This window comes from Aethalodelphis obliquidens, unplaced genomic scaffold, assembly GCF_003676395.1.
Source record: "Aethalodelphis obliquidens isolate GAN/ISIS:26980383/991018 unplaced genomic scaffold, ASM367639v1 scaffold129, whole genome shotgun sequence".
In the NCBI taxonomy this organism is placed as follows: domain Eukaryota; kingdom Metazoa; phylum Chordata; class Mammalia; order Artiodactyla; family Delphinidae; genus Aethalodelphis; species Aethalodelphis obliquidens.
The window spans coordinates 998,400-1,070,141 of NW_020838073.1; positions in this window are offsets into that span (position 1 = coordinate 998,400).

Here is a 71,742-nt window from a genome sequence, read left to right on the forward strand (position 1 = left end):
CCAGAGCGCCGGCTCAGCCAGAAGATGAGTCAGCAGGCATTGTGTACTCTGTGCAAGTCTCACTATACGAAGGGACCCCCGGGCTTCAGCTCACAGCAGGCTCTGCCGGGGAGGTGAAGCTCCATCTGCAGTCATGACAGTGCAGAGGGACCGGGGCTGAGTGGGAAAGAACAACCGTGGGAAGGAGGTGAGCATCTGTGGCCTGGAGCCTGGCCCCCAAGTGTACCTTGCTCTTGAGTAACCTGAGGCAAATCACTGCCCTGCTCTGAGTTCCGCTTTCCTTCCTGAAGAGGCTTTGGTCTCCACCACCCCCAAGGCTGATCAAGTCTGTCAGGGCTGCTTATGAGCTGTGTGACCTTGCACAAGTGACTCGACCTCTCTGAGCTCCAGCCTTGTCAGCCGTGGAAAGAGGAGCATCACCACAGCTGTCTCAGAGGCTTTTTTTTTTTTAATTTATTTTATTGAAGTCTAGTTGATTTACAATGTTGTGTTAATTTCTGCTGTACAGCAATGTGATTCAGTTATATATATTCTTTTTCAGATTCTTTTCCATTGTGTTTTATTATGGGATAGTGAATATAGTTCCCTGTGCTCTACAGTAGGACCTTGTTGGTTATCTCTGTTTTTTAAATATTTATTTATTTAATTTGTTTATTATTTTTGGCTGCACTGGGTCTTAGTTGCGGCCCATGGGATCTTTGTAGCGACGTGTGGGCTCTCTAGTTGAGGCACGCGGGCTTAGCTGCCCCACAGCATATGGGATCTTAGTTCCCCGATCAGGGATTGAACCTGCATCCCCTGCATTGGAAAGCGGATTCTTAACCACTGGACCGTGAGGGAAGTCCTGGTTATCTGTTTTATATATAGTAGTTTGCATCTGTAAATCCCAAACTCCCAATCCATCTCAGAGGCTTCTTATGAAAATTAAAATGAGGTACCAATGACAGGCACCTGGCATGAAGAGGCTGACCCATTCAATACAGTGAATGGGGCCCTTGGTCACAAACCCCGGCTCCGGACACTGCTGCCTGGTCGGCTGCTTCTGAATCACATCACTTCGTTCCTGGGGTGTCTCCGTTGCACAGGGCTCAGGGCTGGCCCCAGGACTCAGACCTCAGACTTGCCTGCAGCAAAGCTGACTCAACCTCCAGCCAGTATTTAAAAAGTCAAGATCTCTCTCTCTCTCTCTCTCACACACACACACGCACACACACGCACACACATACACGCTCAAGTGTGCACACACACATACATACACAGACACACACCTTGCATTTCTGCCTATTCTAGATAAATCAGAAGACTGGGCCACCCTAGCTGCCAATTCCTGCCGGGTACCAAGCAGCTGTCGCCGAACAGCAGCTGCCCTTTCAGACAGGAGCCTGGGCTCTCCTTCCCCCAAGGCCCCCTTCCAGCCCCCTAGGTGACCTCTCACTTGCCCCTTCCTCGCGCCCTGACTGCCCCTCGGGTCACTGCAGTCCTGGCATCCGCCTTGCTGCTCTGTGTCTGCTGGGCTCATCTCTCTGGCGTCTTCTCTCTGCACCCCCTAAGCCGAGCCCAGCCTGCAGCCCGGAGCCCGGAGTCGGGTGCAGCCAACACCCAGCGACTGTGGTGCTTTGCTCTTTCGCCACGATGCCCCACTGTGACCACGCGTGGGGCTGGCACGCGCTTTGGGAAAAGCAGGTGCTCACTGTGGACTGGCTGTTTGAGCGACTGAAACTGGTACCTCTTTAAGAAGGTCAGAACTCAGTTTCTGTGCTCCCTGTGGTGTAGGGTAAACACATGGCATCCGGCCTGGCCAGGGAGGGGCATGGGGCTGCCTGCCCACGCAGACCCTCCAGCTCTTTCCTCTTCTCAGCTGACCAGGCTGGCAACACCCCGGGTGGCCTTTGAGGCCCCGAGAGCTGAAGATCTCATAGCTGTGGGCAACTTGGATCCCCAAAGGGCTATGTGGAGTGAAGGCCCTGCTAACCTAGTACCTGTCTCCTGGACTGTTGGACGAGAGAGTGATATGTCCTTCTTGGGCTTAAACCATCACATTTTGGGGTCTCTGTGCTACAGCCGGTCAGCCTGCCCTAACTATTACCATCTTCAAGAGCAGACTTCTGGTCTTGGGAGGTCCGGTTGCCCAGGGCTATCGAGAATTTGGGTGTGCACGCAAGCGGGGCACACACAGGTGACAGGCCTGCCGGCCGGTCACCGCAAACAAAAGGTCCTCACCGGGCAGTGGGAGGCTGGCGTGAGGGCCCACTGGCCCAGGAGTGGCCACGCCATGACCCCGTGGTGGCTTCCCACCCTCCGACCCTGTGACACCCTGGCTATGTCCCGCCCTGCGGGGGGCTGGGTCTTGGCCCTGTGGCTACTGCAGTTCAGGTTCCCACCCAAGCACCCTGGCCACCCTCCTCTGTGTCTACCTCACACACAGGACCTGGACAGCCCCTTATCTGCCCTCCAGAGTGGACAGTCGCTCACTCCGTTTCCCCCAGAGCCTCTGTAGGTGGAGCTTGGTGACACTGGTTTCCGGGACTCAGAAAAAGCCAGAACACTGCAAGGCAAAGCCGTTGGGTCTTCAGAAACAGAGCTGCCTGGGGAAAGGTGTGGGGAGGGATACATTAGGAGGTTGGGATTAGCATACACACACTACTAGTATAAAATAGGTAATCAACAAGGACCTACTGTACAGCACAGGGAACTCTACTCATTAGTCTGTAATAACCTATAAGGGAAAAGAATCTGAAAAAGAATGGATACATGTATGTGTATAACTGAATCACTTGGCTGTACACCTGAAACTAACACAACATTGTAAATCAACTATACCCCAATATAAAATAAAAATGGTAAAAAAAAGATTTTGCACAAGAATAAAAAAGTACTCAATGCATATTTTGAATAAACAGACAAATGGCCTCTCCCCCTCTTGCCGGCTGTGACAGCCCCGTCCCGTCACAAAGCCCTGCGTGGGAATGGCTGTGGCCAGCCTCACAGCCGAGGGAGGGACCACAGGCTTGCATGTGGATGGATATGGGAGCTGGGAGCATCACCCACGCTGACCACAGCTGCAGTGGCAAGCCTGGGCAGTGGGATGGTGTTGGCGCAGATGCCATGGGACACCCCAGGGCCAGGTCCTTACAGCTGATGGGCTTCCAAGCAGCCCTTACACAGCTGCTTTTTATTTTCATTTTTCATTCCTTTCCCCCCAAAATTATGGACATAAACATGACAAAGCTGCTGATTTTACAGCCCAGGGACCTGACCTGAGGGGGCTCTACTGGGGAAACCAACCCCTTCAGCCTGATGGAGCTTGAGCGTGTTAGTCTGCAGGGCTGGTGGTCACTCCAAAGCCAAGTCAGGAGGCTTCACGGCCCCAGATGTTCCCGAGTCCCGTCTCTGTGTCCCTCTCGAGGCCACTTTGCGGAAGGTGGCTGAGGGCTGGGTGGAAAGAGCGTAGACACCGGAACCCAAGCACCCTGGCTTCGAAACTGCGTCCACGCATAGTAAGTGTCTAGATTTCAGCAAGAGTCATTACTTCCCAAGGTCTCAGTTTGCTCATCTGCAAAAGGGGAAGAGGAATGCTCACTACACAGGCTTGTTGTGAGAATCAATTAACTACACGTTTCCAGCGTCTGCCATGGACCAGACATGTGACTATTAAGAATGACAAAGCCTTTCCACTCTCTTCTCACTCACCCCCTGGTGATGGCGGCTTCCTTCGTGGCATCAGGGGCCAGCCCTCAATGCCCCTCCTTACTTGAAGCTTAGTGATGGCTCCTGAGCTCTGCCCAAGATCTTCCCGCCCACGTGTGCATATGCCTGTGTGTGTGTGTGTGTGTGTGTGTATGTGCGCACTGAGGGTGAGGGCGTGGAGCCAGGAGCAGGTGTGAGTGTGAACCTCGGCGGAGGTGTCAGGCTGGCAGCTCCACCAACCCTGGAGTCCCCCTATTCGGGGACACTCCCCAAGGCCCTTCTCCTGGCATCCCCAGCGCCCCTTCTCCAGCCCAGCCCAGGCCCCACACCCCATTCTGCCCCCAGCAGGCCCCTGAGATCAGACTGCCCCGCTTTCCTGCCTTATCTCTGTCTCTGCAGGGCAAACCTCATCTTCTCCATGCCGGGCCTGGGGCTGCCTGCTGGTGGACCCCGAAACACAGGACTCGGGCCCTGCCTGCCTTCAGGAGCCTCAGAGCCTCCAGGGGAGGCAGGGCGTGCGGAGGGGAGGGTCTGGGCTGCGGTGGGGGGCTTTCAGTGTCTCCTCTCCCAAGCTGGGGTCTCCAGCACCCCCTCCCCTGTTCAAGGCAAGCCCAAGGGCCTTGCCTTTCTTTTACAGCTTGTCCAAGCTAATAGCACAAACTGAGCTCTGAGAGGTAAGAACGGTTCACCGCCTTTCCAAGTGGGTCCAGCCTGGAGCCTGACCTGTACATCTGGCTGTCTCCTAGGTACCAGCCTTCTCACTAGCTGGCCTCTGCCGCCCACCTCCAGTCCTCAGGCCAAGGCTAAGTGCTGCCCCGCGGGCTCCACCAAGAGCAAAGTCCACAGAGAGTTCGCATCGCTGTGCCAAGAGGCCATCAGGGCTGGTGTTCTCTGTTTGGGGGCACAGGTGGCACTGTCTGCAGACAGGACCCACCCGTGGGCTGTGCAGTGAACCCTCCAGCCCACCTACGCTAAGTACTGAACATCAGCCATGCTCCGGGCCTCAAGTTCAGAGTGGCAGGAACTCACAGAGCCCAGAGCAGCCCCTGCCTCCGGGGAGATGGAAGATGAAGATGGAGAGCTGGGCTGCAGTGGGAGGTGGGGACCTTCAGGGACAAGTTCTGTGGATGCTCCAAGGAGGGAGAGGGCTGAGGATCGCAGGTGGAGAGGTGGTCAGGGAGGGCTTCCTGGAAGAGGTGGGGAAGGGACCACAACTCTGAAAGGAATGAACTGTCCTTTGTGTATGTGCCTGCTGCTCTCAACCCGTGAAAATGTCCCCTTCAGCACATTTAAGGGTTACAGCTAAATGGGTAGCTCAGTGCACAGGGCTCAGCTTATCCCAGGGAGCAGCCCCGGGGGCTGTGGTCCGTGGGGCAGCATCCCTGGCTGCCTGGCAGCAGCTTGGAAGCTCGGCCACATGTCTGGCTGCCCCGGGCCTCTGCTTCAGTTGCTGTGTCCCAGCTCTTGTGCATCTAAGCCTCCAGTCCCCGCACCTTCCACTCCCTGCTCCCAGGAGCGGCGCTGCCCCACAGTCTCTGCACACGGCCTACTCTCACCCTCCCTCTCTCTGCTCTCTGGACGCTTCTCTGTGTGTTTTGCATCCAAAAGCCCCGAGAGAGCATCTGTTTTGCTGGACAGACCCTGGGCTCTGGGCCATGCGCTCAAGCCAGGCTACTGACAGCTGCCCGGGGTCAAGGCTCCAAGTCTAGTGTCCCCAGCTGAGGCCAGAGCCTAGGGTCACATGGAAGTGCTGGCCCTCCTCGGGGCAGCACGAGGGCGGCGAGAGCCCGGCGTGCATGGGGGGTGCGTTCTCAGAAGCCCTCACACCCAAGATCACCCAGCGATCCCAGAGCCCCCCAGGGCAGCCTTGGGCAGTGCCGCAGCCCGGCAGGAACTGAGGTTGACAGGAGCTGTGAGACGCCCATCTGCGACGCTGCCCCTGGGATGCTTTGCCTCGGGGCCTCTGAGGGACTCAGGCGGTCACCGCGTGGCCCTCGACAAGCCACGAGCCCCCGTCCTCTGACCCAAGTCAGGGCGACAGACGCTGCGAGCCGCTCGGGGCTCGCCAGACCTCAAGACTTCTTGGGCAAAGGAGTTTGTTTTTTTCCACCACACCAAACACTTTTCTTTGATTTTGCCATTGTTCTTTCCAGGGAAATCTATTTTTAAAACCAAAAAAACATGTTTTCTAACCCACAGGACACAGGCGAGAGCCAACAAATATTTGATCTGAAAGCAATGCCTTTTGCTCGGTTTCAGCTTTGTTTTGAAGGGACGGGACAAAACATCATCCCCAGCTGTGCAGAGCGTGTGCTTGGCCCCGGGGAAGCTCTATGTTCCTTTCAGCTCAGAAATCTGGCCAGAGGTGTCTAACCGAAACCCCGTCGTGAGGGTCACATAGTTTCCAGTCTGGAGGGTGAGGTGGGGCTGGGTGGCAGCAAGATCTTCCCTTTAAATAAGGAGGAGCCAAAACACCCCAGGCTGCGGCGTTATCAACCCCAGATGCATCTTCACACACAAGGCGGCTTGTGAGGCAGAGCCACTTCCGCGTTCAGGCTCAGGGTGATGCTGCGGACAGTGCAGCTGGTAAGTAACCTGTTGATAGGTGAGATCAAGCTGTTTTGTTTTGTGGGGGTCTCTCTGTCTCTGGAGCAGCTCTTCCACCCCTGAGGGATCCCTTCCTGAGCCCACCTCCTCCTTGCTCCAGAGATGCTGTCCCCCCCAGGCCTGGAGTTCCACTGACGTCAGTGTCCCCTAGGTGTTCTCAGCCACTGTCTCGGGGGCCAAATCACTCCCTGCTCCCACCCTGAATAAGAGGGAAAACTGCCAGGTCCATCCAGCGGCAAGAAATCTTGAAGGTGAAGGGTGAGTCTCGGGCAACTGGACTTCTCTGAGACCCGGGGGGAGTCTCGAAGCAGCGGCAGGTGTGGGGCGGATCCGAGAGGGTGGTGATGCTCAGCCCCTCCCGGGCTGAGGCTTCGCACACGTGCACGGAGACTCTCTGGGCTGCAGTGTCTTCTCCAAGCCACGAAGCCAGTATCTCACGCCTCGCAAGACACAGGTGAGGTGAGGACGTGAGGCCCCGTGGCTGAGGCTGCGTGTGGGGACCACCCCCCATGTCCATTCTCCCACCTTTCCCAGGAACACAAGCCTGGGTTTCACTGGGCACAGAACCACCCAGAATACACTACGTTCCCCCGGACGCCCTGGCACCTGGGTGTGGCCGTGCGATTGGCCAGTGGGAGGTTAGCACAAGTGCTGCGTGGAGCTTCTGGAAATTTCCTTCCAAGACAGGACTTAAAGTTCACACTTGGCCCACTTCTTCATCCCACCCTTGTGCTGTGATAAATCGTGATAACTGGTCTCCTCAGATATATTCCCACCTATCCCTGCTGGCCACGAAGCCCAGTACTTTATGGACGTCATTTAATTCACCTTCCCAATAACTCTACCATGAAGACATCATATCCCCATTTTACAGATGAGAAAACTGAGGCTCAGAGCAGTGGCTGATGCATAATTTGAACCCGTGTCGTAGAGACTCCAAAGCCATGTGCAACTGCCATGCGTTCAGCGAACACCAGTTAGATGCCTGCCCTGGGCTGGGCTCAGGATGGGGCCCTAGCAACAGAGCCATGAGCCACACCCATGAAGGGCTGTGGGTACCCATTGGGCAGAGGGTGCAGGATGCAGCTCCCAGGCTTCACCCTCCTCTCCGCTTTGGCTCAGAGTCAGGTGGTGACTATTGTCAGCCCTACAGACTATCAGACCGACCTTCTGACTCCCCCTCTTTGCCACCTGTGAGCACCCACGTGCTCTTTCCTGCCCTCTTTCGGGATGAGACAGGAGCCCCTGGGAGGGATGCTCTACATTGGCCACGTGGCTTCTGGCGTGAGTCTCCCAGGACCACCAGCCGGCAGGAGGACGGGGGCGGGGCATGAGCATGCACAGCCCCCCATAAGATGTAAGTGGGGGCTCCCCAAGTCAAGCAGACCCAGAATCCCTTGGTATGCGGAGTCCGACCCCTGAGAATCTCTTAGGACCTAAGAGCTGTCGGAGTTGGGATTTTCCACCTGGCTCTGCCCTCTGCACTGTCCAAAGCACAGCAGCTCAGCACCTTTCCTTGGGAACGCTGTGCTACTCGCTCCAGCATTTTCCCTTGAGCCACTGACGCCCATCCTGCAAATTTTGACGTGGGTGCCGGGAAAAGACAACAGAGTCGCAACAGCATCCTGGCCTGACAAGGACTGTAAAACACCCCCAGATTGCGAAGATGCCGAAATGTAGAAAGGGTCATCGCAGAGTCCATCAAACATGGCAAGACAAGGAAGGAGGGTGGGTGCCGTCTTGAGGAGAGACCAGCCTGGCAGTGACCGGTCCTTGGGCTCTTCCCCAGGCGGGCTGACTGGGCTGTGTCAAGACCCCGGGTGGCCAGTGGGGTCGGAATGCGAGCGCTGCGTCCTGCTGGCTGGGTGCCCTTCGTTGACCTTCCTGGGCCTCTGTCTCCTGGTGTGACACGGGGCCCATAATACCCAACTCACAGGGTCATTGTGAGGCCTCAGAGAAAATGTGTAGAAAGAAGATGTGTGTTGATGCTTAGCAAATACGGGAGCCTCTACGTACCTGGTGGTCAGAAGGTTGAGAGGGGACATCAGACAGGCCCGGCCCAACTCCTGGTGGCCCGTGTCCGTAACCCCTCCGCAGATGCAGGACAGCCACAAGCCCACCTTGTGGGGCTGGGAGGGTAAATGAGGGAAGAGGGCGGTCTGTGCGCAGCGGCCACTGAGCTCCCGCGGGCCCCGGGCGTGGCCTCCTTCCCCTGTATCCTCGTCCTCCTTAGCGGTGCGAGCGGGCACGACCATCCCGGCCCCGGTGCCCGGCCAGCACCGAGCGAGGGCCTCGGCCAGCAGCGCGCCTGCCCAGCGCCCCCGCTAGGTCCCCCTGGCCTCTGGCCTCTGGCAGTCGTTTCCAGTTCTTCCCAACCTTTCGAATCGCCAGCTGATCAGTTCCCTGAGCTCAAGGACCAAGGTCAGGGGCAGAAATAAAGACAAAACCGCTTAGCTGTCTTCAGTCACATTAGTTGTTGTGGGGAAGGGCAGTAAAACAAAGATGAGATATCAGGTGTGACACAGAAACACAGAGTAGAGTGACCAGAGGGCAGATGGCAGGCTTTGGAACCAGGCAGCCCTAGGTGCTATCTGGACAGCCTTGGGTGAGCCCCTGCCCCCCCGGGGCCCGGCCCTTTGGGCTCAACACAGCAGTGATTACTACGATCCTTAGTATTACCAGTCTTGTAGCTGTAGGAGGCTCAGGGCTCCATCCGGGCCCACTGCGCTGCTCTACACCGCCTACCCACCCCGGCTGTCTTCACCAGCTCATGACTCTAGTCCCATCCAAGGTCTGCTTCCAGCTGGGCTTCTCCCCTGAACATAGACACACACATCCCCCCGTGAGCTGGACATCTGCCCCACGGTCTGGTACCCGTCTCTACATCGGTGCGTCCAGAACTGAGCTTCCGGCCACCCTGGGTATGGACCAGGTACATCTATGCATCTATGAGAAGAGGGGGTTCTGGGCCTCCTAGGAAGGGGAACCCGAAATCATCGGAGGGAGGAGGAGACTGCACAGGGGCTGCTGAACACACCCCCACCCCACGATCGCTGAGCTGAAAGGGTGACACCGGAGCTGGCGTCCTGCCACGTCTTGTTGCTAGGGTACCCCTGCCCCCAAACTCCCACCCTGGAGATCTGGATTTCATCTCTCTCCAGACAAAAGAAAAGTGGGGCTATAGGAGTCCACCGCCCGGGGTTCCAGGGAGGCCTGTGCGGCATCTGCTGCTTGATTTCCACAGACAGCAAACCTGCCCTGAAGGTGCCCTGCAGTCACCCAAGAGCTCCAGCCGGCCCACGATCCTCGGGCCTCCCATCTTGACCTACCAGCATCACACACCCCAGCCGCATCCTTCCTCAATGAGTTATTTTTTCCTCACTGGAAAATTACAATAGTGGTATATTTTAGTTGCTAAAATTCTATGATAAAGAAACAAAGAGGAAAGATGAAAAGTCAGTCCTCAACCCACCTCCCCCAGAGCTCCCTGCTGTTGACGGTTCTCTGCACAGGTATGTGTGTACATCTGTGTGAATGCACGTGCAGGAAACGCTGCGAAGGGGGAACGAAGATGCAAAGGGGGTCCTGTCAGTGCTGTAGTTCTGCATCTTGCTTTTATTTTCACTTACTAAGCTGAGAACTTTTCTCAGGGCCAGAGCAGAGTCTTGTTATTGGCTGTTATAGTTCTTTGTCATGCAGCCACCTTCCTGCCGCGGGACACACAGGTGGCTCTGCTTTCTTCTTGCCCTAGTACAGACCATGAGGCATGCGACACCTTCGGCGTTTGGCAAGGATATGTTCCTAAAAGTGGGACTTTTGGGTCACAAAGTGCGTGCATTCTACATGTGGCTAAGCCTGCCCAGCTCAGCTTCCCGCTGAACGAGGCACTACGCCCGTCCCGTGTCTGTGGCACAGGTGCATCCCTGACCCTCCTTTCAGCTCCGCCCCCACCCCCACCGTGGGTTTTGCCCGTGACTGCTGAGGTCAGGGACCTAGTCAACTGTTCACGGCCAGGAGTGTTTCTTAGTCTCTGAGTTACCCCTTCTCTCCTCTGCCCAGTTTTCTCTACTGGGCTGTAGGTGTCGTACTTATGGGCTCACGGAATCTCTTCAGATGTCACGCTATTAGTCGGTTGTCCGTTGTACACGTTTTAAATATTTTCTCACAGTCAAATGTCCTTTAACTTTGCTCCTCGTGTACTTTTGCCACGCGTCAGCTTTTTATTTTTATGGCGTCAAATCTGTCAGGCTTTGCTTTTCTAGCTTCTGGATCTTGTCTTGCTTCTGAGGATCTTCCAAGACCTTGAAAACATTCTCCTCTCTTTTCATCCAGTGATTTTATAGCTTTGTTTTTCCCTTTCACAGACTTGACCCATCTGAAACGTATTTTGTGGTGTGACACTCCCTTTCTTGGGAAAGCTGGTCCAGCCTGGGCATACACACAGAGGCTCCCACTGGCCCATCCTCCCATCCACCCATCCCTTCACTCGTGCCCTCCACAGTGTCCTGAGGCTCCACTACGCCCCCAAACACCGAAGATACAGCAGGGCCTGCCCTCACAGGGGTCACGTCTGCATGGGGGAGACAGGCGGCAAACGAACAAACACGCAGTTAGCTAATGCGACTTCAGGTAATACGGCGGGGAATGGGACAAGGGGACAGAGAGTTAACACGGAGGTGATATTTTCAATAATGTAGTCAGGAACGGCCTCTCTCAGAAGACAGCCAAAGCCAGAGATGCTGAGACATGAGGGAGGAGCCGCCTGGCTGCCTGGGAAGGCGCTCAGAGTGGAGACAGCAGCGAGTGCAAGGCCCCCGACGGGGACGTGCTCCCCCAGGTCAAGGACAGCGTGAAGGTCGTGTGCTCCAGGTGGGGGCTGAGGGGTGTGGGATCACGGGGCCTCGGAGGCCCCTGGGAAGGGGCAGGTTTCACTCCGTTATTGGGAGTCTTTGATGGTGGCCTTTGGTACGTGCGGTGTCTTAGGAGGAGGTGGGCAGGTGGGCACGTGTCTTTCTTTTCTGTCGGCCTGAATGTGGGTGCAGGGGCCCCACGCTGCACTCCCCACACTGCACTCTCACTCCTGTGGACTTTCTTTTTTTTAATTTATTTATTTTAGGCGGTGTTTGGTCTTCATTGCAGTGCACGGGCTTCTCCTTGCGGTGGCTTCTCTTGTCGTGGAGCACGGGCTCTAGGCACGCGGGCTCAGTAGTTGTGGCACACGGGCTCAGTAGCTGTGGCTCGCAGGCTCTAGAGCGCAGGCTCAGTAGTTGTGGTGCACAGGTTTAGTTGCTCCGCGGCATGTGGGATCTTCCCAGACCAGGGCTCGAACCCGTGTCCCCTGCACTGGCAGGCGGATTCTCAACCACTGCGCCACCAGGGAAGTCCTCTCCTGTGGTCTTAATAGCCACTAACGAGCAATGTCACACCCTGGCATATAGGGAGCCTTCCACGGGCATCTGAGCACAACTCATTGGAGCCTCACACCCAAAAGCTGCCACTGTGAACTCCTCCACTGCCTCTGCAGGCTCGAGAGAAGGAGCTGGCGACGGAGGCTGGTCACCGGCTGGCCAGGGAGGCCACGCGGAGGACAGCAAGCCTGCCGCCACCTGGACCAGCGGAGGCTCAGCCTTCGGCTGCACACTGCTCCCTGGACCTGGGAGACTGTGACAGCGGGTCACCCAGGTGGTGGCACGCATGCCTCTTCACACTCCGGGAGGGTCTGCAGAGCCGGCCAGGACAAGGAGGGAGTCCCGAGCCAAAGTAGGAGGCATAGCTGTCAGGGCTGGCCCAGCGCCGGGCCGAGGCCCATGCTGGGAGGCAGCAGGGAGGGGCAAGGAGATCCTCAGTGCGGGGGAGGAGAGAAGAGAGGGGCTATCCCAAGGGAGGGGGCAGGGACTCAGAGAAGTGGGGAGACAAGGAGCGACCCCACAACATGAAAACAGTATCACAGTTCACCAAGGGCTCAGGAGCCAGGCTGTGCTGAGAGGTATCGCTCAGGGCTGGCTCCACGTCCCACGGGCCTGAACGCTGAGATTCCAGCCAGGCCTACCTTCACCTCCGGGCCTCTTTTCATTTCTTTATTAACTCTTGTCCTTAAGAAGTGCCAAACCAAAGCCTCCTAATGCCATCTTTGCCCATCCTCGAGAGGGAAGGGTACAGCCAGCAGCAGAGGCAAGCAGGGTACCTGAGCCAGGGGTCATTTGGAGAAAGAGAGCCAGGCCAGATGCACAAGGTCCGGGAACCCAGGCCTGGGCAGACACAGATGCGCTTGGCAGGTGGGGGGCCTGGGAGGGAGGGAGCACGGGGACAGGAGCGTCCCAGGGCCAAGCTTTCTCGGCCCGGCTTCCCACGGAGGGGCTGGGTGTCGTCCCTGGCCGGAGTCCACCATCTCCCCCCACCAGGAGGGCCGTGTGGAAGGGGCGCTGGGGGTGAGGTGGGCGGCAGGGCCTCCAGGGCAAAACCACGTAAGCTCTGGCCGACAGACTGAGGTGAGGGCTGGGTGGGGGCGGGCAGAAGGGCGAAGCAGGAAGAGCCGCAGCCCTGCACATCTCAGGTCACGTCCACATGAGTGTGGACGCAAGTCTCCTCTTCTGCATCGGTGCCGTTTTGTCTCTGAATGTGGACGCACTTCCGGTCAGGTCTCTGGAACTAATGATAACCTTAGGCAGAGAAGGATACAGATGCTCACACACACATTCTGGAACTCAGACCATTCAGCTGTCTCTCCAGACCCCCTGACCATGGCCCACAACATCCTCTTCAGCCTCAACTCCACCGGGGTCCCCAGAAGTTCCCAGACACCCGGCCTTGAACTTGTCTGGTCCCCTCCCCCCACCCCGGGGTCCTTGATCTGGCGCCTCTTCCCCCAGGACCCCTCCTGCGGAGTTTTGATGGCTGGCCTCCTCTCATCCTCCCGGCTCTGCCCTGGTGAGGCCCTTCCTGGACCCCCATCCACCTTCTCCAGTATTCCCTTCCCACGCTATACACAGGCTGTCATGCTTTGTCACACATATTACTAACTACAGATAGTCGTTCCTCATTAGCTAGTTAGCTGGCTGCTTAATCAGTTATTCGGTTCCTGGTTTACGTCCGCCGCCCTCCCCCCCCACGCTCAACTTGGTCGTAGGACCCAGAGGACAGGGACCTTGCTTGTCCTACTCAGCACTGTATCTCTTTGCTTAACACAAAATGGCACAATGTCTCTGTTGAATGAATGAATGAAAGATTGCATCTACTGGACACACGTCCCCTGAGCACTTACCGAACTTTCCAGCACAGGGCAGCTCAGATGAAAAGGACACGGCTTTCCCCCCCGCACCCCCAGGAGCTCCCAGAACCAGGGGTCACCTTTGTTGTCAGCCTGGCCCCGACCCAGAACCTCAGCCCTGACAAGTGGGCTGCCCTCCGCACCCCAGGCTCCTCCACATTTGGCTTAGTTCCGGGGGCTCCTGCCCAGACGTTCCTGAGGCCCTGACCCTGCCGCTCCCGGAAGCCCTGCTCTTCCCAGGCTGAAAGTGACCTCGGGTGAAAGCAGCCACGGACTGAAAGGCAGGGGCGGGACAGACTCCTCTGGGGCAGCAGAGCCCAAGGACCCTCATCCCTCAGGAGGGTGGGCAACAGCGGCAGGCCCCTGGAGGGTGGATGCCCTGGAGGGGGAGGGGCACGGTGTGAGCCAGCAGTGGAGGGTTGACCCCCACCCACGCAAGGGATGAGCATGACGACCGCCAGCCCTCATGCCCTGGGGCCAGGGGTGCCGAGGACACGGGCTCACCTCACCGCTGGGGAAGGCCTTTGGGCTCAGCACCCTCGTCACCAAAGCACACAGCTTCGGGAAAACCCAGCAATGCAGCCTGGACACTTCGGCAGCTTCAGCTCAGTTTTCTCAGAGTGTGAGACCACGTGATTCCAATCTCTTGATTCCGGCTCACAAAGAAGTCAAAAGAGGCTGTAAGCACATGGAGACAGGGACCCCATCAGTGAGGATGCTTCTGCTGCAAGGAGCAGAGAAAACCAACCAGAAAAGGCACGGAAGAAAATTTTACAGAACAAGAAGTCTTGAGGAAGGGCAGCACCAGGTTGATCAATTCATCAATTCAGTGACATCGACCCAGGTTCTTTCCGTGTTCCAACTCGGTTCCTCAGTGTGTGAGCTTTGTCCTCAGGCTAGCTCCCCTCATGGTTTCAACATAGCTGCCAATGTTCCAGGCATCGCACACAGACACCACGGACGGAGAGAGAAGGCACCTCTTCTAACGCGTCTCTTTAGTCAGTGGGAAACCTCTCCCGGAAGCTCCTCCCCCAGCTCATTTCCTCTCGCACCCTATTGACCAGAATTGTGTCACATGCTTACTCTACACCAATCACTGACAAGGAGCTTGGGATTACCATGTTTGGCTGAGAATAGCTGGGATTACCGTTGAACCACAAGTGGAGGAGGCATGGACACCAGCAAATCCAAGTCGTACCAGTAAGGTGGACAGCCGTTGAGGAAGGGGACTGGCTTCCAGAACAGAGAGAACAAGGGGAGCCTTCAGAAACACAGAGTCCCACGGGCCCCACACAAGATGGGTGTGTGGAAGACTGGAAACACAGCCCTTGACCGCCTAGGCTCCCAGGTGACAGCACAGCTGCGTGTGGACCCCCGCCAGGGCCAGAACTGCAGATTAACAGACAAGGGAGCTTGTGAATCAGACTGGACGCCCGACGCTCTGGGCCGATGCTGTCCAGTGTGGAGCGCTGGGCTCCATAAACCTTTTGTCAAAGGAGCGCCTACGGAAGTGAATGAACTCTGGCTGATGGGGTTGGCCTCGACTCAGAAACCGGGGCCTCCACCTCTCCAGAAGCACCCAGCCCAAGCAGCTGTGGGCACCTCCCATGCTCCCAGGAAAGATAGGCGCCTCCCCGGATGGTCAGTGAGGGAAAAACCCCACCCTCTGGGACTGCATCCACTTCCTGCCGAAGAATCTTCTCGGCCCTTTACAGGCGGGCGGCTTCCCAGAGACTCCGGAGGCCCTCAGCCCGCCATGAGGCTCCGCAGCACAGGAAGGGGCAGAAATGGACCCCGACCCCCCGGCCCAGGGTCGTATCTCCCCGCATCATTAGCCGCTGTTGATGGAAAGTCAAATGACCCTTGAGTGGGAGGCGGCAGGTGGAGGAACTTACCTGCTTTTAGAGCCAGTTTTCCCAGCTTGTCATCTGCTCTTAGCTCGGGGCTGAGCTAAGGCTGGTTCTTCCCAATTCCCAGCTGCAGTGTCATTTGACTTTTCGGAGAAGCCCAGGAAGGCAACAGAACAGCCCCCATTTGGGCCATGATGTTGCAGCCTTCAGAGATTTCAGGGTGGACTCAGGCGGAGGAGTCGTGGAAAGCTGGAAGCTGACGTTCTTTTTAATTTTCAGATTAGTTTCTTATCGATGAGCCCATCTAATTCGCTTTACAGCCCTGTAAGGCAGGCGACCTGGGGATTTTCATGCCCACTTGACAGATAAGGAAATTGAATAAATTGCAAAGTCCCACCTTGGGTGAGTGACAGAATTGATATTAGAATCCTCCCAGACCTATATATCCGGACAAAATTATAAATAAAAAAGATACATGCATCCCTATGTTCATAGTAGCACTATTCACAATAGCCAAGATATGGAAACAACCTAAATGTTCACTGACACATGAATGGATAAAAAATGAGATGTGGTACATATATACAATGGAATACTACTCAGCCATAAAAAAAACGGAATGATGCCATTTGCAGCAACATGGATGGATCTAGAGATTATCATACTAAGAGAAACAAGTCAGAAAGAGAATGATAAATACCATCATATGGTTTCACTTATATGTGGAATCTAAAATATGACACAAGTAAACTTACCTGCGAAACAGAAATAGACTCACAGACATAGAGAACAGACCTGTGGTTGCCAAGGGGGAGAAGGGTGGGGGAGGGATGTATTGGGAGTTTGGGATTAGCAGATGCAAACTAGTATATATAGGACGGATAAACAGCAAGGTCCTACTGTATATTACAGGGAACTATATTCAATATCCTGTGATAAAACACAATGGGGGCTTCCCTGGTGGCGCAGTGGTTGGGAATCTGCCTGCCGATGCAGGGGACACGGGTTCGTGCCCCGGTCCGGGAAGATCCCACATGCCGCGGAGCGGCTGGGCCCGTGATCCATGGCCGCTGAGCCTGTGCATCCGGAGCCTGTGCTCCACAACGGAAGAGGCCACAACAGTGAGAGGCCCGCGTACCGCAAAAAAAAAAAAAAGAAAAGAAAGAAAAATGGAAAAGAATATGAAAAAGAACGTATATATATATGTATAACTGAGTCACTTTGCTGTACAGCAGAAATTAACACAACCTTGTAAATCAACTATACTTCAATAAAAAAAAATTAAAAAAGAAAAAAGGGAATCCTCCCAGCCCTGGGCTGTTCAGTTACACCACTCAGGATGCTCTGTGGGCGAGTAGGCCCTGCACTGGGAGGGGGCCCAACGTTGTCCTCTCCACTCAGGCCCCCTCCAGCAATGCCTCCTTTTCATGAGACTCTTTCCCAAGGCACCAGGTTGTCCCTTCAGTTGGTTGAAGCCTCACGAACAAGGCTGACTGATGCACTCTTGGTGGTGATGCGATGCTTTGAATTTAGCTACCAACTGGGGGAGTCACTTGTGCCCGGTTGACACCTTCTCTTGTCAAAGATAACGGAGGCAGGCCTTGGCCCACTTGGCCCCATCAGCAGAAAGGACACAAAGTCTCTCTCTCTGGGGTGCCCAGAGCCCCAAGATGCCCAGCCTGCTGGCACTGCACTTGTTGGCAGCTGATCTTCTGAAGGACGTGCGCTCCCTTGAACCGATAAGGCAAGACCCAGTTCCAGCATCCTTGGTACCCCATTGCGAGAGGCTGCCCCAGTGCCTGCTGGGACCTGAGCCACCAGAACATGGCCAGCCTTGGTCTCTGCCATGGGCGTGTGCCCCTCCCGTCTGGACCTGTGAAAAGGATGAGCCCTGGGCTCCCCTGTTGCTCAGGAACCCGAGCCTTCCCCTCCGGGTCCACCAGTCTGGAAGGCAGCACTATAGGTGCTCTGTGCTTTGCTCCTTTCCTTAAGCCCTTGACTCTGGGAAAAATCCATCATCCCAAAGGGACAAAAGCTGCCTCGAGCTCACTCCAGCGTGTCTCCCGGTCGACTCTCAAGGCCCTCCGTCTCTCTCAACGCCAGGACCCCCTATCTGGGCCAAAGCCCCTCCCCACCCGCATCCCCGGCCTCCTCGACGGCCGTCAAGGGCCAGCTCAGAATTTTAAATCCCACCCCTGTGCAGACAACCCCTGGATCTGAATCTCCAGTCGGGGTCTCTCTCCGGATCTCCAGCCCCGCCATCTCCAGACTGGAAGTGTCGCCCGGCCTAAGCCGCAAAACCGTTCGCGGCCAGCTTCTTCTTGGGGGAATCATGGTGGACGTCCCACCCCCACTCTGCTCCCCAGGCCAGTCCCAACCCCCCACCCCCCAGCCCCAGGAGCTTTACTTTCAATCTCTGACATCTCCTCCCCTCCGCCGCACTCTCTTTCCCAATAGGGGCTCCTCTCCTTGCATCTAAACTTACCCTTTTGGGTCCCATTGCCCGAGATGGTCTCCCAGCTAAAAAGTGAACCCACCGTAACGTGTTGTGGGTTGCCCAGATCATAAATATTTGCAGCGCTACTAGAGATTTGGGAGAAGTGCCTCAGCCCAAAGGAATGGACAAAATGGGTGAGGTCGCTGACGGCAGAGGCACTGGGGTGGGGGAGGGGAGGGGGTCTTCGAGCCCTCCGCCCCTCCCCCACTCTGCCTCTGCCCTCAGCCAACTCCTGGCCTGGGGGATGCGCAGCAAAGGACCAGAGGCTCGTGTCCCGATCTTCCCAGCTCCGCTCCACCCTGGCCCGGGGTCCGTGCGTGCAAAGCCAGGTCCCCGGCCGGAGGAGACCAGGTGGCCAAGGCCGGAGTCCCACGAGCAGAGAATTCAGGACTTGAACCTTTCAAAGTCTGAGTCCATTTAGAAAATACAACTTCCGTTCCTTAAACATAAACGGGGAGTGATGGGTGGGGAGGGGTGGGGAGAGAGCGCAAAGCAGCTCATGAAAGGGCTGCGGGTCCCGCTGCACAGCACCGGGCTCCAGAGAAGCCGCCTGCGGGCGACTTCAGGGTGAAGGAGTCATCACATATGGGGTAAATCCCTTCTTCATTATGCACGCGCCAGAGCGCAGGGGGAACGGCACACAGCCGTTTGGCCCCGGTTCAACGAGCTGGAGGGTGCTCTGAGTCATGGAGGGACCCCAAAAGCAACCAGCGCTCCCCGCCATCCCTATCTGCCTTCCGCTGTGGAAAAACCTGCGCTAGACGACGCCGGTGGGGCCGCCCCGAATGCCCGCGGTCCTCCGCTCTCCCGGACACCTCGGCCCCCAGCGCAGCTGGGCTCCCGCCCCGTGTCTGCCCTCCTGGCCCTCCCACTCCATGCCTGGGCGGTGGCCCCTACCACACCCTCGGATCCGTACAACAGCAACGGGCGTCCCTGGCGGGGGGTGGGGGGTGGGGGTGGGGCAGGAGGGCCTCCCGCACGCCGTGCAGCAGGGATGCTCCAGCAGGGATGCGGCTTCATCGTCCCCAGGCCTTCCTCCTGAGCTAGGCCTGTGCTGCCCGCAGCGAGCCCTCCCGGGTGGCAGAAGCTGGCGGCCTCCCTGGAGGAGGGGGCAGGGCTTCCTGTTATGGAAGGACCCCACGGAGCCCCTGGACCCACTGCTCTCATCCCAGCCTGCCTCACGGGTCGTGTCCTCCTTCTCCTAAATAACTGCTCCTCTTCCAAACTCATCACCAAGATCCCCGTCCCCCAGGAAGCCCTGGGCTCACAACAACCACTCCTGCCAGTGGCTTGCGCCCCCGCCCCATCAGAGCCGAGGGCAGGTTCTGTTGCTCCGTCCCGGCGTTTGGCTAGAGGACCAGCAATGCGGGATCCGGCTCCGCCCATCACCCCGCCTCCTCTGAGGTCCTCAGGAGAGACGCGCAAAGAAGCACGAGAACAAGGTGGCTTCGCGGATGCCTCGCTAGGTCCCACTTCAGGAAGGGAGGACTCCTGCAGCCGCTGGGAGTGCTGCCCCCCTTCCCCCCGCCCCCTGCCCGCAGTCACCTCTCTCTACCTTAACCCCCTGCAGGATCCCCCTCCCCGAGGACACGCCCCCTTCCTCGGCGGGACTGCTGCTGTGAGTGATGGACAGCCTCAGAGGTAACAGAGGCTGGGATTGCATCCTCAGGAACCCCTCAGGGTGGGCCCAGGCCTTTGTGGAGGCTGCCTGGCAGCTGCGCACCCCTGCGTCTACCCTTCCCTTCCATAGGGGTGTACCCCCAGAGCGCTCGCAATAAACATCCCACAGGCAGACCTCCTCTCCATGGCAGTGGGCTCCCCGGGGACCCCACCTGCAACATATGCCAAGCAGGAGATGGAGAAAGGACCACTTTATTAAAAACCGGTCTCTTCCATGTTTCCATGCAGAGATCCGGAGAGCTGCGTGGAGAGCACATTTGGGTCCTCAGGCCGGAGAGGCTTCCTATTTCCCTCCAAACATGAATCCGAATCTTTCTTGCCAGTCCCGCCCAAACCCACACTCTTAGTCAGCATGCAGAGGGATAAAACAGTCCAGGATAAGCCGGGGCCCTCTTCCTGGGCCAGGAGAAACAGAAGACCCTGGAAGAAGGCAGCCCCATTCACTGCACATCTGTGAGGGCCAGGGTCCTGCCCATTGGTGCATTTTGCCATTGAGCAGAATAGTAGCTTCTCTTCCCTTAGAAGGGACGTGGAAGGAAGCAAGGAAGCCAGTGGGGCAGTGGAAGGCCGGCTTCCCCTCCGAGCCTCTGATTTGAAGCTGAGCCCAGGGACCACCGAAATTGTTTCCGTCTCCACTCAGAGATTATTATTAAGTGGGCAGTGATTTTAATCCTCGGAGCCCTTGTTCACTCCACTGTAAGACGGCAGCAGCTGCCCCACCCTGCCTACCCAGGACCTGGGTGAGGACGCGCTGAGAAAACGTATCAGGAAGGCTCTGTGAGCCCTGAAGAGGTACACAACAGCAGAAGCCTGCTATTATAGTGATGCTGGAGTTTTCCCCACGAGCTGGTCTGGTCCTCCGTTCCAGATTTTCACCACTCAGCAGGGCTGGGCTCAGGCAGCTGGGCTTCCCGCCAGCCAGCAGAACCAGCCCGGACACAGGTGTCCACCAAAGCTGGCCACATGAATGAATTCAGGATTGAAAGGATCGGCGAGCACCCATTCACTTTCTCCCAAGGGCCCAAAGGCACACGGACAGATAGGAGGGTCAGCGTGACATGGAATCTAGCGCAGCTGTTAGGAGACTTCGTGTGGCATTCCTCTCCATAATTATTTCATTCCTTCTGTCCTAACACTCACATCTTGCGTGTTGGTTTCTGTGCTGTTTGTGGTTGGGCTGAGACAGGGTGGGGGAGGGGGAGGAAAAGGGAGACTTGGTTAATGCGCACAGGGGATCTGTGGACTTTATGAAGAGTCCACGGCACCCAGGATACCACTCCTCAATATACAGACCGGGCACTGCACCAAAATGCCCAGCTGGGGGGGCGTGGGGAGGCTCAGGTCCAGCCTGCAGTCCACTGGTCAAGCCCTGTGCCCAGAGGGGCATTTTTCTCGTTCTTACAAACAGGCTCCATAGGTTGGCGGTACCTTCAGAGGAATGGTGCTATTTTACAGAGGGAGAAGCTGAGGCTCAGAGAGGTTAGGTAACTTGCTCGAGGTCACACCACAGGTAGGTGGTTTCGGCCAGGACACAATTTCAGCTCTATCTGACTCCACCCAGCTGGTTTATCCCTGAGTCATACAATCTGGGCACGCAGATCATCCCTCACATGGGATGTGTTAGAGTTCTTTTGATTTCAAGTAACACAGACCAAACCAGCAAAAGAAAAAAAAGATCTATTAGAAGGATGCTGGGAGGCCTGGTGGAATCTGAGGAAGGAACTAGAAATCCCAACAGGAAGACCCAAAGGACAGAATCCAGGAATGTCTGGGACAGCTCCGAGGACCCCAAAGGTGGAAGTTCATGGCCTTCCGTCCAGAACTCTGTCATTAACGTGATTTGGTTTCTGGTCCCTTGATTAAATTTCCAAAAAAAAAAATATATATATATATATATATATTTTTTTTTTTTTTTTTTTGAGAGAGAGAACGTGATTGGGCAGCATGGGTTAAATGTCTGCCCTTTCTTTGATATTTTCCTGGGGTCAGGTCCCACATGACAGTCATGACAGCCAACAGCCTATGGGTCATAGGACAATTGCCAGACCAGGTGCCTTAGACCCAGCAAGAGGGGCCACAGGCCTGGGCTCCATGCTTCAGCAGCCTACATATGAAACACATACACACACACACACAATCGTAATAGATCCTTTTGAATTTTGTAGAGAAAAAATACTTTTCTGAAAACACGAAACAAACTCTTTTGTCCTTATATTTATCATAATTCAGATTTTTTGATGGAAATATATTCAAATTTTATACACTTTAAATATAATACAATTACACTTTCTTTTCAATCCTTCGGGTCAGGGCTGGCCAACTTTTTCTTAAAGGGCCAGATAATAAATATCTGAGGCTTGCAGGCAATATAATCTGTCTCAACTACTCAACTCTGCTGTGACAGCGTAAAAGCAGCTATAAATAAAATGTAAATGAATGTGTGTGGCTGTGCACCACTAAAACTGTCTGCACAAAAATGATCTGTTTATATGTTGCTTCCTGTGTAAGACAGTTTTTGGAGTCAAGATGAGCAAAAAGTGTTCTTTGATCAACTGTGAACAAAGATTGTCCAATCTCACCATACTGCCCACTGAACATTAGTATTCAAAGAAAGTCAATTCTGATGAAATCATTGACGGACTTGCAGAAGCTAAGGCTCAAAATCAGAAACCGTAATGTTCTTCTCTACTGTGACTGACCAATATTTCGATAAAAGTATTTTCCCTTTTTCAAAAAAATAGAAAACCCACTGATGTGGGAGTTTGGGGTTAGCAGATGCAAACTATTATATAGAGAATGGATAAACAACAAGGTCCTACTGTGTAGCACAGAGAACTATTTTCAATATCCTGTGATAAACCATAATAGAAAAGAATATGAAAAAGAATGTGTGTGTATATATATATATATACACATACATACATATATATATATATATAACTGAATCACTTTGCTGTACAGCAAAAATTAACACAACACTGTAAATCAACTGTACTTCAATAAAATTAATTAAAGAAAAAAGAAAATTCACTGATGTGACTTAAAAGTATGAATCCGGGGCTTCCCTGGTGGCACAGTGGTTGAGAGTCCGCCTGCCGATGCAGGGGACGCGGGTTCGTGCCCCAGTCCGGGAGGATCCCACGTGCCACGGAGCGGCTGGGCCCGTGAGCCATGGCCGCTGAGCCTGCGTGTCCAAAGTATGAATCCGTTACTTTTCTACTCCTTTCCCGTCTCCCACATCTGTTAGGTGCTGAGAAAACTCCAGAAGCTTAGGCTGTGGTAAAATAGTCTCTCCTGAGGGCAGGTCTTATTGAGAACAAGGGTGGGGGGCCCTTGGGAGTTTGGGTGTCTGGGATTGACACACACACACTGCTATGTTTAGAATAGATAACCAGGGGACTTCCCTGGTGGTCCAGAGGGTTGGCTCCCCACTGAGAATGCAGGGGGCCCAGGTTCCATCCCTGGTTGAGGAACTAGATCCCATATTCCTGCTGCAACTAAACAGTCCACGTGCCGCGACAAAGATCCCGCATGCCGCAACTAAGACCTGGCACAGCCAAAATAAATAAACAAATATTATTAAAAACATAAAATGGATAACCAACAAGGACCTACTGTACAGCACAGGGAACTGTACTCAATATTCTGTAATGACCTAAACGGGAAAAGAATAGATACGTACGTATGACTGGTTCACTTTGCTGTACGCCTATAACTAACACAACAGTGTTCATCAATGATACTCCAATGTAAGATAAAATTTTTTTGAAAAAAGAAAACCAGAATGCTCTAGAGTATTTCAAAATGGTTCTTTTCCCTTCCCCCTGCTGGAAGCGGGAAGGGGTTTTTCTCTGAGGACCTGGTGGAACTCTGGAGGAAAAACTCACAGAAATGTGCTCCCCGCGGCCACCTCCCCTTGAGTGGGTCTCCCTGCAATTTGTAGTTGATTTTTTTTAGTGTGTTCAGCCTTTTTACTTATTAGGATGAAGTGGGCACTTCTAAGCTCCTTAAATTCTGACCCAGAAACCGTATGTCCTATCATTTTCTCCTCTTTTTGCACTGTAAATTAATTTTATTTTAAAAATATTTACCAGCATGATTACAAGAAGAATTTGTTTCACTGCCTGTGCTTCCTTTCTGGCTGTTATTATTCATTTCATTTCCTGGTTATTTTCTGAAAATAGTCTTATTGCCTAGAGGAAGGGGATTTGAAAGGAGGATACACTCGGAGTGGCAGGATGCTGGGCCCAGCTCGTGTTGGCTCACGGGACCCAACAGTGAAATCTCTTTCCTGCTCTGTGTTCAGTGACGTCCTGTTGGTAGCTTGACATCAGCCACAGTGGTAGTATTTACACCAGGGAAATGCAAACACGATAAATCAGGGCTCTCCCCCGCCGCCAAGAGAGCTGGTTGTTAAATACATACCAGTACACCTCTGACTCTGGGTATCAAATACACTAGGTACACCACTGATCTTCAGGAATTGCATGGGCCCCATCTGGTCTATAACCCCCTTTAAAAAAATTTTTATTGGAGTATCGTTGGTTTACAATGTTGTGTTGGTTCCAGGTGTACAGCAGAGTGATTCAGTTATACATATATATAAATTCATTCTTTTTTAGATTCTTTCCTCATATAGGTTATCACAGAATATGGAGTAGAGTTCCCTGTGCTATACCGTTGGTCCTTGTTGGTAATCTGTCTTATATATAGTAGTAGGTGTATGTTCATCCCAAGGTCCTGATTTGTCCCTCCCCCCCCCACCCCACATTTACCCTTTCGTAACCATAAAGTTTGTTTTTGATATCTGTAAGTCTGTTTCTGTTTTGTAAATAAGTTCATTTGTATCATTTTTTTAAATTAGATTCCACTTGTAAGTGATATCATGTGGTATTTGTCTCTTTCTGACTTACTTTACTTAGTATGATTATCTCTATCCATTCATGTTTCTGCAACTGGCATTATTTCATTCTTTTTTTATGGCTGAGTAGTATTCTGTTGTATATATGTGCCACATCTTCTTTATCCATTCCTCCGTTGATGGACATTTATGTTGCTTCCATGTCTTGGCTATTGTAAATAGTGCTGCAATGAACATTGGGGTGCATGTTATCTTTTCAGATTATGGTTTTCTCCAGATATATGCCCAGGAGTGGCAATGCTGGGTCATATAGGAGCTCTATTTTTAGCTTTTTAAGGAACCTCCTACTGTTCTCCATAGTGGCTTCACCAATTTACATTCCCACCAACAGTGTAGGAGGGTTCCCTTTTCTCCACACCTTCTCCAGCACTTATTGTGGACTTTTTGATGATGGGCGTTCTGACCAGTGTGAGGTGATACTTCATGTCTATACCCCTTTAAAGAAGTGATGGAATTTGCAGGCCATGCTCAATTTTATGGCTTGACGGAGCAGATAACACCCAGCTAACCAGAGAAGCACAAGCTGCATGACCTTCTGACATCTTCCAGTCGGGTGTACCATTTCTCTACCAGGCCCAGGGTAACGCCAAGGGCTCCTTGTCAAAACGAGAAGAGTTGTTTGCTAAACAGATCATAGCCTTGTTCCAAAATCTTAGGGTTTCTGCTGATTCTCCAATCAATGATCTACTAAAGCAACTTGGCACCATTGAATCTATTGGGTTATTGGCCCAAAGAACAGAGCTGCTTACATTAGAGCCTGGACCAGCTTAAGAGGCTTCTCTTGCTCTGAGCCCCACCCAGAACTGGGAACCTTACAGCTCACTCAGTAAATGAATCAGAAGAGCACAACCAAACATAACATTTTGTTCTTTCCACATTCCTTCCAAAGCCCAAAGGAGTTCCTAAAGCATCATGCCTCCTTCTTTGCAGTAGAGGATATAGTGAATCAATTTCTCCTTCACTTTGGAGGGAGTATCTCAATATGTCCGAGACACCAGAATCCAGAAACTTCAGTGAGGTAGCCTGAATTTTAACGGGATTTATTGCTGATCCTGTAGCTCATGTATGTCTTGCAAAAGCATTTAAGTACCTGTTACTTTCTACCCCCCCGTGACCTGTGGGCTTGAGGTCAGCAAGGCAGTACACTAGTGTTATATCGTGTGGGGTGATGAGAGCATTAGAGTGATTGTACCACAGAGCCAGGAGACGGATGTAATCCAGACAGCAGATGGTGAAGATGCACCGCGATCCTCGTCAGGTGAACTCTACTGAATTCCTGATGCCTCTATGCTCGGAGGGACTGCAAAAAGGAAAAGGTTTACCAGTTCTGATGCCTATCAGGATATCTCATCTAAAATAACAGCTGAGGGCTTCCTTGGTGGCGCAGTGGTTGGGAGTCTGCCTGCCGATGCAGGGGACATGGGTTCGTGCCCCGGTCCGGGAGGATCCCACATGCTGCGGAGTGGCTGGGCCCGTGAGCCATGGCCACTGAGCCTGCGCGTCCGGAGCCTGTGCTCTGCAACGGGAGAGGCCACAACAGTGAGAGGCCCGCGTACCGCAAAAAAAAAAATTAATTAATTAATAAAAATAAATAAATAAAAAAAAATAACAGCTGAAATTGAAATGACCACTTGAATAAGCTTACATGATCTGTATTCTCCAAGGTGGATCTGTGTTCTGTACCAACTAAACATGCAAGCTGTATGATAGTGTCATTGAAATCACTTCACTGAATTTTTCTCAAATGTTCCACGTTGGCACAAATATCTGCAATTCTTCAAGGATGTGGCATTGTATGGGCTGATAGCTTTGATAGGGAGGTGGAATTCTGGAAGCTTCCCCACGGCCCTTCCCCATTATAATTGTCACTATTCCACAAACCAAGGAGTCGTGTGGAGATTCTGTCAATTCCCAAGCATGTCCAATCAAATTAGTCACTCAAAACCTTGGCAAATGAACATGGGGTAGATTCTGGTTCCCATTGCCTTCACCGAGGTGGATTGGAGTCAAAACTCCAATTATCACCTTAGCCGCAAAATCCTCTAGCCGGTAGCCCACAGTGATGTTTTGAGTTTCCAGGAATCAGTCTCAGCTCAGAGCCAATGTTCAATAGCCATTTCTCCAACGCAGAATTACCCGGCCAATGAGCCGGGTCACTTAGTGGGAGGTCGGGAGGAAGATTCACATTCCTGCAAGGCCCGGCTTTAAGGGTGATGGATTCTTTCCATTGATTCTGGGTCTGTGCATAGAATCAGGTCTAGGGATTGATCGGTTAAGAGGCCATGTCTCTCTGTCACGATGGTCCAAGCCATGTCCGAGAGGCTGTTAGCAGACTACCTGTCTGTCTAGTTCAGCCTAAGTTCCCCGAAACCAAAGCCACAACCAAGATCCCCGCAGGTCAGATGATCCACCCTCTCCAAGGGTCACCACGCCCATTGCCTCTGATGGTCCAGTGCCACTGCCCAGCCTCTGCCCCTCAGGCTCCTCCATCCTTGAAGTCAGTGCCTGTTCAGCCACACCATCTCTGACCGCATCCCTGGTCTTCAGAGAACAAGCATCCCAGCACTTTCCAAAGATGCTAGCACGCCCCTCACCAATGCGTTTCTGGTCTAAGAGGTGCCTCTTAGAGAACAAAATTAAGGGAGAGTTCCTGTGTAACAGACTCACTTCAGAGCCGTCGTTTTACGGGGAGCTTCTGGCATTTCGATGGTGGCCGCCACTGAGTCCAGGCTTCTGTCACCAGCCAGAGAAGAGAGCTGCTTCCAACTGCTTGTGACGCACATTGGACCCGCATCTCCGGGAAGGCCCTGGGGTACCCCCGATGTAAAGCCCAAGGCTTGAAACGTGCTTAGAAATAGAGCCCACAAAACACACTGATAGTGTGCCCTGGAGTCTGAGGAAGAGGAGATTTCAGAGATGATTCCCTGGTTTTGTCAAGAGCAGCTGGTGGATCGCATTGTCCTTTGGTGACACGGGTAAAGTGACGAGGATGCAGGTTTGAGGTCAGTGCTGCTGGTATGCCCACTTTGCAGAAGTGGAAATAAACGTCTCAAGGATGGAAGCAACTTGACTGAGAGCATACAGCTGCTAAGTGACAGTGCAGGATTTTTAAATTTATTTTATTTTTGGCTGTGTCGGGTCTTTGTTGATGCGCGGGCTTTCTCTAGCTGCAGTGAGCGGGGGCTACTCTCTGCTGGGGTGCACGGGCTTCTCATTGGGGTGGCTTCTCTTGTCACGGAGCACAGGCTCTAAGCGTGCGGGCTTGGCAGCCGTGGCTTGCGGGCTCTACAGCACGGGCTCAGTAGTTGTGGTGCACGGGCTCAGTTGCTCCGCGGCATGTGGGATCTTCCCGGACCGGGGCTCAAACCCATGTCCCCTGCATTGGCAGGTGGATTCTCAACCACTGCGCCACCAGGGAAGCCCCGACAGTGTAGGATTAAGCCCACCCCACCCCCAGCCACCCTTTCCTGCTCCCCCGCCTTTTTGGCTGTCTCCTACCCAGGTCTGACCAGCTGGTGCATTTGGAGGATAGAAGCTAGAACACTTCACATACTGTTTAAACTTAATGCTCTCTGCGTCCCTGTGACATAGATTCAATCATCCCCAATATTCCAGATGAGGGAACTGAAGTGCAGACATGCTAATTAACTGCTTAAACCTACAAATGACTGGTGCTAGCTCCTATGCTTTATCTCACCAGGCTATTAGGAAGATCAAAAGAGAAAGGGTTTGTGAAAGTTCTTTGAAAAGTTTGCTTCCCCGGGTATAGTGCAAAACCAACTGGCCACGGTCCTTCCTGTGGCTTCTTGTGCAGCGGCTGGGCAACTTTGGTGACTACTACGGCCACGGGGACATTTCCTGTGGGTCAGGGGTGAGGGCCCCGGGCCCACCCCACGGCTTCAAGAGAGCAGCCAACAGCAGTGGCCAGGCCCCTGCTGCCAGGGTTGATGGGGAGGTCCAAGGCCTAGGCCTGCTCCAGTCAAGGGCCACCCTCTGCTCAGCCCGGGCCTAGAGAGAGGGCTGGGCCGAGGGAGGGGAGCGGACTCGAGGCTTGTGGATTTGGTGGGAGGAAAGGGTTTTGCGGTGGAATGTCTTTCCCTCCCCTCCCCATGGAGAAAAGGGTGGCCTCCTGCCACGGTTGATTTTACACATCAATTTGACTGCACTAAGGGATGCCCAGAGAGCTGTTAAAACATTATTTCTGGGTGTGTCCGGGAGGGTGTTTCTAGAAGAGATTAGCCTTTGAATCAGTTGACCCAGTGAACACCACTCTCACCCACGTGGGTGGGCATTACCTGATCCGAGGAGGGCCTGCACGGAACACAAAGATGGGGGAGGGGTGAATCTGCTCTCTCTGCTTGAGCTGGGACCATCTTCACCTGCTCTCCACATCGGCTCCCTGGTTCTCAGGGCCGTGGAGAACCAGCATCAGCACCTCACCCCCCGTAAGTGGTTCGCAGGGCTTCAGCCTCAGATGGCGAGCTCCACCGCGGGCGCCCCTGAACCGCAGTCCTTCCAACTCCGGCTGAACTCCACTCTCTGGTCCCTCAGCTTGCAGGTGGCAGATCATGGCATTTCCTGGCCTCCCTGATCCCGGGACCAAGTCCTGAAATAAGGGAGGGATCCGCGTGAAGGGGAAACGGTCCTCGGGAAACACCCTTGCACTGGGTGTGTGACCACCAAGTCAGCTCCCTGCCAGCTGCAGAAACCAGGGACAACTTCCCTCTGTCCTCCTCTCCTGGCCTCACCCTGAGGGTGGCCACGTCCAGAAGCCAGGCTGGGGTGAGGCGAGAGGGAGTGTATGTCTCAGAAGAGACCCCTTTGGGGGCGTTCCTGCTATGACGTCAAGTCTGAGCGGGGGGCAAAGTAAGATGTACTGAGTTTGGGATGGGAGGTTGAAACCAGAATCTTCTACTAACCAGAAGTTGCTCAGTCCGCTTGCCACGTGGCTAACGATTCAACAAAACTTGCCGACGGCCATGCGTTGTAGAGTTAAACCTCCCTAAACCGACCCTCTTCCGTGTGACTCCCCCCAAGACGATCTGGGACGCGTCCCCGCCCAGGTGGACGCTGTCTCCCACAGGCTCTCTGTAGAGGGAAACCTGCAGGTCCCAATTCCCTCCTGTTAGCCTTGGCTGTGACCCCAGGCCTGCGGCCGGTGCTGAGAGGAAAAGGAGGAGATGCTGGATGCTGGCTCAGAGCTCAGTGACAGCACTCCCACCCCACTGACAGCGACCAGATGGCGAAGCCCTGTCCTGGGACCACCCAGCGCTCACCGCGGAGCGCGCCTGTCCATCACAGGCCGGCAAATTAGCCCTTCGGGACTGCTGTTTGCAGCCCAGGCCTTGCTTCTTTAAGCCTTGTCCTCTTTGTCGGCTGTCTGTCCGTCAGAGATGGGTTTGAGAAAACCAAACCTAACACTTGCCCTAGGAAGCAGAGGACGAGGTCAGAGGCTGCTGGCTTGGGAGGATTCTGCGCGTTCCTTTTGGCATCCGACCAGGCTGCATGGCCCGATGGCCCGAAACGTAGGGCCCAGCAGTCGGCGCCGGCACTGTGATCACAGCCACGTGTAGTCAAGGCCCGAGGGTGGGAACCTGGCTTCACGCGTTTCAGCACAGAGACGCTGGCCTGCCTGTTGGTCTGCAGGGAAAGTCAGACGTGGTCCTCAGCAGCTTCCGTCACTTCCTGTCTTGATGCTTTGCGTGGGATGGAGGTGCAGGGCTGTTCCATTCCGGGCCCAGCCCTCTGCTCCCTGCAGCACCACACAAGCGAGGGCTCTAGGCCGGCCTAGGCCACGCCCGGGCTTGGAGTTCGTACAGGATGGTGGGGACGTGGGACCAAACAGGGAGCCTGGAGCTGTCTTCTCGAAGGCTTCATGCAAGGGGCAACGAGCCCCAAAGAAGGATGAGTTTCAGGGTGACTTGGGGAGCAGGCCGGGGGCGGGGGTACCCAGGATGAGACTCACGGATGTGCTGGCCGAAACTCCCGGGAAGTCTCCTGCGTCCAGGCCCCGGGCTGCGGCCGGCCGAGGATGCGACCACAAGGGGCCAGCAGGACTGCGCCCTCAGGAGCTTCCTGAGAAAACACAGGAGAGAGCAGCCCGGACCAGGGAATGGTCCCAGCCGAGCGCTGGTGCGGGTGCGATGCCGGAGGGAGGGCTCCCGGGCGGGCCTGCGTGTCTCAGAGGCTCCGGACGAGGCCCCGCCCACCGCTGCAGCCTCCCCCTCCACCCCTTCCAGCGTCAATGAACCCTTCCCCTTCCACAGCTTTCTTCTTTGGTGCCTTGGCCGGTACTGTCCGAAATGCTCCTCCCCCGTCTCTGACGGGCAAACCCCAACTTATCCTCAGCCTCTCTGTGAAGCACCATCTCCCCTGTGCCCCTCGCCAGACGGCACGGGGGGCCCCTCCTCTGGTCTCTCCCAGACCCTGACGTGAGCGTACTAAGGGTATCAGATATTAACTCATGTTATCCTCCTTCTAACTCTATAAAGAGACATCAGCATCTTCATCTTCGAGATAAAGGCATCAAGGCACAGAGAGGTTAAGTACATTGCCCAAAGTCACACAGCAACTTCCTCTATAGCAGAAAACTCTTGTAACTGTTGACAGGTCTGACTTCCTTCCTGCCCAGGAGGGTGTCCAGATGCCAGCGGGCCTTCCCCACCTGACTTCACGGTGCTTTTCTGGGCCAGAGTCCAGGGGATGTTTGTCCAGCAAAGAGTGCACACTGGCCCACGAACCCCCGCCAGGTGGTGGGCACGGCAGTGATGCCTGTCAGGTGATGTTGCCTCTGCTTCCCTAGCTGCTGCCCTCCCTACCTAGAGAGGGCGGGTGACGGCAGGGCACAGCCTCCAGCAGCAAGAAAATAAACCTCCCCCATTTCTTGGAACTGGATGCTCTCCTGGCTCTCAGGCGTGAAGGCATTCTTCCAAGAGGGACCAGGGAGAGGCAAGAAAGTTGTAGACGACATGGAGTGACAGGGGAAACATGGGCCAGGCCTCATGATCCAGGCTCTGGACCTTCGCCCTGACGTCAGCCCCCTCCACCGGATGCCACCACCCACGGTCTGTGCAGGCAGGTGGCTGGTCCCACGCCTGGGGACAGGGAGCCTCAGGCATCAGCCCTCAGCCCACTCCTCCGGACAGGCTGGCTTCTTCTCTTCCTGGGTCCCCAGGTCTGTTTGTCACGATGGCACCTTCCCAGGTGCCTGATTCCCAGCATGGCTGCATTTAGGCACATGCCACAGGACCTCCCTGATTTTATTTTATTTTCGTATTTATGTATGTATTTATTTATTTTTTGGTTTTGGCCATGCCCTGTGGCTTGTGGGACCAGGGATCGAACCCTTGCCCTCTGCAGTGGAAGCCCAGAGTCCCAACCACTGGACCACAAGGGAATTCCCAGGGCCAATCTGATTTTAATCATGTCTCCATAGGCTGGATGTCCCCCTGCTCTTGTCTGCCTCTGTTTTCCTGACAGATGCAACAACAACTAGTGGGTAAGCACAGTCCATTGGCCCCACCAGCCTCTCTGCAAACACAGGCAAGCACACGGGGCCACTCACAGCTACGCACACGCGTATGCACAGATACGCACACACAGGCTTTGGAGTTCTGATCTCTCCCGGTACTCTGGACAGGCCCACTCTTCACACAGAGCTCTCCCAGCAACATCAGGATGAGAACAGGTCCCCATTAGTCATGGGTGGCTTTCCCAGAAGCCATTGCCTCAATACTCTTAAATAATGGGGAACTCAAGCAAGGCCATAGCAAGGCCATCACAGGCATGACCAGTCAGAATTAGGTTCAGCCAATAAAAGTGGCTTACACCAGTGTTTATCAAACTTTAAAGGGCGTACAAATCACTCAGGGATCTTATTAACCTGTGGTGTTGATTCAGCGGGTCTGGGTGGGACGCAAGATTATACATTTCTAACAAGCTCCCAGGAGATGCCATTGCTGCTGGTCCTTGGAACACACTTTGAGTAGCAAGGGCTCAAACAAGATAGCTTCTTCCTTCCTCATGTTCTTGAAGTCCAGAAGGAGTCAGCCCAGGGCCTGTGTGGTGCCCCCTGGTCTCACAGACCAGCGTTGCTCCACCACGTGTGATTTCCATCTTCACAGTGATTCTCATATCCAATATGGCTGCTGGAGCTCCAGATATCACATTGCATTTCATCCAGCCCCTTTCTCATAAAGCAAGAACTGACAAAAGAGTTTGCCCCTTCCCTATGAGAACACATCCGCATTTGCACACTTCCACTACTACCCACGAGCCACAGTGAGATCACATGGCCTAATTTATCTCTCCCCCCTCGCCGCTTTGGTAACCATAAGTTTGTTGTCTACGTCTGTGAGTCTGTTTCTGTTTTGTACATAAGTTCTTTTGTATCTTTTTTTAGATTCCACATGTAAGTGATATCATATGGTATTTGTCTTTCTCTGTCTGACTTACTTCACTTAGTAGGATAATCTCTAGGTCCACCCATGTTGCTGCAAATGGCATTATTTCATTTTTTTAATGGCTGAGTCATATTCCGTTGTATATTTGTACCACATCTTTGCACAGATGCCTTCATCAATGTTCACACGTTCGCACACAGAGCATCCCAAGACCCTCCTGCGTTCCAGGTGCCAGGCCTGACGGTGAGGATTTAGGGCCATTTCACACGTGGGCCTGCCCTCAAGATGCCCACACTCTGGTGGGGAGACAGGTAAGTCTGTAGACAATTTTAACCTGGGGTGGCAAGCGCCCCAGGTGAGGGACAGTGACCACAGACCCCTGTAGGGCCCAGAAGCCAGCCCCTCGTGCAGCATCAGAGGTGTGAAGACGGGGGAGGTGCCCACGCCATAGCCTGCCCCAGTCTGCTCTCAGCGGACCCTTAAGGTGTCTCCAACGTGGCCCTGGAATGAACCTGCGGGCTGAGAGCTCCCTGCAGTACCAGCCTTGAGCGGTCCTGGGGGGCGGGTGACACTGGCCCCCCTGCTGCCCCCTCCTCCTGCGCCAGGACCTGGCGTTCTCATGCCCTCCCCCCTTGTCTGTCCTGGCCACTATGTGCCCAGACCCCCTTTCTGAGCACTCCGTGGGGTGAGGCAGACTCTGTCTCCAATGAAATGAAATGATGGCAAATGAGGAGGGTTTCCGAAGGGGCCCCTATCTCTCCTGTCTGAGGTCTTAGCCCAGGAGGGTTTTCACAACAGCCCTGGACGGTGCTCAGTGTGAAGCATCTTCAACACACTTTGCTCAACAAAACCTTCTCTGACCATGTGCTCATCACTGGGGATCCAGAAACTCACAGAGCCCCAGGCCTTGCCTGCCCCCAGCCCCGCGCTGGCCAGTGGGCCCCGGCCTGAAGGGTCACACGCACCCTGACGGACGTTCCTAAATCCTGGGGTCCTGGCCTGGGGACTCCCAGAGACACCAGACCCCAGGGAGCCAGCTGCCCTCACCAAGCACAGCTCATGCTCCCAGGAGAACAAACAGCGCACTGGGTAGAAGGCAGGGTCGGGGGCGGCAGGTGGACGGGACCGAAGCAGCTTGTCCCTGTTTACTCGCCGCCAAGCCAGAAACTCTCTGAACTTACTGGAAAGCTCCTGGGACTTTGTTTTCCTGAAGCAAGACAAAAACAGGTTGGACTTCTCCGGTGTTTACTCAAAGACTTAATTACCTAATTATGAACTGGGTTGCCTGGCAGGCTGGCAAAGGTCAAGGTGGGGCAAATGCATTTGTTTCTCACGTGACCCTGAGAAGTCTCAGGAGGGGTGCCGCCCTCCCCAAGACTAGAGGAGAAGGTCGAGGCGGGGCTGGAAGGGTCCTGGCTACAGAGGAGGACAGGACTGGTTGGAATGCTGTGCAGCTCTGAGCAGCTTACTTAACCTCTCTGAACTGCTAAGTGGAAATAGCAATACTTCATCTGCTAAGTGGAAATAGCAATACTTCCTCCACTGGGTTGTTGGTTAAACAGTGTTGGCCTGGCACCCAGGACCAGGCAAAGGTGGCTGTTGTTAGTAACAAAGTCCTCATCTGGTCAGGCTGTTGGGGACTCAGGTGTTCTGGAGACCCACCCACCACGTTCAACCTCCTTCACAGATTGATTCCACCCCAACAGACACCTTCACTGCCCACCCAGCGTTTGCTCCCAGCCTCGTTGCCCCCAGCACGACTTCAAGGCAGCAGGTGTTGTCGCCGGCAGATGTGAAATCGCCACTGATGACGGGAAACTCTTCCAGCTGCTGGGAGAAGGTTCCCCCAGGTCACCTCGGCCACATCAGGACTCAGTTTCCATCTGCTCTCATCTTTCTGAATGCCCGAGGTGCCATGTGCGTGCCCTGTGCCCCGATGGCATCAGACTATCCCTTCCTTCAGTCCCCCAGGGCCATCACCACGTTGCTGCTTGGCCCCCAGCACCATGGATGGGGAAGAAACACAGAGCTGAGTACAGTGAAATTCCTGGTGGGACTCAGGGCCGTGCAGATGGCTCAGAACACAGTTACATGCATTTTTAGATTAAAGTGAAAATGAAAACACACCGTGTCTTAATCCTCGAGAAGAAGCTGCTGACCCCAGTCTGGGAAAGTGTGGATTGGGACCACCAGGACCTGGCACAGACCACCCAACCCTCCACCCCACGTGTAGCACCTCTGGCTCCTGACCCTCTGGGCACACGGGAGCAAGGGTGGGTGTTGGCCCAGAGCCCTCACTGTGACCACAGGTAGATCGCAAACAGCAGGCGAAAGCTTTCTTCCGTCCTGTCTCCGAGTCCATGCAATGAGGCTGCAGTGCCTTCCCCCAGGGGGTGGGAGAGAGGTGTCTGCTGCCCAGCCCTTGATCCAGGCCGGCCGGAGGCTTGCTCCGACCAGCGAACACAGGAAGCAAACATGCTGGGTCTGAGCCAGGCCCGAGGCCGGCGGGCTTCCCCTCCTCATTCACCCCTTGGCTCTTCCCTCTAAACCCAGAGTCCTTGGTGTTGATCAAGTGACTTGGAAACCACAGCCCCTTTCCTGGGGGAGAAGCACCTGGCTCCTGTTTCTGGTGGAGAGAGGCTGCCGGGCAGGTGGTGATGGAAGCTGGGAATTTACAGGCCTCCAGCCCCGAGCTGGAGAGGGGCACACAGGGCCACACCGGGCCTCCTTCCCCGTTGGAGGGGAAACTCCAGCAAGCTGAGTACCTCCTGGCTACAGTGATGCTCCAGCGCAAGGACAGAGTGCCTCGTCTGCCTGCATTGTGGCTGGACTGCGAAGGGGACCAGCTCCCCCTCCGTGCAGGAGCCCCAGCTCTTCTGGTGGAGCTGCTGCTAAACCGTGTCATTCTGCAGAAGGGACACTCCCCGCCCAGAGATGCTGTGTCCCTTTCCCAAGCCACGGAGCAAACGGGGGGCGGGCCTGGATCATCTCATGAGCAGACGCATCCTCAGCCTTTCACCAGGAAAGGCAGGCCCTGCCCCAGCCCTGCCACCCGCCCCTCCCCCACAAAACCCTGAACAGCTTAGATCTGAGAGTCCCTCTTAAAGACAGGAGCTCCTTGGGAGCTGGACTCCTGTCTGCTTCATTTCTCCATCCTCCTGGTGTCCAGTGCTGTGTCTGGCCAGACGAGGGACCAGGACCAGGCTGCTGAAGCAGCTCTTCTGACTCACTATCCCTGGGTGCAAGGTCAAAGTCTCCTGAACAGAATATACGCCTCTCTTACAGATGAGTGGTTATCTGAAGATGTACGTTGGGAGTATTCGTCTGTGTGTGCACATGCACGCACACATCCTTGTTACTGGATTGTGAGTTCCTTGACAGCGTGGGCTGTGAGACAAATGATAGATAGATAGGTAGATAGATAGATGATAGAGAGAGAGAGAGAGAGAGATGATAGATAGATGGATAGATAGATAGATAGATAGGTAACTGGGTAGGTGGGCAGATTGGTAGGTGGATGGATGGATGGAGGGAAGGATGGATAGATAGGCATATCCAGCTGTTCATCCCTTATGACCCCAGGATGGTGATTTGATAGATAGACAGATAGATAGTAGAAAGGACTCAGATAACACAGAAGGAAGGAAGGCAGAATCCAGGGCAGTCCTCGTCCCTGAAAGAACAGGAGAGCTGGGAAGACCCTTCAAAGCAAAGGCTCAGGGCTTGACCTAGAGGGCCCAGTGTGGTCTGAGCCACTCAGCTTCTCTGACCTTCCGTTTTCTTCTACGTAGAAAGGGAATGGTGATAGCAGGCTCTGCCTGTCAAGGATAAACGGGAGGATAAGCCTAGAAGACCATGGTTCACAGAGTGGACAAGCCCAGGGCTTTGAATCCAGACAGGGACAGGGTCCAGCTCTGGCTCTGCTACTTAGGTACTGCTGAACCCTGAGGACACTGCTTGACCCCCGCAAGCCTCAGCTGAAAACCTGGGAGAGGAAATGGCTCCTTGGCAGGGATCTGTGAACGTAGACCCAGGTTCCAGGGGTGGGGCGGGTGCCCAGCAATGGTGATCGCCCTGTTGCTGCTCTCAGGATCCTTGTCTAGAAGGCCCGGCTCCAGCCCTCGCGGTCTGGAAGGTCAGAGCGATGAACGTGGAGGCGCGGCTGCCCCGGAGGGTACAGGCTGCAGAGAGGGGCTGAGGTGATGGAAGCTCCTGCAGAGCTCCCGAGGGGGTACCGAAGGTTTGTGAGGAGAGCCCTTTCCTGCCCAGCTGACTCCCAGCAATGGGGACGGTGGGAGGGAGATGTTGGCAAGGCAATAAGAAGAGAAATCTTTTAAAGGCGAAAAAAACAAAACAAATGCCAGGTCTGCGGGAGATGCCAGTGTTTGCTAACCTGTGGATCCGTTCCCCCAGGAGGGGCAGGGGGCCTGGCTGCTGGAGGTGGCCGCTAGCACAGCGGGGGGCAGACCTGGCTTCCCTTGTGGATGCAGACCTGGAGTCGGGACCAGGGCCACGTCACAGGGGATAAACGGGCTCTGGGGGGCTCCACAGCCCTGGGTCCCCAAAGCAGGTGAATAGAGCTGGACAGCCAGGGGTCCTGGGTTCTTCCCATCTCGTTAGGCCTCTTGTTCCTTTTGGGCCCCTTCAGCCACCTACCTGTCCATGGAGTGCCCAGCTCACACCATGCAGTCCTTGTGCTGGAGGGACAGTCCTGTCCACTCAGCCCGCTCAGAGAACCCAGCCACCGTCAGCCCCTCTACCAAGGCCACCAGGGTTTGGCCAGGGCTGCCCCTGTTCATCACCTACCCTGGCCCATGGCCAGAGATGATCAGAACTGCCTGGCCCAGGGCAGCCGACCCATGGGTGGCTGGTACCCAACAGCAGTCAATCATAAGCTCTTCTCTATGTACCTGAACTCAGACAGAATTTTCCAGGAATGAAAGTCTAGATGCAGAGGGACTGCTTAGCAAAGTGGTGCGGATGAGGGGACGCAGGGGTTTTCTGTGGGAGAGGAAGAGATGCTGAAGGAGGGAGGGAGGAAGGGGGCCAGGAGGGGAGAGAGAGAGAGAGCCCAACCCCTTAAAATACCCTTCGTGGGGTCCCAGTACCAGTCCCCACAAACCCTTACATGAAATCTTACCGTGTTAAAAAAAGTATGGACTTTATTCTCTTAAGCATTTGTATTTTGAAAAATAATATATAGAGAGAAATATGCATGAAATAACTCTTCAGCTTAACAAATAATTGGCGAGCTAAATCATAGGCCAGCTGGAGAGTGGAGATTGCAGGCCCAGCGAGCCCTTCCCGGGCAGCATCCCCCTTCCCCGCAAAGGTGGCCAGCATCGGGCCTTGCAGCTTTTCTTTTTTCTTATAGAGCCACCCAAGCACGCGACCTTAAACACTGTAATTTAATTCTGCCAGCTTTTCAGCTTTACAGAAATAAATTGTACCTACGTGTTCTTTTGAGTTCAGCTTCTTTCATTCAGTGTAATGGTTTCTGAGACTAAATCACGTTTTTTTTTTCCTGTGGTTTAGCCGTTCGTTCTCAGGGCTGTGCATGGCTCCGTGGACCACACTGCGACGTGTGCATCCGTCTTCCTGTTGACTGACGTGGGAGTTGTTTCCAGGTGGAGGCTATAACAAATCACCCTTCCTGTCCTACCACCCAAATTTCTGTAGGTGTCCTAAGAAGAGCTCTCATTTTTACCACCGATAAGCAGCTTGAACATGAGGAAACAGCAGCTAACTTGAAAGTGGGGAAATGCAGAGAAATCCTATAGTCCTTCTGAGGGACCCGATGCTGGACCTCTTAGGGAACGGAGATTCAGATTCATTTCACTTTCTGGGCCAAGAAATCAACACAGATTTCTTGAGTACGTGGAGTCTGAAAAGAAGGGCAGGAGACCAAGGAGGACAGGGCCGCAGGCTTCCAAGAGGAAGCAGCCTTTGGGATGGGCTGACAAGGAGGGTTCATTTAGAGTAACCTGGAAATTATTTCAGTTGTTAGTACAGAAACCCCTAGAAACGTCTGAGTCTCCTGGCTTCCTTGTCTTTCCAAGCCAGGTGGGTGCAGAAACCTCTCCATCCCCGTCCAAAGGAGCAGCTGGTCACACCTATCCGGACGTTGGAACCCACTGTCTGCACCTGAGGGCAATGGGGGCCAGTGGGTGGGGACCACACAGGATGGAGCTTGTCACCTGGCAGCCTCCACAGAGAAGATGATGCACAAAACAAACCAGCTCGTGAACTTCCTGCAAAGGTGCTGTCCAGTCTGAGTTCCTGTAGATGAGAGTTTGGGTGCTCGGGTTCAGAGATGGGAATTGGATTGCGTTCCCAGGCTGGGCTCTACTGATGCTGTGTGTAAACGCCGTGGGATGTGGTCTGTAGAGCTATAGGATGGGGATTTGAAAAATCCTGCAGGACCAGAGGGGCAAATTCAAGAGAGGGTCTGGATTTGTGGCCCACCTCTGACTGCGGCTTGGTGAGTGGCCATTCCCCTCTCTGGCCTCAGTGCCTCACTCTGTAGAATGCGGAGCAGAGTAGGAGACCTCTAAGGGCCATTCACTCTCCAACGTTCTGTGACTCTATACATGCTCTGGGGAGGAGAAGGCCTCCAAAATGAGACTGTCCAACATGAGAAGACTTTTATGGTCAGGGCTGGGTGTTATAAACCAGAGCCTTTCAGGAAGACCCACTGGCTAGCAAGGGTTTGGTTGAGAGAGCCCAGATAAACTCAGACCTGCCCTTGTGGGCTGTACTTGTCATGGTCAAGCATTGCAGATGGCTTTTATGGCTCGAAGAAAACACACACACACACACACACACACTCACACACGGATAAACTCGACACCTCACCACACTACCTTCTTCTTCGCTTCGGATGTCAGGAGCCTCCCTCCGGGGGGTACAGAGAGCTCAAGCTCATAATCCATGCAATGGATATAACATAGTTTATTCAACCAGTTCCCCATTAATGCACATAGAGGTTATTTCCAGTTTTTTGTTTGTTTGTTTGTTTTGCCAACGGTGATGTAACAGACGTGCATACATTCTCACATACTGTGGTTTCTAGCCCACAGGTAGGATCACATCACTCGCCTCCTCCAAGATAAAACACAAACTCCTCAGCCATCTGACGCTGCCACCTTCTCTGAGCTCACTTTGGATCACCCTCGTGCCCATCAGCACCAGTTACGCCCACTCAGTTGCAAGGCCTTGACCTTGCCAAACCCAATCCTGCCTTGAGGCCCCTGTGCCAGCTGTTCTCTCTCCTAGAAGGCTCTTCCTTGATCACCAGTGACTTCTTCCTCACCGTTCAGAGCTCAGGTTAAATGTCACCTCCTCCGAGAAGCCCTCCTGCTTGGTCAAGTTTAAGTACCCACCCTCACTCTCTTATATTGATACTAATTCTTCGCACAGCCTTCTGAGGCTTGGATTGTGTCCTTTAAAAAGATACAGCTGTTGGGGCTTCCCTGGTGGCGCAGTGGTTGAGAGTCCACCTGCCAATGCAGGGGACACGGGTTCGTGCCCCGGTCTAGGAAGATCCCACATGCTGCAGAGCGGCTGGGCCTGTGAGCCATGGCCGCTGAGCCTGCACGTCCAGAGCCTGTGCTCCGCAACGGGAGAGGCCACAACAGTGAGAGGTCCACGTACCACAAAAAATAAAAAAATAAAAATAAAATAAGATACAGCTGATTTACAACATTGTAAATCAACTATACTCCAATAAAATAAAAAATAAAAAAAATTAAAAGAAAAAGATACAGTTGACCCTTGAACGATGCAGGGGCTAGGGCCCAGGACCCACCACAAAGTTGAAAATCCGTGTATAACTTATAGTCAGCCCTCTCTGTATGTGCCTCCTCCAAATCCGAGATTCTGTGTCCGTGGATTCAGCCAACCTCAGATCATGTAGTACTGTTCTTTACCATTGAGAATAACACACGTATAAGTGGACCCACACAGGTCAGACCAGTGTGGTTCACAACTCCTGGTACCTGTGAAAGGGACTATTTGGAAACAGTCTTTGCAGATGTAGTCAAGTTAAGATGGACTCGGAAGAACCCTAATCCAATTTCTGGTGTCCAAATAAGAAGAGATCATTTGCACGAAGACACAGAGAGGAGTAGGCCATGTGACAACAGAGACCAGAGGGATGCATCCACAAGCCAAAGGCCACCAAGTGTTGTTGGTGGCCACCAGGAGCGAGGAGAAAGGCAGGATTCTCCCTCGGAGCCTCCAGAAGGAACCAACCCTGCACACCTTGATTCTGGACTTCCAGTCTCCAGAATTGTGGCGGCGTATATCCCAGTTGTTTTAAGCCACTCAGTTCGTGGTAATTTGTTACAAATCCCTAGGAAAGTAATACACAGCCCTAATCCCGACCCAGTACGTTTCTAGTTTCTTTGTTTATCTGTGGTCTGCCTCTCCCATGAGACAGTCAGCCCCATGAGAGCAGGGCCCTGTCTTTCCAGTTCGTTGGCTACACCCTCAGTGCCTGACACATTGTCACATTTGGAATGGAGTGACAACGTGTTACGTCTGAAAGAAGTAGATTCCTAGAAGTGAGATGACGGACTTAAAATGTAAGTGCATGTTAATTTTAACAGACCGTCAGATTACTTTCCCTCAAATGTTCTTGCGTTGCCCTCCTCCCAGCGGGGGTGAGGGTGTGCATTTCCCACATCCTTTTCGGCTCTGGACAGTGTTACTCTTTTTAATATCTGCCATCTGGAGGGTGTACAAGGGATCTCATTTGCTGTTCTTTCAGTTTCCTGACTATTGAGAAAGTTGATGACATTTTCATAGATTTATGTACTGTTGCACTTTTCTTGTGAACTGCTTATTCATATCTTTGTCCTTTTTTTTTTTTTTTTTTGGCCTCACTGCACGGCATGCGGGACCCTAGTTCCCCGACCAGGGATTGAACCTGCGCCCCCCGTGTTGAAAGCACAGAGTCTTAACCACTGGACCGCCAGGGAAGTCCCACCTTTGTCCATTTTTTAATTAGTATGTGTGGTAGGCAGGATAATGCCCCCCCTTCAAAATGGTTTGTGTCCTAATCCCTGGAACGTGTGAATATATTAGGTTACATAGCAGAGGGGAACTAAGGTTGCAGGTGGAACTAAGGTTGCTAATAGGCTGACACTGAGATGGGGAAGATCACCCTGGATCTAGGTGGGCCCAGTGTCACCACAAGGTCCTTAAAAGTTGAAAGAGGAGGCAGAAGAGAGAGACCCAGAGAGACGGCAGCAAGGGGACTCAGCCTGACATTGCTGGCTTTGAAGACGGAGGAAAGGCTCCAAGGGCCAGGGAGGCCAGGCAGCCTCTGGAAGCTAGAAAAGGCAAGGAAACAGACTTTCCCTAGAGCCTCTAAAAGGAACGCAGACCTGATAACACTTTGGTTTTAGCCCAGTGAGACTCCTTTTGGACTTCTGACCTTCAGAACTACAAGGTAATAATTTGTGTTATTTTAAGCCACTAAGTTTGTGATAATTTGTTAGAGCAGCAATAAGAAGCTAGTGCACTATGCTACAAATAACAAATGCTGGAGAGGGTGTGGAGAAAAGGGAACCCTCCTACAATGTTGGTGGGGATGTAAGTTGGTGCAGCCACTGTGGAGAACAGTATGGAGGTTCCTCAAAAACCTAAAAATAGAGCTACCATATGATCCAGCAGTCCCACTCCTGGGCATATACCCTTAGAAAACCATAACTCAAAAAGATACATGTGCCCCAGTGTTCATAGCAGCACTATTTACAGTAGCCCAAACATGGAAACAACGTAAATGTCCATCTACAGAGGAATGGATAAAGAAGATGTGGTACATATATACAATGGAATATTACTCAGCCATAAAAAAGAATGAAATAATGCCATTTGCAGCAACAGAGATGTAACTAGAGATTATCATACTAAGTGAAGTAAGTCAGAAAGAGAAAGACAAATACCATGTGATATCACTTATATGTGGAATCTAAAATATGACACAAATGAACTTATCTACAAAACAGAAACAGACTCACAGATGTAGAGAACAGACTTGTGGTTGCCAAGGCAGTGGAGGGGGAGGGATGCACTGGGAGTTTGGGATTAACAGATGCAAACTATTATACATAGGATGGATAAACAACAAGGTCCTACTGTAGAGCACAGGGAACTATATTCAATGTCCTGTGATAAACCATAATAAAAAGGAACGTATATATATATATATATATATATGTATACCTGAGTCACTTTGCTGTACAGCAGAAATTAACACAACATTGTAAATCAACTATACTTCAATAAAAATTTTTTTAAAAGAAATGAGTGTACTATGTTTTAATTTTCTTATCAATTCACGGAAGCCTGTTGTAGGTTAGGGATATAAATGCTTTATTTCCTTGTACCCATGTTACCCTCACCATGTGGTACAGGAATTACTGGTTTATAACCTACCTCCCTCCTCCTTGAGGGTTTGTACTTCATCTTGGTATTTCTAGCAAACCAGCACCTGGCAGGTGCACCAAAAATGTGGAATGAATGAAAGAACTGGTGAACTATAGAAATGTCTTCACATTCAGTCACCTCTGCATCCCCCCCATTCCTGTGCTCCACAAACACCAAGCCTTCGGATAATGGGGAGACCTGGGTATTGTCCCATTTCCTGGTGGTTTCCTGGGCTTAGCTCAGAGGTGATGCTGCTCATCAATTCCCCGGATGACTGGGTCCCTACCTCTCACTTGCAGGTGGGCTTTGGATAGGCAGCGTGCTGGAGAGGATCCTTGCACTCAGCCAGATGAAGAGGCTGCAGAGCTGACGTGGCTTTGGGAAGTGGGCACAGATGGAATTTGGGGAGATTCCCGAACCCCAGAGGACTCCTGCACGTCACAGGCTGCAGCAGGACATTCTCCCGTGATGGCAAGAATGCGGTTGCTCTGACTCTGTCATGTGGTTCAGCAGTACTGGAGTGGTCTGAAGTCTGGGATATGGCAGAGGTGATGGAATATCTCCTGCAAGATTAGTTGATAAGAGACTGTCTTGGGCTCTCCCGATCTGCTGGATCACTCACGCCGAGGGTAGACCATGTCACGAGCAGCCCCATGGAGCGGCCTTTGTGGCCAGGAATGGCAGCCTCACGCCAACAGCCACACGAGCGAGCTTGGAAGCAAATTTGCAGCTCCAGCTGAGCCTTGAGATGCCGGCAGCTCTGTCCCACAGCTGAACACAATCCCACGAGAGACTCCAAGCCACAACCACACAGCTAAGCTACTCCTGGATTCCTGACCTCCAGAACCTGTGAAATAATAATGTGTATTATTTAAAGCCGTTAAGTTTTGGAGTAATTTGTTATGAGTCAAGAGTAACAAATAGCGTTGGAAATCCTTTTCCTTCGCAGTTTTGAAAGCTTTGCTCTGAGGCTAAGTTTCTGCTGAGAAGTACGCACACAACCCACCTCGCCCCTGGAAGTTGTGGACCTCCCCTTTATCCTGCGTATCCTGAAATTGCACGACGGTTTGCCATCTTGGGTCTACGTTTTCCATTGGGCTGGGGCCTGATGGGCCATTTCAGTCTGGAAATTCATTTCTTTCAGTGCTGGGGAATTTTCTGGAATTATTTTATTGACGACTTCCTCCCTACCATTTTTTCTATTCTTTATTCCTGAAATTCCTTTTATTCATATTTTGAACCCTGGGGATTGATCCTTAATTTTTCACTCACTATCCTCTTTTCCTCTGTTTTCCATTTCTGTGTTTTTTCCTTGCTTTCTGGGTAATTTCTTTATCCTCTAATCTTTTAATAAAGCCTTTAATTTTCTTTCTTATTCTGTGTTCTCTTTTTGTTTGTTTGTTTTGTTCTGTTTTTACGGAGTGTCCCATTTTCATAGCATCTTTTATTTTTTATAAATTTATTTATTTTTATTTATTTTATTTTTGGCTGCGTTGGGTCTTGGTTGCTGCATGCGGGCTTTCTCTAGTTGTGGCGAGTGGGGGCTACTCTTCGTTGCAGTGCACGGGCTTCTCATTGCGGTGGCCTCTCCTGTTGTGGAGCACGGGCTCTAGGCATGTGGGCTTCAGTAGTTGTGGCACACGGGCTCAGTAGTTCTGGCTCACGGGCTCTAGAGCGCAGGCTCAGTAGTTGTGGCACACGGGCTTAGTTGCTCCGTGGCATGTGGGATCCTCCCCGACGAGGGATCGAACCCATGTCCCCTGCATTGGCAGGTGGACTCTTAATCACTGTGCAACCAGGGAAGTCCCATAGCATCTTGTTCTTATGTAATGGGTACTATATCTTCTCTTATCACTCTAAAAATATCAATACTAGAGCTATGGGAATTTTTTTTTTTTTTGGTTTGTTTCATGAAGTTTTCTTCTCTCTGCATAGTCTGTTCTTTCAGGTTGTTTTCTTTTCTTTGTTTTCTTTTCTCTCTTTCCTCATGTTGGAGTTTTCCTCAGATGTCTGACGATCTTGGTTTACTGGTTGGTATTTAAGAGTGGAGCACTCAAGTATTGACTGGAAGCTCTTAGGCTTTATTGGGTAGAATGTAGTAGGCGGCGGCCAACCTTTTCTCATGCTGCACCAACCAGAAAATAAAACTGGATAAATTACAAAAATAGCATTTTAAAGATATTGGAGCTCTGTGGAAAGTAAGAGGGCAAAATGAAACAAAAATTCCAGAGATGGAAGACTTCTTTCCAGGTGAGTTGGGTTCCTAGTCCTTTTCTTCCATGAGGACATCGCTGAGTCAGGGTCCACACAGAGTGTTGAGCAGAGAGGTCTACTAGGGGGAGGGAGAATCCAGCAGAGCTTTGGATAGCCACGTGGACGAGCCTGAATGGCTTTACTGGATTGAAGCTCGAAGGCTGGGGGATGAAGCCTTGCTCACTGTCTGGCATCTGGGCTGGGGAGATTCCAAGAAGTGGGAGCTCCAACAGCTGGAGCTCCTTGGGCCTCCGTGTGTTTCTGTGTGCTCTCCCCAGCATGGCAGCTTCAGGGTAGGTAGTTCTTACATGTTGGCTCAGGGTTCCCAAAGCACGAGTCCAAGAGGAGGAAGGACCCAGGACAGAAGCTGTATCTCTTCTTACAATGCAGCCTTGGAAGTCCCATCATTTCTCTCCTTGAAGCAGGCACAAAAGCCCGCCGAGGTTTAAGGGAAGGAGAGTAGACCCCACTTCTTGACAGGAGAGTGTAGAATTCTTACAGAGCTTGTGGGACAGGAAATACTGTCATGATTGTATTTGCTTTCTGATTGTCCTACTGATAACCATTTTTGATACACACTATCCTAATTTTTATGTATACCACGTCCTCGAAAAGTCGTTGTATTCATTCCCTATTGCAGTCACCACAAGTGTGATGCGTTTAAAAACACAGATTTATTATTGCATGGCTCTGGAGCCCAAACTCCAAACGGAGTCAGAGGTCCAGCTGGCCAAATCAAGGTGCTGGCACAGCCTCAGCTCGTCTGGAGGCTCCAGGAGAACCCATGCCCCTGCCTCCCCTGGCTCCCTTGGCTTCTGGTCCCTTCCTCTACCTCCACAGCCCATCACTCTGCTTTCACTACCACATCCTCTCTGCCTCTGACTCCTCGCCTCTCTCTCAGAAGGACCCTTGTGATGACTCTGGGCCCAGCTGGATAATTCAGTAAGTCTCTCCATCTGCAAAGTCGCTTTGGCCATGAAAGGTACCATGTTCACAAAGTCTGGGGACTAGGATGTAGACATCTTTGGAGGGGGGGCATTATTCTGTCCCCTACACTCACATACATAGAGCTGCTTGTATGTGTCTTTCTCGGCTGGCAGTCCTGAGGGGCTACTCCAGTGGACCTAACAACGCTTCACCCTTATCCCTGGGGTGCCCACCCTCCAGCCAGAAGCATCCTTCACTACGTACAAACCACCCCAGGACTGGCATCAGCTCTAACACCTTCCTCCCTGGGCATCAAGCCTGCTCTCTGCTCCCAGAATTCTGAGCTAATACGGCTCCGTGGTCTCTCACGAGCCTGGCCCAATCCCGAGAATCTATATGGCACCGTGATGCAGGGTCCTTTTTACACGTCTGGTGAGTCCTTGGGTAACACACTGACCCTCTTTAGGTTTTAACCTGGGAGGTGACACAAGCTGGAAGGAATAAGTGATCAAAGCCAAGTCCCACCTGTATTTAAATTCAGCTCTGTTAATAGATCCCTGATGGACAGGTCAGCGAGGGGACAGTATGAGGGAGCTGAATGGCGAGAGCCCCCCCGGGCGGAGGCCTCCTCAGCCTCTGCCCAGGGCGCCCCACTCAGGCTGGGCCACCCCTGTGCTTCAGCCCCTGCTGGACCCTGATGTCCCCTCCTCCCCTGTTCCAGTCACCACTGCCCACCCTTCGGCTCCCTCCCAGAGCAGACCCTCTTCCCACAAGACAAAGACACTCATTTCATCTCTCTCCTCTATAATGAGAAATTTCAAAGCTACAGACAAGTGCAGAGAGCAAAATAGCACACATCCATCTGCCACCTGTTCAGTGGTGATAATTTTAACAAAGTTTGCTTCCAATTTTTTTTTAAGGCTTAAAACACTACAGGTATAATTGAAGTCCCCTGTGTGTCCCTTCTGAGTTCCTTTGTCCTCCCTAGACTGAACCCTTCCATCCCTAGAGGAAACCACTCTCCTGGCTTGGATGTGTCCAAAAAGAGTGTGTCCACATTCTTTCCACGTACATGTGCTTCTGTAAACAATAGATTACAGACATGATCCATGGCTACCTACAAATTCAGTGTAATCTCTATCAAAATGTCAACAGCTTTTTTCACAGAAACGGAAAAGCTGATCCTCAGATTCATATGGAATTGCATGGGGCCTTGGATAGCCAAAACAATCTTGCAAAAGAATAAGGTGGTGGGGTGGCGTCTCATGCTTCTTGATTTCAAAACTTATGACAAAGCTGTAGTCATTAAAAGAGTGTGGCACAGGCATAGGTTATATAGACCAAGGGGATGGAATAGACAGCCCAGAACTAAACCCTCCCAAATATGGCCAACCACTTTTTTCTTTTAATTTTTATTGGCATATAGTTGATTTACAATGTTGTGTTAGTTTCAAGTGTACAGCAAAGTGAATCAGTTATACATATACATATATCCACTCTTTTTTAGATTCTTTTCCCATTACAGAGTATTGAGTAGAGTTCCCTGTGCTATACAGGTCCTTATTAGTTATTGGCCAACTGATTTTTGACAAAGGTGCCGAGATCATTCAATGGGGAAAAGACAATCTTTTCAACAAATGGCGCTGGGAAAACTGGATACCTACATGCAAAAGAAGTTGGACCCCTTACCTAACACCACACACAAAAACTAATTCAGTATGCATCAAAGACCTAAACTTAAGGGCCAAAACTTTAAAATTCTTCTGAGAAAGAAGAGAAGTCTCAACACTGAATTTGGCAACAATCACATAGATTTGACACCAAAAGTACAGGTAACAGAAGAAAAAATAGATAGATTGGATTCCATCAAAATTTAGTCTGTTTTTCAGAGAACGACAAATACCATAATATATTGCTTATATGTGGAGCCTAAAAAAATGATATAAATAAACTTACTTACAAAACAGAAATAAACTCACAGACATAGAAAACAAACATCGTTATCCAAGGGGAAAGGGGGTGGCAGAATGATAAATTAGGAGTTTGGGATTAACAGATACACACCACTATATATAAAATAGATAACCAACAAGGACCTACTGTATAGCACAGGGAACTATACTCAATATCTTATAATAACCTACAATGGAAAAGAATATAAAAGAATAGATATATATGTATATGCATAACTGAATCATTCTGCTGTACACCTGAAACTAATATAGCATTGTAAGTCAACTATACTTCAATTAAAAAGTTTTTTTAATTAAAAAAATTTTAAGAATATAGAGCTAAAAAAGGAGGATATGAAAAGAGAATATGAATAGGTGTATTACTCACATATGAAGATTTCTGGGGAGAGCCTGGAAACTTCCCAAGCAGGTTCAAAAATGGCTTAAGAGAGGAGGGAAAGGAGACTGGCTTTAGGGTCATTAGAGGGTGGGGCTGGGGGTGAAGGTTCACATGCATGGACCAGGGCCTGCATGATTGGAACTTCCTGATGAAGCAGCACACCAGCTTTCTGATGAGCTGGATGGATCTAAGACAGGAGGGAAGTGGGAGTGGTAGGGCTTGAAAGACAACAGCAGTCAAATATCAACAATGGAGCCGGACTCTTTATTACAATCTGTGCCATGGACTGAAGGTGTGTGTTCCCTCAAAATTTATATGCTGAAGCCCTAACCCTCAATATATTCAGAGGTGGGGACTTTGGGAGGTTATTCTGTTTAGATGAGGTCATGAGGGTGGTGCCCTCATGATGGGATTAGTGCCCTTCTAAGAAGAGGAAGAGACACAAAGCATCCTCTCTCCACCAGGTAAGGACAGAGAGAGAAAGTGGCCATCTGCAAGCCAGGAAGGAAGATCTCACCAGAAGCAGAAGTTTAATCTGGGACTTCCAGTCTCCAGAACTCTGAGAAATAAATGCCTGTTGTTTAAGCCTGCCAGTCTGTGGTATTTTGTGATGGCAGCCTGAGCTAACTGAGACACTCTGTAAGTCTGCTGCTATTGTATTTTTTCTCGTGTCTATTGGTCTCATGTTTTCCACCTATTCACATGACTTGTAATTTTTTTTTTTTTTTTTGGCCATGCCACATGGCTTGTGGGATCTTAGTTCCCTGACCAGGGATCGAACCTGGGCCCCTGGCAAGGTTTATCACAAGATACTGAATATATTTCCCAGTGCTATACTGTTGGACCTTGTTGTTTATCCATTCTATATATACCAGTTTGCATCCGCTAACCCCAAACTCCCAATCCATCCCTCCCCCACCCCCTTCCCCCTTGGCAACCACATGTCTGTTCTATATGTCTGTGAGTCTGTTTCTGTTTCATAGATAAGTTCATTTTTGTCATATTTTAGGTTCCACATATAAATGATATCATATGGTGTTTGTCTTTCTCTGACTTACTTCATTTAGTATGATAATTTCTAGGTCCATCCATGTTGCTGCAAATGGCATTATTTCATATTGCGCTGTGTATCTATACCACATCTTCTTTATCCATTCATCTGTCGATGGACATTTAGGTTGTTTCCATGTCTTGGCTACTGTAAACAGTGCTATTATCATCTGTTTCTTGACAGCCTTTTCCTCTGGCTGTATTTTGCATCCCAAGGACTGAAAAACTGTGCCTTGATAGCCCAGCCCCCAGCATCCTATACTACCCTAGCACACAGTGTCCATTAGGAAAGTGTAGAGCACCACAATTCTCTAGTCATTCAGGCTCGTCCACATGGCTGTCCAAAGTCCTGCTGGATTCTACCCTCTGCCAGTAGACCTCTCTGCCCAACACTCAGTGTGGACCCTGACCCAGCAATGTCCTCATGGAAGAAAAGGACTAGGAACCCAACTCACCTAGGAAGAAGTCTTCCATCTCTGGAATTTTAGTTTCATTTTGTCCTCTTACCTTCCACAGAGCTCTAATGTCTATAAACTATGATTTATGTAATTTATTCAGTTTTTTCCTGGTTGGTGAAGCATGAGAAAAGGTTGACTGCTACCTACTACATTCTACCCCTAAGTAGAACCTCTCTGGCTGCTTCATTTTTACTGCTGCCTATCATGGGACCATCCTTATGTAGGGGGTGGAGAAACGTGAAAATGTGGTCAAGACAATAATACAGCTTGGTGGATGTTTTAGCTAGTTGAACAGCTCCAGTGGAATTTCCAAATATTTTTCTTTCTCACTCATGCTAGGGAATTAATGCCTTCCTCTCATACAGGGAGATTTGAATTTTAAGATTCTCATGGCTCAAGCAATGTTTAACTCAACAAAATAAGTGTCAGTGGTGGTGTTTCATCCATTTGCAATGAGGTGAAGAATAAAAGAAGGTAAGTTCAGGCATGCGGTCTCATAGTCGTCCTTTAAATCGTTCTTGCTTCGCAACTACTGTCTGCATCTACTCCTTGAGCTGGCTCAGGGTCTGAAGAAACAGTAGAATAACTGAAAGAGGGTGAGTTTGGAGTCAAGCAGACTTGCTCTTAAAGCCCCGTGTTACCTTAAGGAAATGACTTAACCTCTCGTAAGTTCTGGTTTCTTCCTCTGCTAGGTAAGACAGACAATGCCCACCTCCCAGGGTTGTTGTGAGAATTTGTGGGGTCTAAAGTACCCCCACCCACAGGAAACATCCATACATTGTCCTCATCCGTCCTCACTTGTCCTCAGCTTACTGTTCAGCAAAATTAAGGTGGTGCCAACAGAGCAGAGTTGTTTTGATCGTGTGGCTCAGAGAGACCATGTCGGTGAAGGGATTTGCAAATGGAAAATACTATGCACAAAGATTTGGTGCTCTTGGTGGTTGAGGCACCATGGGCCTTATCTCATAGCAAAGTCCAAAGGCTGTTCTGGCTGATTTTTGTTTCTCCAGGCTCTTCACTGTCAGTGCCATCCTCAAGTCCCCCCATCTTCAAAGAACAGCCAAGGGTCATCTCCCGTGGGAAGCCTCCTTACAGGGGACCCGGCTAGTACCTAGTGTGCTGGTACTTCAGAGCCCGGTGGGCTACTGTCACCCATCTAATCCGTGGGTTACTCTCACCCACCCCTATTAGGTTGCCACAGTGGTGCAGAGCCTGGACTCACACAAACCAGCAATCAAATCAAATCCCACCTCTGCAACTTACTAGCTGGGTGACTTTGGGCAAGTCCCTTAAACTTTCCGCCATCACTTTCCTCAACTGTAAACCAGGGACGTAATTACACAGGCACACCTCCAAGATACCTCAGGCTCCATTCCAGACCAGTGCAATAAAGCAAATATCACAATAAAGTGAGTCATATGAATTTTTTGGTTCCCGAGTGCACATAAAAGTTTTGTTTACACTCTACAAAGTGTAAAAAGTTTTGTTTACACTATACAAAGTCTATTAAGTGTGCGTTATGTCTTAAAAAATGCACATATCTTAATTTAAAAATACTTGCTAAAAAAACCCACTAACCACCATCTGAGCGTTCAGGGAGTTGCAGTAGTGACATCAAACATTGCTGATCACAGACCACCTTAACAAATAGGAGAATACAGAAAAAGAAATACTGAAATATTTCGAGAATTACCAAAATGTGACACAGAGACACAGAGTCAGCAAATGTTGTTGAGGAAATGGCGCTGATAGGATTGCTCAAGGGCAAGGTTGCCACAAACCTTCAACTAGTAAAATGGGCAGTATCTGTGCACTACAATAAAATGAGGTCTGGCTGCACCGATTTTGCAGGACCGTTGTAAGCAATGGATGAAACAACAGGAAGCCTGGTGTACAAGGCAGATACCTGCAAACGGCAATCGTCCCTCTCCCTGGGTCCCTGTCCCCTCCCGCGCCCACATGCCTAGCTCTGCGCTGGGTCAGCATCTACACTTCTCCGCGGCCAAATCTCCTTGAGGCCCAGCTCACCAAAGAACGGCGCGCCCTCGGCTTCCCCATCTCCCTGGCAACAGGGGGCGCGGCTTTAAGGGGGCTGGGCCAAGGGCCAGTGGGAGCCAATGAGAGCGCGAGAAGGCCTCCAAGGAGCCAATGGGCGCGAGGTGGGGCGGGGCCGGGTCCTCTGGATGCCCCTCACGGGGGCTCCCTGCCGGCCTGCGCTGTCTGTGGGGATGCGGGCAGGGCGCCGGGCCAGCCACAGGCTTCCACCCCCTTCCCAGCCCGGGAGAGCACGAATAAATTAGCTATTCTTAGTAGGGCCTGAAAGGGAGCCCTTTCTGTCTAATAAGGAAGCCGAAGTTTTGTATCTATATCTCAAACCCAAACAGTACAGTGATGTGGTCTGCCCGGTTCCGCGTCGGTGGGACCCGGGCAGGCCCGGGGTGCTGGGTGTCCAAAAGGGCCTCCTGGGCAAAACCCGAGTGGTTTCTGCTCTGCTGGGCTCTGGCGAGGAGAAAAGATCATCTGTGGGGTTGGAGCATCCCCTGGGGTTCTGACAGCAGGCGGCTTCAGCCCTCCGCCAGTTTGGTCCCCGGGACCTTCCCTCGGCAGCGCCTCTGGACCGGCCTAAAGTGGGCGGGGGCTCGGGGCTGCCGGTGGCCCCTGCAGACCTCACAGCGGACCTCACAGCCTCAGCCTGAGCCCTGCCCCGGCCCAGCTGCTTCTCCGTCCTCCTCACCCACCACCCCCTGCGCCTGGGCTCCTGGGCTCTTCACACAGAGCCCTTCCCCACGTTCCCCGCAAGGTCTTCCTCGGCTTCTGCTTCTCTTCCTTCCGGCCTCAGCTTCCCTGACCACCCACCTGCAGGAGAGCCTTCCTGCCCCATCATTCTCCAGCACACCATCTGCAGCTCCTTTCCGGGGCTTATCCCAGTATGGAATCATTAATTCATCTGTTCGCTGTCTACTCCCCAGCTAGTGTCAGCAGCTCCACCAGGCCGGGGACCATGCCATCTTGTGCACTGTGTATCCCAGGACACAGAGTAGACACTCAACAAATACACGTTGAATGTGTGAATGAATGAATCCAAAAATGCCACTGAAGTACCTCCTGGAGCCATTCTTGCTGCTGATTGACGAGTCTGACCAACAGCCCTGTCCTCCACATTCACCGGAAGGGAGGCTCGTCACTGGTAGTGGAACCACGTGGGGTCCTGTATTAAGTGACACTATGGTTCAACACGTCAATACCGCTAAAAGGAGGAAAGCTCCTGCCAGCATCTCAGACCTCAGGGATTTTCTAGAACTGTGGTGGATGGGATGCCCAGAAATTCCTGAATATCTTGTTGATATTTTATTAAGTTGAGAGGGTCTACACTTGTCAAAATAATAATAAAAGTGACCATTACATACTGAGTGCTTGCTATGTTCCTGTACCAGGCATTTCCCTGTCTCAGCTCAGGATAACATAATGAAATGTCACAGACTGGCTGGCTTAAATAAGAGATATTTATTTCTCAGTTTGAGAGACTGGGAAGTCCAAGATCAAGGTGTCAGCAAATTCAGTTCTGGGTAAGGGCCTACTTCTTGGCTGGCAGGTGACCACCTCCTTGCTGTGTCCTCACATGGCAGAGAGAGAGAGCTCTGTTCTCTCCTCTTCTTATAAGGGCACTAATTGCATTGTAGGGTCCCCACCCTCATGACCTCATGGAAACCTAATTACCTCCCAAAGGCCCCACCTCCTAATACTATCACATTGGGAGTTAGGGTTTCAATATAAAAAATCTGAGGGGCACAGGCATGCAGTCCATAACATCCCTGCAAAGACTATAGTCTCTACAGAAATAGCACAAAGTAAGTGATTAATCTCCTTTTGTAGAACTCAGGTGCAGGGAGGTGATATGACTCATTCAAAGTCACACAGTAAAGCCAAAGGCCAGTGGCCTCCCCCTGTAGTAAGCTGCTCCCTCAAACCTGCTAGCTCACCCCTATCACATGGAGATCACACAACAGGCCCCGGACTCTGGTCTGCCTGGGCAATTAATCATGGAATTCGTGGCTGAAAAAAAACCCTAAAACTCAGAAAAATGGCATCCTGGATTGGATGGTACCTTTTGCCCTAAGCATCCCATTTTTTTTTAAGGTATATTCCTTTTTTTAAATTTATTTATTTATTTATTTTTGGCTGCATTGGTTCTTCGTTGCTGTGCGCGGGTTTTTTCTAGTTGCTGCGAACGGGGGCTACTCTTCATTGCGGCACGTGGGCTTCTCATTGCAGTGGCTTTTCTTGTTGTGGAGCATGGGCTCTAGGCGCCTGGGCTCAGTAGTTGTAGCACGTGGGCTCAGTAGTTGTGGCTCACAGGCTTTAGAGCGCAGGCTCAGTAGTTGTGGTGCACGGGCTTAGTTGCTCTGCACCACATGGGATCTTCCCGGACCAGGGCTAGAACCCATGTCCCCTGCATTAGCAGGTGGATTCTTAACCACTGCGTCACCAGGGAAGCCCCCAAGCATCCCATTATGGATTCGTTCATTTATTCCTTCATCCCACAACGGTGTGTTGAGAATCTACTCTGTATCCGGGGATACACACTGCACAAGACAGCAGAGGGTCCCCGGTTCCACAAGTGTGTTTCTGAAATTCAGGGGCAAGTGCGTCAGAAGGACCATCCAGGCAGGGCCGCATCCCAGGGCCCAGGGTTTGCTGCTTCTCTGTCCCCAGGGTCTCCCCCAGGTCCACCTTCCCTCCGGCAGAGCCACTGGCGCCCCACACCTCCCCTTTGTTTCTTTATTTTTTCACCACGTCGGAGGAGTTTTTAATGGGGGAAAGGGCCTAGGAATGGGGTTGTTTGAGGACAGGGAATGAGCCACTTGCTGTGATGAATGTTCTTGAAAAGCAATGTATTTTTTCATGGGTAGCTTGCCGGGCTTGGGAACAAAAGTGCTTTGGCTGCCTATCAAATATTAACAGAGGCGAACTGTTTTCTCGGCGGTTCCCTTTCCCCACACACGCTCACTTGCGCCTCTCCCTAGGCATGACAGAAATGACATCGAGTTCAAGGGCTCCCTGGGGTCCCCTCCCGGGATAAAGTGGTGGCTGCTTTCATGGACCCTGGGACCCTCTCCCTCGCACCCACCCTCTCCCCTCTCCGCTGCAAGGACATTCCCCCCTTCCCCATGGGAGGAGAAGGAGTGGATCCCCAGGCAACCAGAGGTCAGGTGGAAACCCTGGATGTACCAACGCTGCCTGCAAGTTCAGCAAGAGAGGAAGTAGCCCTGCCCCTTTGCACCTGGCCCCCAACAACATCCCCCATCGAAGCAGCCATCCTGACGTCTTCCCCGGTTTTCCAGTCCCCCTCCCCCACCCCGAGCAGATTCACTTCCCACCAAGGATGGGCCGCAAGGCATTGGAGTGTGTCTGCCGGGAAGACCTCTCAGGCCACTGATGCTCCGAACCACTCGCTGGGACCCTGCTTTGCCAAATGATGGTTGCATCTGGCTGTCCGGGGGAGGCCTTTCCATCCCTGCGAAATAGGAGCTAAAGCAAAACAGGGCCTTCCCAGGACCGGAGAGGAGCGAGTGTCTGACACTTACCGTGATGAGAGCCTGAGTTTTAGCAATAATTCCAGGCAGCCAGAAGTCTCCTGCTAGCTTGCATCCTGCGAGGAAGACCAGAACAAACCCCGCCTCTCACTCCGGCTCCCCTTTGAGCTGATCCTGCTGTCCCATTTGCCGAAGGGACAGTTGTCAGAAACAAGAGGCTAGTGGAGGGGACCCCTCAGCCTGGACAGAGAACAGCCCTCCCTGTCTAATCATATTGGCCACGTGTCTGGAAGAGTGACCTACCTTCCCCAGCAGAGGGCTGGGAGCGGGGACTTGGGTTTGTTCTCCTGAAGGGGGACTGACATTTCCCATCTCAGTGATTACGGAAAAGAAGCCTTTATCCGCTCTGAAAAGAACATGAGACAGGAGCAGGGGGTGGGCTTCCTTTTGCCCACTCTGCCAGCCCCAGTTCTGGAGCTGGACAGATCTCTGGACTGAGGTCCCCAAACCCAGCTCCTGGCAGAGCTGCAGAGGCGGGGCGTGGAAGGGGCAGGCCTGGGCCCTCCTCCTTCCTTCTGGGACTGGTAGCCAGACTGCAAAGAGGGCCTCCAAAAGAGCTTGGCCTTCTGGTTTCACCCACTTTCAGAGTCCACTCCTCTGCAGTGCCGGCTGAAGCTTTTGTCTAGCAGAATGTGATGGCAGTGATGCTTGGACTTCTGAGGCTAAGTCCTGAAAAACCTCGCAGCTTCTGCCAGGGTCTCCTGGGTGATGCATCTGGGGGTAGCTGGGCTCCATGTAAGGAGTCTGACTCTCCCGCCAGGCTTGGAGGAAGTCCATATAGAGAGGCCATGTGGGGAGAGAGCTACCCGGCTGGTCCCCAGTTCTCGCAGTCACACCAGCTGGAATGCCAGGCACGCCAGTGACACAGCCCTGTAGGATGAGATGCCCAGTGAAGCCTCAGGACTCCAGCTCCAGCCACCACCTCACGACAACCACAAGAGAGGCCCCAAGTGAAAACCGCCCGGCTGAGCTCAGTCAACTCCCAAAAGAAAATGATAACTCCCTATTGAAAGCCACTGTGTTTCGGTGTGTTTTGAAATGCAGCACAGAAACCTGGACAGAGATCCCGGTCTGGAGAAGCAAGAGCTTTGCAAGGAATTCCCCAGGCCGGCTGGCCAACAGTTTCAAGCAGTGGCTTTGAACTCACTAAGTTAAGGAATCTTTTGTCCATTGAAAATCATGATTAGAACTCTGACATGGAAAAGAGATAAAAGCATGGTAGTAGCTCTCTTTTTAAAAAGGTGTGGGAGCAATCTCCCCCTTCCCCACCGGCCCAGCAGCAGCCCCCAGGCAGTGAAGGAGGCTCCACCAGCTCTCCCAGGTGTCTCTCTCTCTTGCTCTCTTTTCTTTTTTCCCAAAAAAACAAAACAAAACACGTCACAGCAGGCTTCCTTCAGCCAAGCTACCCCGATCCAGAGGGTATCCTGATGGGGCGTCCTGTACCTCTGGAAGTAGCACACTCAGGCTCTTCCCCTTTTCAGGCCCCGTGTCCTCTGGTGATGCCCTACCTTCCTTCATCAAAAGACACCAGTGGTCCAGCCAGCCCACCTGAGATGCTAGAACACCTTTTCTGGCAAGAGACACTGTTATCAAGAGACACTGTTATCAACAGACGTTGTTATCAGCTCACCTTTTAGACAGAGGAGAGGTGAGTAGATAGAATCCCTGTTGTGCCAATGGGGAAACTGAGGCCAAAGAAGTTCAAGCTCTCGGTTGAGCAGGAGAGATTTCTCCAGCCTCAGTCAAGCCTCTCTTCACAGCGGCATGCGCTGCTCGCCCAACCCCTGCGTGCATGAAGGCGGTGGCCGTGGGCCTGAGGGCAGGGCACACATTGCTCTTCCAAAGCCAAGCCAAGCTGAACCCCAACTCTTCCCCAGGACCTCACGGGGCAGAGTGACCTGGCACGGCCCCTCCCTACCTGGTTTGTCCTACTTGATGCTGGAGACTCAGCTCCTCCACGAGAGGCGATGGCCACAGCCCTCCCCACGGAGACGGTACGTCCCGCATCCATCTCGTTCCCTTTTCATCCTTATTGCCGAACCCCCAGACTCTGCTTTGCTAACAGCACTGACTTCTCGGGGAGAGCAAGCCCTTGCATAACAAGCTCTTGACTTGTCTCCAAAGCCAAGGTTTGTTCCAATGGCTATGACTTTCAGCCTCCCCACATGTCCTTGAGACGATGAACCACGCTTTTGTACCACAGGACATGCCAGGAATAGCTCCCACGCAGTGCTTTTGGGAGGGGGGCTGTTCGAGAGGAAGAGGCCACAGCTCAGCCAGACATCTAAAAGGTACCATTAAGATGACGGACGCCTTTTTCCATGGTGCCTTGAGCAAGCCATTGTGCTTTATTACTCATCTCTTCCGTGGGGCGATCACGGCGTGAGAGTGTCCTGGGCTCCTTTGGCTGGGACGCATGCTCTGGGGTCCACGCTCACATCCTGGGGAAGAAAGGATGCAGGAGCAGGGCCTCAGGACGTTTTACCTCTGCATCCCTGCCTGGATGCAGGGCTTGGGCAAAACAGCAAGGGTCCTTTCCACGCCTCTGTGGCCCCGTCACAGCCACCATCTCTCCCTCGCCGCGATCACCACCCCCCAACATTGGCAGATTTTCCCAACTGTCTGCCACTTCCCATCAAGGGAAAAATCCCAGAGGCAAAACCAGACTTCTGTCCAATTTAGAAATGTCTGAACACACTCCACAAACAACAATAGTGATAGCTACCAATTATCCAGTCCTTACAACGACCAAGGGCAGTCCCGGGTGCTTGACACCCCCTGCAAAGGATTTGGCCATCCCCCTTGTCCAGAGTCTTGGGGAAGTTAAGAAACTTGCTACGTGGTACGTGAATGGCAGAGCTGGGATTCGAAATGACCCCTGGCTCGTTCTAAAGCCACCGTGTTCTGCCCATTGGTGACACTGCCCTTGTGATTCAAGGGGCAGAATCTAAGACAGAAACGAGGCTGGATTCAAGGCCTGGGATGAACTGGGTCAGCCTGAGCCAGACAATGGGGGTTAGCGACCTCCCTGCCCCAACCAGCACTCCCTGGCTGGCCTCCACCAGGCAAACATGCAGAATGCGAACCGGGCGGATCCTTGGGGAACATCCAGTGGAAGAAAGGGAATCAGGAGCTGAGGACCCATTATGCAGTAGGGCCATCCCCATAGGAACTTGGTGATCCCTAGAGAAAGCTCATGAGCTGGGGTTGCCTGTCCCATTTCACAGATGGGGAAGTAAAGCCTCACCGGGGTCACAGGACCCAGGAGACAAGCACGTTTCAGGCCAGTCCTGTTGACTCCAAGGACTGTGCTTTCCCACCACTACCCCACGCTGCTTCGACGTGAAAAGAGCCTGACTTTGACCCCAGAGGGACCCAACTCCCTGTTAACCACCGCTGGGTACCACTCTTAGGGCCCTGAGCAAACAAGGCTACGTGGTATCTGCCTGCTCCCCGGATCACCTTTCCGCTCGTATGGGATAACATCTGGGTGATTACTGTGAACAAGAACAGTTTCTAATTCCTTCATTGGCCAGAAATGGGTTCCGTTGCTGTGCTTTAAACATTGCTTTTCCCTCCTTTGGTATGTTAAACCTTCTCTCCTGAAATATTATAATTTTCCTTGTTGACACCGTCACCTAGCTTTTTAAGGTCTTTCTGTGTAAATACAGCAAAGATAAATTTCAGACCAACTCCCGTCTGAATCATTCCAAGCCTGGAATGCTGAGGGGTCTGGGTGCGTGAGCTTTGGCTGTACCCGGAGTCAAGAGGAGGAATACATTAACCCTGACCTCTCCAAGAGGAACTGGATGACTGAGCCCCATCCACTGGGAACAAGTGAGCCTTTCCCCGGCCCCGACCCGACTCTGTGACCGGAGGCTCGCTCCCAGAGACCGGAGACGGGCTCATGCTCCGAGACGGGCAGGCACAGGGCAAGGTTCACGCCTGGGTCTGTGCTTGACGCCTTCAGTTTGCAGCCCAGCGCCTCCCTTTGCCGGCCCTGCTCTCTGCCCCAGGACGCAGACCCATCTGGGCTCCCTGGCCCTCCACCTTCCTGTGGATTTGGCCCTGGGAAGCCCGGCAGGAGATGGGAGGAGATTGAGGCTGGGGTATTTATGTCTCTGAGGCTCCCTCCCAGCAGGTCCCCCAGCCTAGCGATCCTCTCCACACGGTTCCGCGGACCGCCTCCCCTGCGCCCCGCCTCTGCGTGGCCAGGGCCCCTTTGGGACCAGCTTCAGGCTGCTGCACTCGTCTGCCTGGGAGCCCTGATACTAGGAACAGGAGCCACCATTTACAGAGGCTTCTCTGCTTAGTCATTTTATCTATGTGATGGTGCATAATTCTGACAGCAGCAGTGAGGAATTGGGGTGCACAGACTATGAGCACAGAGGAGCCCAGAGCAGTGACCCCAGCATGGGGCCACTTTCCTCCAGGAGATCCTAAGAAAGTGAGAACACAGTTGAGAGCCTGAATCAGCCTTCCGAGAGATCTGGGACAAACTCTAGAATTCAGGGCCCACTAAGGATGTCCTGGTAAACACCCCAGACTTTCAGTTGATACCCAAAGGCTACACCCCAAGAGTAAAAGTGAGTGATTCACACAGAGTCTGAAGCTCAGTGTTTGGCTGGATTAAGGTGATCTGGGATAGTGGAGCCCCTAGCCTCATAGGCTGCCAGACCAAATATAAATCTTCTCTTAAAAGCTGTAACATAGGGACTCCCCTGGTGGCGCAGTGGTTAAGAATCCGCCTGCCAATGCAGGGGACATGGGTTCGATCCCTGGTCTGGGAAGATCCCACGTGCCGCGGAGCAACTAAGCCCGTGCACCACAACTACTGAGCCTGTGCTCTAGAGCCCGCAAGCCACAACTACTGAGCCCACGCACCACCACAACTACTGAAGCCCGCGCACCTAGAGCCCATGCTCTGCAACAACAGAAGCCACCGCAAGGAGAAGCCCATGCACTGCAACCAAGAGTAGCCCCTGCTGGCTGCAACTAGAGAAGGCCTGCGCATAGCAACGAAGACCCAACAATGCAGCAGAAACAAAAAGCAAAATAATCAAACAAAAAAAAACTATAACATCATCCAAAATAAATAAGCTCTAGAGACCTGCCATACAACCCTGTACCTATAGTCAACAATAATGGATTGTACACGTAAAAATTTGTTAAGAGGGTAGGTCTGATGTTAAGTGTTCTTACCACAATATAATATATTAAAAAAAAATGGTAACATCATCTAGACTCTCAAATGAACACTGTTTAGAATACAGTGTCTGGCATGCAATCAAAAATAATGAGGTGTTACATGACATGACCAAAAACCAGGAGAAAAAAATAGACAGTACAAACAACAGACCCACAGAAGTTCCAGAGAGTGGAGTTATCAGGCACAGATTTTAAATTCTTGCTTAATATACTCAAGGAAATGAAGGAGAAGGTTAAAATTTCAGCAGAAAACAAACAATAAAAAAATTCAAATTCTGAAACTGAAACAAAAAAGGAAATTGAGAACACAGTGGACAGATTTATGAGCTAATTAGGCCTGGCTGCAGAGAGGATTAATGACCTGGAAAGTGCAACAAAAGAAAATATCCAGAGGAAAACTCAATGAAACAAAAGGATGGGACAAATGGAAAAGCTCATGAGAGACATGTGAAATACGGTGATGATTCCAGGCCTATAACTGGAATTTAAGAAGAAGAGAAGAGGACTTCCCTGGTGGCGCAGTGGTTAAGAATCCGCCTGCCAATGCAGGGGACATTGGTCCAATCCCTGGTCCGGGAAGATCCTACATGCTGCTGAGCAACAACTACTGAGCCTGTGTGCTGCAACTACTGAAGCCTGTGTGCCTAGAGCCTGTGCTCCACATCAAAGAGAAGCCACCGCAATGAGAAGCCCACACACTGCAATGAAGAGTAGACCCCACTCGCTGCAACTAGAGAAAGCCACACTCAGCAATGAAGACCCAATGCAGCCAAAAATAAAAAATAAATAAAGACACTGCCAAACTATTAAAAAGAAGAAGAAGAAGAGGGAAAATGGAGCAGGAGACCCTTCTGAAAAGAAAGAGCTGAGATTTTTCTTCATGTGTGTGCTCTTCCCATTTAATCCATTCTAAATAATTCAAGTTTCTGGATTCTTTTGTCTTTGCTTTCCCTATTCTATTTCCCACCATCCCTTGTTCCTAATGGGTACCTTCTGAGACAAATTAGGGTTCAGATGTTGGCCCCATGCAACATTAGTGAATTAGAAGGCAACATTTTCTGGGGCCTTCGGGGAACTGTGAGAAAGGATGATCTTTCCTCCCCTGGACAGTAGAATGTGAGGCCTGGAACTGCTGCAATTATTTTGTGAGCATACAAGAGTAGTCTTGGGAGGCGGTTAACACTACAGACACAGAGAAAGTGGGCTCTTCTCTCATTAGAACACCCAGTTAAGGCATGCCTGAAGCCAAACCCCCCCCCACACACACACACACACACATCTCTCTGATTATTTGGAGCAATAAATTCCTTTTAAGCCAGTTTGAATCAGTTTGTGGGCACTTGCAACCAAATCTGCCCTAAGTGATATAAAATGTTGGAAGTAAAACTTCTCTCTAGAAAGTTTGAAACCAAATCTATCTTGAAGTGTATGCAAGGGCCTCCTGCACCCACTCCAATATTTAGTATTGTCATTTTGAATTCTGCTTCTGATAGGCAAAACAGTAATAATTTCTCTTTACTTTAAATTTTCCTATCTCTGATTTCCCGTGAAGCAGATTTTAAGATGTTTCTAAACATTTGAATTTCCTCTCTTGTATATTGTTACTTCATGGCTGTGACTTCCCAAGACCTTAGATTTCCATTTTTTCCCCTTGCCTCCATTGTTCAATTTACTGCAATAAACAAATGTGTTTTTTTTTACAAGCCTCATCAGACTGAGGGCCAAACACTGAGCTGCATGGGACAGGAGCCACAGAATCAAGTGGACAGGGCTCTGTCCTGGAGAGACCAACTCTCTGGTAATGGTGGACAGACAAGGATGCAAACATCTGGATCAAAGGCTGATGACAGGCCTGCAGGAGGAGATCCATATTATGCTTACTAGGACTCTTACCTTTTATGGTCACTGAGTTATTTGGAATTATTTCTACCATCTAACCTTGTATTTTGTTTGTATACGCTTTTCCTTGGCTTATTCTTTTCCCCTCTCTTTCCTTGTCTTCACTTTACTGATTGAGTTTTCATTGTTTCTTTCTGTTCAACCAGTTTGAAAGTTATATATTCTATTTTTTTACATTTTAATATATATTCTAGTGCTAACCCACTATATTTTAAGATGCATACCTAAGCCTAATCAGTGTCTCTATCCTTCAGCCAAATGATACACGGAGCTTAAATTATTTAACTTCAATCAACCAATTAACATTTAGCATGTTATTGCTGTACAGTATTTCACTTCCACCTCATTTTTAAACCCCTTCAACAGATTTTTTTTAATAAATGCTTATTTGGATTTACCCACAGGCTTACTAATTTCTTTGCTTAGTTCACTACTTTCATCACACCCCTTCCTCTGGACTCAATTTTCCTGTTACTGAAGAAGATCTTTTATTAAATATCAGGTGAGAGGCTGTGAGTAATAAACTCATTCATTTTTTTTTGAAAACTGTCTTATTTCATCCTCAGTCATGAATGATTGTTTAGCTGGACACCAGTGATCAAGGTGACTGTTTTTCTTCGGGGTTTTGATGATTTTATCCCATTGTCTCCTGGCATCAGTTGTTTCTGCTGAGAAGTCTGCTGTCAGCCTAATTAGCATGCCTGTTTCGTTTCTCTCTACTCTGCCTGCTGTGTTTGCCATTTCATAATGATGTGTCTAGGTGTTGATTTGTTTTTATTTCAGTTTTTTGGAACTTGTTTCTTCAATTTTTCTTCACTATTCCCTCCTCCTGGAGAGAATGTGTATCTGGACTATTTCATTCTATCTCCCAGTTTCCTAACATCATGGTTACAGTTTTCTTCTCCTTATCTCTTCCTGTTGAGTTTTCCCAGACCTATCTACCACCTCCTTATTTCTCTCTATTTAAGTGATCCATTGAGTTGTGAGTGTTAATTACTACATTTTTATTTCTCGAGATCTATTTGGTTATTGTTCACATTTGTCTCACTTTATGTTTTACTTATTTTATCTTTTTAAATATTTTGATCATACTTATTTTACAGTCTCTTTTTGTTCAGTTCTAGATTATTCAATTATTTCTAGTTCTTAGAATAGGAATCTTCTCTTTATTGACTCTTCAGGACTATTTTAACGGACAGAAAAATCCCACATAAAACAGACCTAAGCACAAGTAAGTTAATTGGTTCATATAACTGAAAAGTCTGGGTTGTCTCATCTTTAGTCACGATTTGACTCAGGACCAAAACACAGGGCCTAATTTCTCTTTTTTTTTTTTTTTTCTGTCTCTTGGACCCACTTCTTCTGTGTTGGCTCTATTCTCAGACATATAATTCCTCATAAGTGACAAGAGAGCTGCCAGCAAGCCAGCAAGAGAGAACCTCTGGTCCCGTAGCTCCTACAAGAGTCTTAATATTGCCTCTGGTTAGTCCAGCTTAGATCGTGTGCCCACATCCGCACCAAGGACTGCGGTCACGGGAAGGAGACGGGCTGACTGGGTTGGCCTGGGGTGGAGCCCCACCAGTCCACCTCGTATGCAGGAAGGGCAATCACCAAATGGGCCACTGGAAGAAGGAAGGATAACAGATGCTGGGGGGCATGGTGTATGGGTGAGGGTAAGTTTCATTAAATGTTGAAAGACCGAATGAGTTTAGTCTGACTTTTATCTGATTCATGAGTTTGCCTTCTGCACATGTCCTTCTCCACACACACATGCACACACGTGCACACACGTGCACACATGCACACACGTGCACACACGTGCACACACGTGCACACACGTACACACGTGCACACACGTGCACACACATGCACACACCAAGATAGCTCCATCCCCTGTCTTGATAGATGAGCAAGCCCAGTCCAGAAATCTCCTTTCCCAGGGGTTCTCATTACAGCACTGGGGCTGAGACTCTGGCTGGATTAGACCCCAGGCCTTCCCTTGAACTCAGCAGGGTCACTTTGCCTGGCCACGCCTGGGTCACGTCCTTCCCCTGCAGCCAGGGACAGGGCCAGCCCCACAGAGCTGCACAGTCTGAGAGTGGGGGAGGGGTGATCCCTAAGGAAGGTGGGTGCTTACCCAAGAGAAGAGGGATGGATGCTGTCAGACAGAAATAGTAGTTGTCCTCTTCAAAGAGAAACCCACCAATTCCCAAAGCCAACCTGTTCCCATTGGGCAGCTCAGCCCGCCATGCCCTGCTCAGCCTCCCTGGGCCTCCCGCCCCCAGCCTCACCAGGTCAAGGACACTTTACGGTTTCTCTGGTATCTCCCATCCGCAGATTTACTTTGAAGCTTTTCTCTAATTTCAGCCTGAACCACCTTCTAGAGTAGTGAGCTCCCAAATGGGTCCTCCCCTCTCTAAAGCACAGCTTCGTTAGTCACTGGGATCACGAATCCTCATCGGCGCCTCTTTGGAAATCCCTGGTCCAGAACATAATGGATTCCATATTCCTCTGATTAAATGCCTTAATGACTCCATCCAGGCCTCAGGCAAGCCTCTCCTCTCCCGAGATGAGCCGCCGCGTACAGACCACCCTCTCTCCTGTGACCCGGCCCCTCCTGTGTGGTCAGACAGACCAGTGCTAGTCCCAACCCCACCACTTAGAAACAGTGAAACCTTTGGTGATTTACCCAACTTTTCTGAGCCTCAGTTCCAAACCTGCAACATCAGTATGAAGATGCTCACCTGCAAGGTCAGGGGGAGGAAGTACTAATGGCACTGTTGGCAGGGTAGCCCAGGCACCTCGCCCGGCTCGTGTTAGCCCTCCAGGTGGGAGTGCCTCCTTCTCTCCTCCTGATGACCCTGGCTTTTTGCTCAAGGACCGGTCAGTCCTTGGCCTCCAGCTTTTAATAGCCACATGTCTTTGCATCGATATAACTGCCCATCTGACCTTTGATCTCTGACCTGTGACACCTGCTCCTCCCCCCTGGGATTTCCCTGCGGGCCCCTCCCCTCCTGTGACCCCTGACCCATGAACTCCAAGCGTGGATGCGCCCACCCCAGAAGGGGTTAGGGGAAGAAGCAGGAGATGAGGACAGGTGACGTGGAGGAGGTGGTGGCGGGCACACCAGGGGATGTTGCTAGGAGTTCTTCCTTTCATCTGGAGCGAACATCTGTGGCTTCCACGTTGTCACAGAGCAAACAGAAGTGAGCTTCCTGTTTCACAATTCAGGCAGCTCGTTTCATGGATCTTTGAAAGTTCTTTCATGTGCCTGAGGGTGGCCAGTATTTTCCCCAGGGAAGTTAGGGGCAAGCAGCGGCCCCCCATGGCCCCACTCGCCCCGGTGATATTATGCTGGCACGCCCAGCCTGATGATACTCTGCAGTCACCTTTCCTGTGTGAGCAGAGGTTGCCGCATAGGTTTCCAGGTGATCGAGCCACATCCCTGCTTCCTCAGGACCCCAACCCTCTGACGCATGGTCCTCCACCCACAGGGGCTGCCTGCTCCGCCTCTCTTGGGCAAACCTCCCAGTTTTGAATGAACGCTTTTCTGCTCACAACAGCCTTTCCTGGGGCCTCAGGGGAGGCAGAGCGGGGGTGGGGGTGGATGCTGGGTGTCACCCTCTTGCTATGGTTGGAATCACAGCCCACACATTCCTAGATCTTCCAGTGGGACCCTCAGACTATCCCCTGGTTTGGGGCTCATTAGTGTAGCTAATGCTTACTTCCTTTTCCTCCCCTGCCTCCCCCTCCCCCTGCTTCCCCTCCCCAGCCTCCCGCTTCTCCCCCACTCCCTGCTTCCCCTCCCCCTTCTCCCCTCCCCCTGCTTCCCCTCCCCCAGCCTCCCCTCCCCCAGCCTCCTCCTCAAGGGACCACTTCAGGTCCTGGTCCCTCCGACAAAGCTGTGATCAGCCCCATGGGGAGGGATGGGGCTGTGATGACGGCTGGGCTCCTGTCTGACCCTTCCCTGCCCCTCTCCTGCTCCAGCTGCACTCCCCACCCTTCCACCTGCAGAGCAGGGCCAGCCTCAGTTTGGAGCCAGGAAGCAGCCTTCTCATAGGGGTGCAGACTTCTGCTGGGAAACCCTGGGCAGTTTCACCCTGCTCTGCACCTCTGCTTCCTCACCAACGCCCACCCTGCACAACAGCCATGAGGGTTACATGAGGAGAGGGGTCTGAAGGGATGGTTTCCAATCCAGCATCATCACGCAGCCAGACCATCGCAGCTCACGTTCACAACATGCTGACCACACACGGGGCACGCGGAACACCGGCGAACTCATCCAATATGCATGGGAAGATCCCACGAGGTGCCCATCCTCCAGCTGAGGAGATCACTGCCCAGAGAGGTCATGTAAGCACACAGGGTCACACAGCTGGCGAGCCCAGGCATCTGCCCCTTTCTCTCCAGGAGGGAGCCGTCCCCATTTCTCCGAGAAATGTGTTCTGGTCTCTCATCGCCCCGCGTGGCCAGTCTCCCCCGTCCCCACCACCTTCTGGCTCTGCCGGACACACAGACGGGGCTCTGGCTGGGCCGGGCACCCACTCCCCATGCTCCTTGGCACTGGCCAAGCCGGCGGCTCAAGACTCAGGCCCCCTCTGACTGGGCAGGGGACTGAGTTCGGGGCCACACAGTGGCTCTCGGCCCCCACGGCCCGGGCAGGCGGCTCTCGCGGGGGCAGCACCGGGCCCCAGGTGCTCCCAGGACATGTGGAAGGGGGGGAGCCCCAGGCGAAGGGCCCGGAAAGAAGGTGCCTGTTGTCTCCTCCATCTCCGGGAACAATTCCCCTTTTGAGCTTCTTGGCTGCAAGAGTTGAGAGATTCTTTCTCCGAGGCTTCTTCCTGACAGATTGATTTATCTGTTTTGGTAACTCGGCCTTCCTGAGAAAGGGGGGCTGTGCGCCAGGGCCGGCGTGCGGGCTGACCTGGGGGCAGAGGAGGGCCCGTCCCCCAGCCCCACGCAGCCTCGGACCCTCGGGCCACCTCCCTGCTCCCTGCTACTGACCAAAGGGAGGATGAGACCCATGGGCAGACAGCGGGTTCCTCCTGCTGCACCCCCCACCCTGGCCTCCGCTCCCCAAGGTGGGTCCTGAACCCATTTTCTGGATGGGAAAGTTGAGGAACTGAAACCCACTGCCCAAGGTCATGGTGAGCACGAGGCAGAGGTCAGATGTGGTGCTGAGCTTGGCCGCCTCCACACCGGCCCCCGGGCACCTGAGGAAAGGACTCTGAGCCCCAATGGGGACGTGGGCTGCCAGGCCCGAGCTGAGATGGGTGTGGGCCCCCCAGGTGGAGCGAGACTGCAGGCTGACAGTTCTTCCCGGGTGCCCCTCACTGTCTCCTAACCGGAGTGCCCACTTCCTGCCCCTGCCGGCTGTCCCCCAGCAGTGTCCACAGCCCCATAGTCTGACCTGTGTCCCAGCACAAACCCCTGCCCACTTCCTGTCTCCCCATCAGACTGCCCGCTCCTCCAGGTGGGGACCCAGGACCCGAGGGAGGGAAGGAAGGAAGGAAGGAGGAAAGGGTTGGGAGGGAGAAAGGACAGAACCCCCAGTGGGAGGCTCGGGGGTCCTAGGGCCACTGAGAAATCTGCAAGGCACGCTGTGCTTGAAAAGTCTAACGGACACAAAATACAAAGGCCCCAGAGCAGCTTCTTTCCTGGGTAACGACACTGAGCCACTTCCTCAGGCAGACGACGTGGCCTGGTGCTGGTCGCCCTGGGGTGGGGAGTGGCGACGAGGCTGGGCATGAACTGGGGGTCTGAAGCCTCAGCAACCCAGATGCCCTCGCCCCAAGCGTGCGCCAGTGGGCGTGTCCAGTCTCCCAGCTGATCCCCATTTCCCATCTCTGTAAAGGGGGATGCTGGTGACATGGGGTCAACCAAAGTGGCACGTGGGGTTACACCCCAAGTTTTGTTTTGTGTATCATTGCAAACAACTCTAGGTCCCTCTGGGAGCAAGACAGGACTCTGTCGCCAGAAGTCAAACACTGTGTGGGCGGTGATAAATGAGGAGTTTGGAGTTAACAGATATACACCACTGAACATAGCATAGGCAAACAGCAAGGCCCTGCTGCACAGCACAGGGAACTCTACTCAGCATTTTGTAATAACCTATAAGGGAAAAAGGATCTGAAAAAGAATAGATATAGAAAATGGAATCACTGTGCTGTACACCTGAAACTAACACAACTGTAAATCAACTCTACCCCAATAAAAAAGGAAAGAAAGAAAACACTATGTGATCGGGGCAGCTGGCTGTCCCGGGGGAATCCTTTAGGCGCTACTTCAGTCCCACCCTGAGAGCCCTTTCCTCCTCTCCTGGAGGGGCTTCCCGCCCCTCTCATGCTGTCCCCGGGCCGCCAGGTCTCCTGACCCACAGTGACCTTCCCAGGGCTGAGGCCGCTCGGGCAGCAGGGGCAGCGTCCGGGCCCCGATCGGCTCTACCCCCGGAGGTGCTCTCGACCACCCAGGGGGCGTCTCCCAGGCCTCAGGCCACCTCTGGGCCAGTCCCCAGGTGTCCCCACTGTGTGGCCTGGAGTCCTCACAGCGGCCTTGTTGGTGGCTTGCTGATCCTCGTGAGAGCCCCTTCACAGCCGAGAAGACAGATGCCCACAGCCAGACACCCGGTACCCACCCCTCGGGGTCCCCCACGATCCTTCCACTTGGCCCCTTGGCCCCCACCTCGGGGATTTTCTCTTTACACCTCCATGTTTGGCTTCAACTCCTTGCATTTTTAAAGACACAATTTTAAATTGTTTTTTAAATTGTGGTACGCTATCCATGACATGAACCATTTCCAGTGCAGCTCGGTGACAAGGACATCCATGTGGCTGTGCCACCATCCCACCTTCCACCTCCAAGACATCCTAATCCCGCAAAACTGACCCTCTGTCCCTGTTAGACCCCCCCCCCCGCCCCAGCCCCTGGACCCGCCGTCCTCCTTTCTGTCCCCAGGAGTGTGACAACTCCAGGGACCTAGTCTACATGCCATCACACAGTGCTTGTCTTTCTGTGCCTGGCTCCCTTCACTCAGCATAAGGTCCCCGAGGTTCCTCCCTGTAGTAGCAGGTGTTGGAATATGTCTCCTTTTCGAGGATGAATAACATCCCGCTGTGTGAATGGACCACATTTTCGTCATCCCTCCATCCGCTGAGGTCCTTCTGCGCTCTGAAGCCGGGGCCGCCCAGCTGATTCTTGCCCCTGGTGGGGCTCGCCCCCCACGCTCTCCCCACCCACCAGAGCAGCACAGGGAGACAGGCCAGGCGAGGGGCCTCTGCCCCCTTGGCCCCGTGGGAGGTTGCCGCTGCGGGGCATCGACAGGCCTTGCTCTGCTGGCGGCCCTCCCCATGGGGCCCCATTCCACCCAGGCTCGTCTGCTGCTGGTTTCTCCCCACAGGGCCCCGAGTAGGATGTCAGGGGCACATGTGTGGCAAGGAGCCTCAAGGAAAGGGCCGGGCACACGCCAAGGAGTCCGTCTCTCCCTCCAGGGTGAAGGGGTCAGCCGAGGGGAACTTGGCCATGCCCTGGAGGTGCCTCCCACCCAACACTGCTCAGCGACTCAAGGCCCAGTGCAGGTGCTTGGATGGCTCTGACCCTGAGTCCAGCTGAGCGGGGCTCGAGTCCTGGTCTGCCCAGGACGCCTGCCAGGCCTTCAGAGTACCCCCCATCTCACCCCGGTCCCCCTACCCGTCCTCTGCTGACCTAGGATGAGCCTAGGGGGACTGAGAGCAGAGGGGCCCTTGAGCCTCAGCAGAAAACAGTGGAAGGAAAAGCAGGACCTGCACCTATCCCACCCCTGCAGGAGGAACTCCTGAAAGCCAGCCCCCAGGGCCCCAGCCACCAGCCGCCGACTCCGCGCAGGAGGGCTGTGTGCTCGGGGCTCAGCCCCTCCCTGGCCGGGCAGTCAGGTCAGGCCCACGCTCCAGGTGCGCAGAGGTGACCCCCGCCCGCACTGTGCTGGGAAACCTCGAGGCACCACAGTGACGGCACTGAAGGCACACACCGCCCAGCACCAATTGGTGTTCCCAGCACACAGGAAACAGACACAAAAGCCACAAGGGCATAGAGGATGGCATGGCCTAGCCCTGTGACCCAGAAGGGCTGAGCTTCGGTACTTACTACTCTGTTATAACTAGTTATTTAATTGTAAGTTTAATTTAATGTGTGATGACAGCTCGCAGCATTCCTGACCATCTAACAGCCCGTCCGTTCTGCCACCGCCAGCAGAGCACTGCCCACCCCAGACGCCGAACCTGCAGACCAAGCTTTCAGCCGAGGCCAGCTTCACATCTGAAGCTCCCGACCGGAGCACCCAGCACCCCCGTGGGTGGTGGGTCCCACTGACACGCCCACTGCCCAGAGGAGACCCCGAGGATCATCACAGCCTCATGCGGCCGGCACTCTGGAAGGACGGTGCCGCCCCATCCGTGGGCTCTGGGTGTCAAGGGGATGCCCTGCTGAAGCCCCTCCCCTGGGGGTAGACAGGCAGTCAGCGAGGTCAGCTGCAGCTGACAGAGAGCAGCCCAGGCCCCCAGCCCCACACATGTGAGGATGAGGGCTTTGGGGCCAGCAGCCTCTGACCCTTCCACCCCCCACCACCCAGGGCCTCGCTCACCAAGCAGCCTTGGAGGGTCATCTTCTCACCCAGAGAGACTGT